Consider the following 72,089-nt stretch of genomic DNA (forward strand, 5'->3'; position numbering starts at 1 on the left):
ACTACTGAAAAAAGAAGGTTTCACTTCACTGCATGAAGAAACAGCAAAGAGCCTAAAATTGCATGCCAAAAGCCACACCTGTGCATCTTAAATGACAAAAGAGTTATTGAAACCCATACTTGCCGCATAAATAAAAGCTAGTTTTTGGCCATCTATGATGCAATTTACATTTATCTCGAATAAATGAAACATTTATTGGAACCTAAGTGACTTGCTGATGACAAAGAAAGAGGAAGTTCTGGCACGTGGCAAGTCTTATCAAGTGGCAGGCTGGCATCCCATTAATTTGGCCACTGTCATTCTACCTTGCTAACAGGGATACAGACTCACCACCTTACTCCCCGAGTGATCCCATTCACTTTAATAAGTAAAGTGAACATCACGGGCCATATCCAAATTAGAAGATGTTCTAGACACTTATGGCCCAATCAACATGACTATGACTAAAGAGTTGAAGCAAATTTTTTAGACATACTATAAGTTAGTGAATATATGCTACATCAAATCGTATTTCTCAGAGTTCTGGACTGTGTATTAAAAACCATGCAGATAAAAGCAAAATGGGTATTAATACAGCCAAATGCAAGGTTATACATCTAGAAACAAAGAATGCAGACTATACCTTCAGAATGAGGGACTGTACCCTTGAAAGGCGCTAGAGGTCATAGTAGACAAACCACATGGGCTCCAAGAACGATGCTGTGGCAAAAAGGGCTCATGACATCCTTGGATACATAACAGGAGAATAAACACAGGAAGGTGATTTTACTCCTGTATTTGGCATCAGTGAGACCAATACTGGAGTACTGCACAGAGTTATTGTGTCCACATTTCACAAAAAATACTGGAAAATTGGAAAGGAATAAAAAATGCCTTAAGGAGCTGAATCTGCTTAGTGTATCAAAAGAAGATTGAGAGGTGACTTGATAACACTGCCTAAGTACCTTCTCCGGAAGAAAATAAAGAGTATTAAAGGGATCTTTAATGTACTCGAGAAAGGCATAACAAGAACCAATGACTGCAGGTCAAAGTGAAACAAATTCAAATTAGAAATAAGGTAAAAATTAAATTAACAGAATCACACAAATGTAGAGCTGGAAGGGCCTTGAGAGGTCACGTAGTCCATCACTTTGTGATGAGGCAGGATTAAGTACAAAAAGATCATCTCTGACAGGTGTTTTCTAACCGGTCCTTAAAACCCTTCAGGTCCTGCTTTGAGCAGGGGGTTGGACTAGATGACCTCCTGAGGTTCCTTCCAACCCTGATATTCTATGATTATTATCATCTATGGAGATTCCAAAACCTCCCTCGCAAGACTGTTCCAGTGTTTGTTTCCTAACTATAAGGATAGGTAATTTCCAATAGCCAATCTCCCTTACTGCAAACTAAGCCAATTACTTCTTGTCCTATACTTGCTGGAATTGGAAAACAACTGATCACCATCCTCTTCACAGATTTTGATAGATTTGATCACCATGTCCCCACTCAGCCTTCTCTTCTCTAGATAAACATGCCCATAAAAATTCTTTCGACTTTTCCTCATAGGTTATGTTCACTAAACATTTTATCATTTTGGTTGCTCTCTGATGGATTCTCTCCAATTTCTTCACATCTTTCTGAAATTATATTTGCCTTTTTGCAACATCACACTCAATAAATTTGTGATCCACTGAAACCCGCAGACAGCGGCGTATTATCGCCTAGGCCAACAAGGCCTAGACCTAGGGTGGCAAATTTGCAGGGGCGGCAAATTTGCTCATGCCCCCTCCCCAACTCCACCCCTTCCCCAAATCCCTGGCCCGCCTCCTCCACTAGGCGCGGCGCGCTGCGCTTCCCTCCTTTCACCTCCCTCCCAGGCTTGCCGCGCGAAAGTGCTGGGAGGGAGGGAGGGAGGTAGAAGTGAGTAGTGTCACTCAAAGGAGGCAGAGCAGAGGTGAGCTGGGGCCCGCAGGTGCGGGGAGTAACCCAGGAGGGGAGACGGGAACTGCTCCCCGCCCAGCTCACCTCCGCTCCACCGCTGCTATCTCCCGAGTGCGCCGCAACTCCCCTTCTCCTCCCTCCCTCCCAGGCTTACCGCGTAAAAGTGCTGGGAGGGAGCGAGGGAGGGAGAAGCGAGTAGCAGTGCACTCGGGGGATAGTGGCAGTGACCTGGGGATGGCGGGCATGGGGAGTAACTCTTCGGGGGGGAGGGGGCAGTTAACCGCTCCCTGCCCCAGCTCACCATCACTCCACCCCCGCCATCCCCCGAGCGCGCCACATCTCCCCCATCCCTCCCAGGCTTGCTGCGGGAGAGCAGAGGTGAGCTGGCGCGGGGGAGGCGGCAATTTTTTGAGGGCCTAGGGGTGGCAAATTTGTTAATCCGCCACTGCCCCCAGATCCTTGTCTGCAGTATTGATTCCTAGTCTATTAGTCTCCATTTTCTTTATGTGCAGTTGATTTTTCCTATCTACATGCAGTGCTTTGCACTTGTCTTTATTGAATTTAATTTGTTCCATTGGAACAAAGTACCAAGCAAAGTGGTAATTCTCCACCTCTTGAAGTCTTCAAATCAAGCCTGGACACCTTTCTGAAAGATATGCTTTAGTCAAACAAGTTATTGTCCACAATACAGGAGTTACTGGGTGAAAGTCTACATCCTGTGTTACACAGGAGGTCAGAGTACATGATCCAATGGTCCCTTCTAGCCTTAAAACCTATAAAAGGAACCTAATGATGCTACTGGACTCCAACTCAAAGTTCAAAATTAAAAAAAGAAAATCTATTATTTAAACTTTTATTTGACTATTTCCTATTTTAAAAAAATATACCCAAAATATATTTTTGGTAAACATTTAGTAGTGGGGAAGCTAAGCATTTCCAAAGCCAACTTATATTTCTAAAAAAATTATGAAATCATTTCTTAAACTTCTACGAAATATTTCATAGAATTCATTCTGTAATTGGGGATCATGTAAATTTTGACATGGTCTCCTACATACAAATTAAGATGAAATTTCCCTTCACTTTCCCATCAGTAACATACGAGTTCTGTTTTGGGTTTTTTTTTTTTTTTCCAGAATGTGTGTGTGAGGACACAATACACATATTAGTGAAAGGTTGTGGTTAGGTAGGTAAACTCCCCATGATAAGTTATTTCCTGGTATCATGGTTCAGTAAGTTAGGAAGGTGATCTACCACACTATTTCTGTCCATGTGGCACTCATTTCAAACCAACAGAAGACACAGAAACCTCATCACGTACCACATTCCAATTAATCATTGTCTTAGTATTCTTTCCCCAACTTGTACTTCTTTTTGAAGGAATTCCCCCACTCCCACCCCATCCTTCCTTACCCTTGTTTTGGGTATGACATTAAATAAACTAGCATCAGAAGTTCAAATGATGCATTGAGCCATACCACATTAAAAAGTATTATGAAGACAAATGGCTTATCAAATCAGATTTCTCTCTCTAAAGCTGCTTCCAGGGGAATCGTATGATGTCTATACAAAGGACAAGCAACAATAAAAGTTACAATCAAATACACTGGGTTTGAATTTAGCCTTAGAGTATAAAAGAATCCCAAATGTATAATTCAAATACACATGTGCCTTCAAATGCAGTTGATATAAGGGGACATATTGAAAACAAGTGAAAAAGGAACCAAAAGAGCATGCAAAATAAAGTCAGCCATACACACTCACCACTAATAATCCACAGCCTCTCTCTTAATTCATCTGTTGGCCTTTGTCTTTTCTATTGAATAAGCTTTTCAGGACAGGAAAAGTGTCTTGCTCTAAGTTATGTCTCCATATTATCATTTACAGTGAAATGCCTTGTAAATCTATAGCAGCCTAGTACATTTTTAATCATTAATGCTATTAATACAATGTAAGCAAGTTCAGTACTAACGTGAAAAAGAGGAAGCTTTGAGATTTCATTACTTGTTCATGGACAGCCCAACACCAGTGCTGCTGAATTCTGTAACATCTCCAGACTTGGAACAAAAGTACAGTCCCACTGATAGGATACCCACAATGAACCAAATTAGGGATAAAATGAACATTTGAATTTTCCTGTATTCGGATACCAACCATGGATGCAATAGTCCTACTCTAGTTTGGTTCCTGTGGTAGTAGCATTGCAAGGTATTTTCACAGTTGCAGGTTTCAAACGAAAGCTCAGTTCTATAAGTGATACAATACATTTTTCTACATGCTAAAACCAGGTAAGTATTTCAGCACGTTTAAAAAAAAATTACTCCAGTATGAAAGCAGCAATTCAATTTAGCAAATATATTACAGCCCAGTTATTTTTTAAACAGATGTGCCTTTAGAAACTGTCCTTTACTACTAAATTACTGATCTGTGTTCCTTAGTGTCCATAATCCCAGGTGTAAACTTCTCTAACAATTGATGAGTGACTCAAGCGTGAGTTTTTCTTGCAAAAAACACACAGGTAGTTTAAGCCAATATATTTATATGAACACCCTATAATTTAAAAAAAAAATCAAAAAAACACTCCTAACAACTTTTCATTCCCCCCCCCTTTTTTTTTTAATTTCCCCTAATGGCAAGGACTGGGGAGACATGGCCACAAGCAACTACATTTCTTCTCTAGGACCTATCCCCTCTTCCTCAGGAGGCAGAGGTAGCAGCTGTAGGAACAAGAAAGAAGCCATTCTCCTTCCACAGCTTTCCCCACTCACTTCAAAGACAGAAGCAGCAGCAGGGACTGGGAAGCAGTGGCAGACTACTTCAACTGCTACCAGCTTTAGGAGCTACTGGCTTTCTCCCCTTTCAAAAACAACCGCAAAAGGAGCTACCAACTGCTGGTTGGTTGGCCAATTCTAATTTCCTCATTATGCCAATCTTCTGGTCTGTGCCTCATAAAGCAAAGCCATGCTGGGCTTTATACAGCTACTAGTGAAGCAGAAAATAGATAATAAATGCCTAAAGGAGAGAAAAGACGTCCACAGTTACAAACTTGGAATGTAAAACTGATCTGTTGTAAAAACAGATTATAGCAATGGACATCTCAATGCAACCAGGCTTAAAGAAACTAATCAAATGTCAACAAGTGTATCATCAAATAAAGTACGTAATTTAGATTTATACTAGGTAGAATTTGTGGAAAAATCAGTTTCTTTATATAATAGTTGTGTGCTCAGTTTAATGGAAGGAGCAAAAAAGTAGACTGCTTGTAAGATTCTTAGAAAGTTGGGTACCATTCATACTGAGACTGAAAATGGGAAATAGCTTAATGTATGTGGGGTTTGGGGGAGACGTATCTGACACTGCTGAGGTGGCCATGACAGGGAGGACATAACATTAATTTTTTGTGCTACCAAGAGGCCAAAACAGTAAGACGAGCAAAATAGCAACCTGAGATTCGATACCAACAGAGCAGGGTTTCTTTCCCAACATCATTACATTGGCAGGTACTCAATCAAAAGTCAGGAAGCTTCCCTTTTATTAAAAAAAATATTTGGTGAAAGCAGGGACAGACATTTCTGTCCTATATCTTTATGCGTCTTGAGTATGAAATCTCTCTTTTGGGTCAAAACCCAAAGATTCTCATGAATAAAATACCGCACAAACAACAGATTGAACCTGGACAATTTGAGGGCCAAGTCCAAGAAGCCTAATACCCCAGAAAAAAGGGGGAGAAAGACCAGACAATAGAAGGGAGTCATAGTTCATTACACAAGAAACAGAAGCCATACATAAAGTATTTTGAGAAAGATATTGATACTTCTCCTTTTTACAACATCTGTTTACATATTTAATAGTTATGCCTCCCCATAGCTATCTTTTCTCTTGACTGAAAATGCCCCACACTTTTAACCTTTCCTCGGTGGTCTTATTTTCTAAATCTTTTACCATTTCTGGTGCTGACTTTTTGATCTCTCTCCAATCTGTTTGTCTTTTTGGAATGTAGTGGCCAAAACAGAAAACAGGACTCTGAGTGTGACCTACCCAGTCACGAGTATAGTGGAATAATTAGTGATTATTACAATAATTACAAATTACAATTTTATTCTGTTAATCATGAAACATCTGTTAATACTACTCAATAAGGCATCTGCTTCCCTCTTCCCACACAATTTAACGTCCACTACAACCTCCAGACCCAGGCCTGTGGTACTACTGCCTAGCCACTAAGAACAGCCATTCTGGGTCAGACCAAAGGTCCATCTAGCCCAGTATCCTGTCTTCCACCAGTGGCCCAGAGGGAATGAACAGAACAGGTAATCATCAAGTGATCCATCCACTGTTGCCCACTCCCAGCTTTTGGCAAACAGAGGCTAGGGACACCATCCCAGCCCATCCTGGCAAATAGCTATTTATGGACCTATCCTCCATGAATTTATCTAATTCTTTTTTGAACCCTGTTGTAGTCTTGGCCTTCACAATATCCTCTGGCAAGGAATTCCACAGATTAACTGTGTGTTGTATGAAAAAATATCTTTTGGTTTGTTTTAAACCTGCTGCCTATTACTTTCATTTGGTGACCCCTAGTTCTTGTGTTCTGAGTAGTAAATAACTTTTCCTTATTTACTTTCTCCACACCAGTCATGATTTTATAGTCCTCTATCAATTCCCCCCTTAGCTGTCTCTTTTCCAAGCTGAAAAGTCCCAGTCTTACTAATCTCTCCTCATATGGAAGCTGTTCCATATCCCTAATCATTTTTGTTGCCCTTTTCTAATGCCAATATATCTTTTTTGAGATGGGGCGACAACATCTGCACACAGTATTCAAGATGTGGGCGTACCATGGCTTTATATAGAGGCAGTACGATATTTTCTGTCTTATTATCTATCCCTTTCTTAATGATTCCCAACATTCTGTTTGCTTGACTGCTGCTGCACATTGAGTGAATGTTTTCAGAGAACTATCCACAATGACTCCAAGATCTCTTTCTTGAGTGGTAACAGCTAATTTAGACCCTATTGTTTTATATGTAGAGTTGGGATTATGTTTTCCAATGTGCATTACTTTGCATTTATCAACATTGAATTTCATCTGCCATTTTGTTGCACAGTCACCCAGTTTTGAGAGATCCTTTTGTAACTCTTCACAGTCTGCTTGGGACTTAACTATCTTGAGTAGTTTTGTATCATCTGCAAATTTTGCCACCTCACCGTTTACCCCTTTGTCCAGATCATTTATGATTATGTTTAATAGCACTGGTCCCAGTACAGACCCTGGGGGACACCACTACTTACCTCTCTCTATTCTGTCACCCAATATTTGTAAATTTGATTATTCCCTCCTACAGTAACTGAACCACTTTGTTTTTCTTTATTGAACCTTATATTATTTACATCAGGCCATTTCCCAAGGCATTGCAACCATACTGTATTTTCATCCTAGCCTCCTATGTATCTGCAATCCTTTCCAGCTCTGTACCATCCAGAAGTCGATTAGCCTACATTCTTCACTGTATTCCAAGACACTAAATGAATTAATAACTAGAACTGAACTAAGAAGATAACCCTGTGGGACCTCTGTCAATATCTCCTCCTAACAAACTATTAAATAATTACTTTGAGTTTGATTTTATTTCAAACAATCAGGTATTATGACCAATTCAGCAAAGCATTTAAGCACATCAGTAATCCAACTGACTTCCAAGTTCTCACTGGCTTCAAAGTAAAGTACTTCACTGAATCAAGGCTTACATCAGTCTCCCTGGAGTGACTGCTACATCAAGTCTCAAAACTGTAATTAGGAAACACCAGAACCAATTTTTTTTCAGATGTTCTTAACTGTGAAGCAGTCACTTTTAGGGCTAAAATTTTCCAGGCTTGGTCTCTTCTCAAAGGTGATCGCTCAAACCTTCCCCTCATTCCCCAAAAAATTATTTTACTGAGATGAGGAACTAAGGGAAGAAAAAGACCCACAACCTTCCCCATTTTAAGAAGTTCTTGAAGGTGGTTTAGTTTTGTTTTTTTGGTACAATCCTGCAGCTGAGGTATGAAAGTTACAACCTGGCAAAGAAGAAGTCCTCAGTGATAAGGCCACATAGTTAGTCCAGAGGAAACTGTCAAACCAAAACCTGACTCCTGGGTGTTTGAAACAATCACATACTGAACACATGCAATATAGTTCAAGGACCCAATTCTGCAAAATCTTTAAACATGTGAATTATCACATCCCACTGAGTTCAATGGTAAAACTCAAATGCATTAAGTTAAATGAATGTAGAACTTTGCAGGTTCAGACCTAAATGTGCACCTAAGAAATGGTGTTCTATGTATGCATGCAGTACTTACGTAGCTTCACAGTGAACTGCCTAGTCCCTTGAATTTCTCTGTGCTAGCCTGGACGTTCCAAAACTTTCCAGAAATAAGAGATCACAATTCTTCTGATGCCTTTCCCTCTGCAATGCCTCCATGGTCTAGGACAGTGGTTTTCAACCTGGGGGCCTCAGACTATATCTAAGATTTCCAAAGGACTCTGCACCTACATTCAAAAATTTTTAGGGGTCCGCAAATGGAAAAAGATTGGAAACCACTGGCCTAGGAGAATGTGCACAAGGTTAGGAGTCAGCAGTTCTATTCTTACATTTTCTTATTATCTGTAATTCATAACCATTACTTAGTGAAGTAAATAACTCCCATTTTTTAGTGGTAGTAAATGAGGCAAGAGCAGGGGCGGCTCTATGTTTTTTCCACCCTAAGCACAGCAGTCAGGCAGTCTTCAGCGGCGTTTCTGCGGCCGGTCTGCTGGTGACATGGATTCACCAGCGTTTCCTGCGGGTGATCTGACAGTCCCGCACTTTTGGCACCCTCCGCTGAATTGCCGCCGAAGCCGCAGGGCTGGCAGACCTCCTGCAGAAATGCCACCGAAGGCCACCTGACTCCTGCCCTCACAGCGACCGGCACGTCGCCTCCTCGCGGCTTGCCGTCCCAGGCACGCGCTTGCTGCGCTGGTGCCTGGAGCTGCCCCGGGCAAGAGAAATTAAGAGACTTGCCCACAATCTCATGTGAAGTTTGTGGCAGAGCTGGGAATGGAACCCCAAGCTAGACCCACAGTACTCAAACTGTGGTGCTTGGACAACTGAGGGTCTTCCCACAATTTAATCAAATTAGAACTGGATGAGGAAATATATTAGCCAAAACCAGCTTTTGTTCCTGGACTTAGCTGCACCTCGAAATCACATGCACTTATCACATGCACTTGAGACTTATCAAGGTGCCTGGTACAGAATAAACAAGCTACATTTTCAGCTGATCCCAAATCTAGATAAACTGTTGTGGCATCCTAGTAGCAATGGCAGTTGCACTACAGCCTTAGTAAACGGAGACTGTCCTGTTCAGAAGTGTTGCACACCTGGTTAACAGTTTACATTTTAACAATTTCATAATCCATGTGAACAAACAAGATAACCTTCCTGAAATTTCAGAGGAAGACCAGAGCTGGTAAGTGATGAAGACAGTGACTTGCCCGGTTCTATAATTCGTTAAACAGTAATTCTCATTAGAAATTGTGCAGAAGGGAGTGGAAGGGAGGGATGGAGTAGATGTTAGATGTATTGTACTGGTAAGATTTCCAAAGCCTGTGTGTGTTCAGGATCTGAGGAGTGGAGGGGGGGAAAAGAAAAAGTGGTTTATGGAATAAGTTAGAAAAGCAAAATAAGGCATCAAACAGTATGAATGTGGGAGGAGAAATGGGAGATGAGAGGTGGAAAAGGTAGAAAACAACATAGGAACAGAAAAACAGAATAAAGAGGAGGAGGTAAATAAGTTAGAAAAGCAGTGCACAATATTTTTAATAATTTCAATTGCACATGGGGGACTCTTGAGGGTGGCAGGAACAGGGCATGGCATAGGTGTGTGTGGCATCGCAAGTATTCTTCACCCTTAGTTTAAGCAGGTACTGCTAAGATTTTTGAGCTCTGGGTACTATTTTAAATTACGATTAGTGAAGTTTCTTACAATTATATGTTCAAGCAAAGACAACTTAATCAAACAAGTTTTGAGTAATGGATATCAATAGAATTTCACTCGGATTTCAAAATGGAGGGTTTTTTTTTTTGTATTAAGCAACCTTCTTATAATGAGCTGTAATGGATAAACACAGTTCAGAGACAAAACATAATGTTGATAAAACAAGCTACTTGCCTAGTAAGAACATTTTAGTATATCTAAAAAATAAATGAAACACAGTAAGCCTATGGATCTTAAGAAAGATTTAGTGCACACACAGAAGCTTAGAAGCTTAATATAGTACAGTCCATTCCATTTAATCAAGACATTTTTAATTAGGAAGTCTGCTTAATAGGTATATCTCCCAAGGAGCTGAATTTCATCTAATGACAATGAACACCAATGTCTGTTACTTAATTGGCACAATATTAGGAGAAATTCTGCAGAGATGCATTTGGCTGGTGCATGTGGGCCCAATGATGCTGAGAGGTTTCAAATAAGTGTGAAACCCTAACCTCTTAATAGAGAAGTTATTTCTTTCAATTTTTGACAAGAAATTTCATGAATATTCTTTTCTTGTGCTTTTATTCAGTACAATATTTCATTTTAAATCTTTACCTTTTTTTTTTTAAAACATGGACTCGTCTTTTAAGCATAAATCCTGGTCCCACTAAAATCAATGGCAACCCTCTCAAAGGGGACTTGTGACCCTAAGAACTCTTGAATGCCATTTGGCATTTGGGGTTACAAGAAAATCCTGATTCTGCTATGTACATTCTGTTTCACCAAATAATATCATGTGAGGTCTTAAATGAAAGCCGGGGTCATACAGGTCATTAAATCATTGTGAAATGTATGTACAGATACTATGTAAGGAGTTATGTATGTATACCAAAAATATGTTCCTAAGGTCTATGTCAAGACAGAGTTGACAAACAGATTTTCTGCCAAAGATGTGTATTCACCTGTCTCTATGTAGACATGTAAATTAAGTATTGTAAGCCAAAAAAAGGGAAGCCCCATTTCCATACACAACGCGCAGGGGATATAAAATCAACAGGGGGGAGCACATCAGAGACTAATGCAGAGGTTATCCTGATTCTGTCTACAAACAATGAACTTTGGGGAATACAAGGAGAAGGTAAAGAAGAGACCCTTTTATTCTGCCCCTAGGAAGTAATCAGGCATTGCTATCACAACCAACCTTGGCTGAAATGCTGCAAAGGACATTTGGGTGAAGTAAATTTCTTTATAGACAAGGTTAGTCTGTTAAGTTTAGTATTTTGTTTTATATGTAGTCCTTTTGTTTTCATTATCCTCTCTCTGTAACTCTTGAACCTTTGATACTAAACTTGTTGTTTACACCACAAATAAATCTCAGTGCTGTGGTATTACACAAGGAGCTGATACAGAGATGAATCATTTAAGCTGATGTGCACACTGTTCCTTTGGGGAAAGCAGAAATACCAGGTCTTCTGCAAGTGTTGTGTCGATAAGGGGCTGGACCCTACCGGGGAACACTGCTAAGGGCTGGGGGACAAGTGTACACTTATTGTTAATCTGCAAGGCAAAGGAAGGGGCGGCTTACCTCATAGGAGATTGTTTAGGTGGCTAACGAACTCGTGGTCTCAGGGAGCTGACACACAGTTAAGCGCCCTCTTGATGGAGGCAGGAGAGTAACAAGGCGATTCAAAGCCCTAGGTTACCGAGAACCGTCACAGGACCATCATCTGGCTCTAAATCAGGCTAGTTGTTTGGGGCCTGAGTCCCCATTCCATATGCACCCTGCTCTTCCACTGAAACAAGGGATAGTTTGGACCTACCGTGAGTTACAGGATTAGTTTCTTATTTCAAACAAAAAAGACAATCCACATTGGTGGTTCCCATTCAGAGAATTCTACATAATCCCTCTACACTGTAAAAAGAGCTTCTCTCATCATTAAAAGGAGAATTTGTGATGCAACATTACAATAGCATTCAACATCCCTGTGGTGGGAAGAACATCCCAACTGCCCACCACTGTGGCCTTTAATTTCAAAAGGGGGAACTATACAAAAATGAGGGGGTTAGTTAGACAAAAGTTAAAAGGTACATTGACTAAAGTGAAATCCCTGCAAGTTGCGTGGGCCCTTTTTAAAGACACCATAATAGAGGCCCAACTTCAATGTATACCCCAAATTAAGAAAAACTGTAAAAGAACTAAAAAAGAGCCACCGTGGCTTAACCACCATGTAAAAGAAGCAGTGAAAGATAAAAAGACTTCCTTTAAAAAGTGGAAGTCAAATCCTAGTGAGGCAAATAGAAAGGAGCACAAACGCTGCCAACTTAAGTGCAAGAGTGTAATAAGAAAAGCCAAAGAGGAGTTTGAAGAACGGCTAGCCAAAAACTCCAAAGGTAATAACAAAATGTTTTTTAAGTACATCAGAAGCAGGAAGCCTGCTAAACAACCAGTGGGGCCCCTTGACGATGAAAATACAAAAGGAGCGCTTAAAGATGATAAAGTCATTGCGGAGAAACTAAATGGATTCTTTGCCTCAGTCTTCACGGCTGAGGATGTTAGGGAGATTCCCAAACCTGAGCTGGCTTTTGTAGGTGACAAATCTGAGGAACTGTCACAGATTGAAGTATCAGTAGAGGAGGTTTTGGAATTAATTGATAAACTCAACATTAACAAGTCACGGGACCAGATGGCATTCACCCAAGAGTTCTGAAAGAACTCAAATGTGAAGTTATGAACTATTAACTAAGGTTTGTAACCTGTCCTTTAAATCGGCTTCGTACCCAATGACTGGAAGTTAGCTAATGTAACGCCAATATTTAAAAAGGGCTCTAGGGGTGATCCGGCAATTACAGACCGGTAAGTCTAACGTCGGTACCGGGCAAATTAGTTGAAACAATAGTAAAGAATAAAATTGTCAGACACATAGAAAAACATAAACTCTTGAGCAATAGTCAACATGGTTTCTGTAAAGGGAAATCGTGTCTTACTAATCTATTAGAGTTCTTTGAAGGGTCAACAAACATGCGGACAAGGGGATCCGTGGACATAGTGTACTTAGATTTCCAGAAAGCCTTTGACAAGGTCCTCACCAAAGGCTCTTACGTAAATTAAGCTGTCATGGGATAAAAGGAAAGGTCCTTTCATGGATTGAGAACTGGTTAAAGGACAGGGAACAAAGGGTAGGAATTAATGGTAAATTCTCAGAATGGAGAGGGGTAACTAGTGGTGTTCCCCAAGGGTCAGTCCTAGGACCAATCCTATTCAATTTATTCATAAATGATCTGGAGAAAGGGGTAAACAGTGAGGTGGCAAAGTTTGCAGATGATACTAAACTACTCAAGATAGTTAAGACCAAAGCAGATTGTGAAGAACTTCAAAAGATCTCACAAAACTAAGTGATTGGGCAACAAAATGGCAAATGAAATTTAATGTGGATAAATGTAAAGTAATGCACATTGGAAAAAATAACCCCAACTATACATACAACATGATGGGGGCTAATTTAGCTACAACGAGTCAGGAAAAAGATCTTGGAGTTATCGTGGATAGTTCTCTGAAGATGTCACGCAGTGTGCAGAGGCGGTCAAAAAGCAAACAGGATGTTAGGAATCATTAAAAAGGGGATAGAGAATAAGACTGAGAATATATTATTGCCCTTATATAAATCCATGGTACGCCCACATCTCGAATACTGTGTACAGATGTGGTTCTCACCTCAAAAAAGATATTCTAGCACTAGAAAAGGTTCAGAAAAGAGCAACTAAAATGATTAGGGGTTTAGAGAAGGTCCCATATGAGGAAAGATTAAAGAGGCTAGGACTCTTCAGTTTGGAAAAGAGAAGACTAAGGGGGGACATGATAGAGGTATATAAAATCATGAGTGATGTTGAGAAAGTGGATAAGGAAAAGTTATTTACTTATTCACATAATACAAGAACTAGGGGTCACCAAATGAAATTAATAGGCAGCAGGTTTAAAACAAATAAAAGGAAGTTCTTCTTCACGCAGCGCACAGTCAACTTGTGGAACTCCTTACCTGAGGAGGTTGTGAAGGCTAGGACTATAACAATGTTTAAAAGGGGACTGGATAAATTCATGGTGGCTAAGTCCATAAATGGCTATTAGCCAGGATGGGTAAGAATGGTGTCCCTAGCCTCTGTTCGTCAGAGGATGGAGATGGATGGCAGGAGAGAGATCATTTGATCATTGCCTGTTAGGTTCACTCCCTCAGGGGCACCTGGCATTGGCCACTGTCGGTAGACAGATACTGGGCTAGATGGACCTTTGGTCTGACCCGGTACGGCCTTTCTTATGTTCTTATGTTCTTATGTTAACATTACAAAAATTCTCATTAGCACAAGTTACAATAAAGCTCTTAACTTCCTTACGAAAGTTAAGAGGTGTACATGCTGTAGTTCTCAAAACATTTGTTCTTGAATGGCTCAGTGGGACTGACTGAATTTAAGTATCCAGTTCTCCTTTATGAAAACTTTGAAAACTCACTTAACTAATATTGCCTTTTGATCTTAGTATAAAAGAAGTTGAAGAATAACTTAAGACATTTAGCAAAGTCTGCTTCATTCCCTCCAGTATATTCTATACTGTTTGGTCTAGTCATCTAAATGACTAACAAAGGTGCTTCTATTGTCACATTATTCTATAATCTAAAAAACTTTACAGTTGGGACATTTTTCCTCCTAGCTAGATTACATTTTCCTTTCCTTAACTTCATTCATTAGTTGCTTGAACCACTATGAACAATTCTTCTCCCTTCTTAACATTTATACCCTTCAAATACTTCTACATGATTTTCATATCTACCAACTCAATCATCAGTTAGCCAGAACATACTTAGATTGATTTAAGAATAAAATAGCTTTCTATTTTAGTAATTTTCACAGTTTCTCAGCATTCCTATCAACAAACAATTTTGGGCATGAGGTACGTAGAATTATATGCAATATTCTAGGTGCAGGGGGAGCATTAGGGGGGAGGGATAGCTCAGTGGTTTGAGCATTGGCCTGCTAAACCCAGAATTCAATCTTTGAGGGGGCCACTTAGGGACCTGGGGCAAAATCAGTACTTGGTCCTGCTAGTGAAGGCAGGGGGCTGGACTCGATGACCTTTCAAGGTCCCTTCTAGTTCTAGGAGATAGGATATCTCCATTAATTAATTTATTTATTTATAGACATGATGTCCCCAGGGCCCTACAGAAACTACCACCTCTCCAGTCCATGATGCAATGCATCTGTCAAAAAACATATTTGTTTTTATTTCATTACCATATCACACTATTTCTGTTGCTTTTCCAATATATGTTTCGTTTTCTCTATAAATCTTTGAACAGTCCACTTCAAGATATACTGGCCATTTATTGGCCTTTCAGTTTACATTGAGAGATTGTAGAATGAAACCTACAGATGGGATCAACACCTGTGAAACATCAAGTCACTTTTTCAGGTGCCTTACGGTACGTCTACATTGCAATGTAAGCCTGCGCTTGAGTCTGGCCTCAAGCCCAACCTCCCTTGTGTCCACGCTGCAATTGCGCTAACCCAGGACCCTAACTTGAGACCTACTAACCCTGGGCTTACATTGTAGTGTAGACATACCCTAAAAGTATGGATTTGGGTGCCTAACTTTAAGTTTGAAAAGGTTGACATGTGTGGAAGAAGGCTAGGACATCCTGAAAGACACCACACAATGGAATACTGTAATTTTTTTTTCCAGAAAAGTAAATAGAGATTGTCAAACGTAGAAAAAGAATTTTGTGAAAATTGTGAAGTTGTTCTCATTTGACAGGATTCAAAATGGACTAGCTTTTGGTGTTTTTGAAATATTTCATCAGTAAATCGATTCCCTCTCGTCTCCCATTTTTCAGGTTCTCTTCCTTTATTCCTCACCCCTCCAGTCATTTTCAAAATAAAACCTCAATTTTCAAATATGATTTGGGAGGCGGGGGGAGAAAGCAAGACAGGAGAGAAGGTGGTACGGGAAAAGAAAAATTAACAAAACCAAAAAGACAGTGAGCATTTTCATTAAAAAATGTATAGACATGTACGATATGTTGCTAAAAAAATTCTATTTTCAGAAAACACCATTTTTTCACAAAAATCTTGGTGGTTGAAAAATTGCGACCAGTTCTAGTAAATAAGCAGCTACAATAAAAGGAAATTTCTCAGACTTTTTCCAGGACACTATTTGTTCTTTGTTTGTCAAATCTGTAAGCTTGAACACACATAAGGAAAAGAGCAGATTCTCCCCTGTTCTGAGGGTATGGCTCTGCCAGGCTGTCACCAAGGACTCCCTGATCAGGATCACTTGCCTCTTGTCCTTTTCAGTACTTTCCGTTTCTTCACTGATCATTCCATTATCTACCAGGATGTTTCTAGGTCAAAAATTTTAGGTGGTGCTGTAGCTTTACATATGTTCATTAAGTAAGAATGCTTTTCAGTGCTGTGTCATGGCTGAAGGCTGTATTTTTCCTTCTGCTTTAGTGCCTACTTCAGGAACGTGTACTACAAGTTGGGCACTGGAATGATCATCTCCCACAACAAGTGGGCCCTTCACATGGAATAGCTATCCCATTAAATTAGCATTGGTGACCTATGCACAGAATTGAGATGGATACACATTTTATTTTCTCTTCTTCTGAGTGGGGCTCCAGCTGTCCCAGTATTACCTTGACCAGGGTGTCTAGTTGTATGTCTCCAAACACACGCTTCAATTCCGTCCTATATGCCTCCATCTTCTTACTCTTTGTCTATTCCATCTGGAATTTTCACTTGCCAGAGACTTCAGCTCAAGCCCTCATCCTTTGGTAGAAACGAAGACATTCTACATGTCTCACATAAAACTGCCTTTGATCCTTGATAACCAGTCTATATTTAAGCTTATGCTTCTTAACTGAAGTAGTGGCCCTTCACTGGTTGAAACTTATGGTCTAGGCACCATACTCTCTTCAAAATGCCTGTCTGCAGTCTTTTCTCCACCGTTCAGCTAGGCTTCTTGAATGTCAGCAATTATACTGGCTCAATTGCACTGTTCATTAACAATGACCCACAAAGCTCATCTTTTCTCCCACTCCCCATGTAAGACTTCCAAGGCAATCTCATAAAAGTTCTAGCAACACACAGAATATAGGATGTTATTGTACAAAACCACAGTACCATAACAGATGACTACATTTATTTCATACTAGCATGATTCCATAGCAGTTGTAATGCTGACTTTAACTATCTTTATGATAGCCATCAAATGATTCATTGTGCAGACACTTATGACAAGAAGAAAGAATGCATGGACAGCAATGCATTTTCAATTAAAACACATGGTATCATGAGATGGTTCTCCCTGCTACAAAGATATGAGATTTATTGTGCCATTGACACATGATGGATTTATAGGGGTAACTCCCATTAAAGCAAACATTTCTATATATTTTATTATTACCAAGACATTCTGATTTATACCATATCAATCATAAATCTAAGTTAAATTAAATCTAACACTACAATTGTAGCTTTTAAATGTCAGAACTAAGTTATTCTTTATTAGTTATATTGTATACAACATGAAACAACAAAAGACATGTTGAAGTTTTCATCTGTTTCTCTTGCAGTATTTATAGAGAATGATAAACAATCATGATTACTTTATCTTGCAGTGAGAGGTGTACAGAAAAGGGAAGGAAGCCATATACTGCTTAACTGATTCATAGTGAAGGCTTTATTCATTTTCATTTTATATCAGCTTGCACTATTTGCCATTATCAAATCCAATTTAGATAGTCCAATGCAGTTCAAATACAATTGATCCTCACCAATTTGCACTAGTGGCAGACTGACTCATTACAATTTGCTGAATTTTGTGAATTCTCATACACAAAAAGCAATGGTTATATACCACAAAATATACTTTGATCATTTTACAATTATAGTTTAGTTTATTGATAATACTTCATAGTGTACAGTACTAGGTGCACATAGCATAGCAAAAACTCTGTAATATGAATCTTTAACTACAGCACTCTTAGTTACTGCTCTTCTTACATTATAAATTATGCTTAATTTTTGTGACTACTTACTATAATAGAATAACCTACTAGAATTTTACATTCCTGACACGAATATAAATATATATTTCCATTTTCTCATCTACACATGTTGGTACCAGACTGAATTAATGATTTCAGCAAAGCACTTAAACATGTGCTCAACATGAATCCCGCAAGTAGTCCCATTTGCTTTGAAATAGGGCTACTAAAGTACTTAAAGCATTCATGTGCTTACCTGCTTTGCTAAATCAGGATCACAATACTCATCTTATTTAGCTAATTTCCCTTTTCCTATAAGCTACAGGTTAAATGCTCCCTTTGGGGTGGAGGTGATTGGCAAACTGCTGACTCAAAAGGTGGCCAGGGTTAGCCTGGCTATCCCATGAAAATAATTGAGAGAACTCTTCTCTACAACATAACTCTTCCTAAGTTCTAGATTTGTTTGTTTTAATATTTTTATGTGGGTTAATTTTTAGTAATTATGTTAGAACCATGTATTCTACAGAATTATCACAGGTGTAGGATATTAATTACATATATTACGATAGCACCAAGAAGCCCCACTTATGAAGCAGGATCTGATGGTATTAGGCACTCCATCAACAAAAAGATTGTAAGCTTTTTGAGGTAAGGACAATCAAAAGGCTTCTCTACATGGGAAGTTATCCTGGTACAATTATACTAGTACAGTTAAATTACTTTAACTTTCCATGTGCACCTCTTACTCTGGAATAAGACTGGATTTTTTTCAGCTTAGTTTCAAAGCAACATAAACTAAACAAAAAGAAGGCCCTCTTAGATGAGAATAAGAGTATCCATGTGGGAGTTATATGGGTATAACTAGAGTGATATAAATTCACACCTTACATTACAAATTGCCCTAAATAAAACATGTTCAAGCAACAGGTCTGTACCTTCTTTCAGCCTTCAGCCTTCTAGTCAGATCATTTGGTCCCAGGGAATAGTTTCTATAGGCACTGAAGACCTAGGGGTAGTCTTGTGGAAAGCTATATGCTTTATTCCATTTTTTTTAACTAATCAGAATTCACTGCTAATTACTCTAATTTCCCCCCTTATTATAATACACAAAAAGATTCCATGCAGCACCTCTACTATGACTGCTTATTTTTAGATATTTGTTGATTTGGTATTTTATTAGTAACCTTATCGTGGAAGATCAGTGATGTTATTTTATTACTGAGTACTACATGTATTTGGAATCTCTTCACTGATTTTTTTATTGAACTGTCATCTGTGTGTATTAGTACACATTTTTATTTTTGTTTAAAAAGATTAAAATACTATATTTAACTAAAAGATTAACACCACTTCTGGACAGTTTGAGGACAAACATCTTTGAAGTTCCTCTATCTCACGTCTAAAGCTTTTGACTCTGCACAAACTTTAAAAGTACTAATAAGACTCCTAGAACATCTAGAAATTGAAACTTCCTATTGTAACTGAAATTTGTCTATTTTAGTTAAAAGAAGTCATATTTGGTTTAGGAAAGATGACAGTACGACCAATGTGAGACCATGTACTTATTTAAGAAATCAAGTTATTTAAAGTATACCGTGTTCAAATTCTTTATAGCTAAAATAAACTGGGGAAAGACTTTGAAATACCCCCTTTCCCTCACAACCACCTCAGATCATTTTTTCTACTTTAGTTATTGCATATGATTTTTTTGCCATCTGGATTAGGATCTTGATTTGAATGCTTCAGATAACTCAAATGAAATTTGGTCTAAAAATATCTAAAGAATCAGTAATATCAGGATGCAGTAAATATTCAGAGTATCACAGGCAGTTAGATTAATCATGTCACATACCTGTGGTTTTTCAGGTTCCTGTGCTTAGTCATGTGTACTCTCTCTTCATTTTCTTAGAGAATAGAAACTTCTGTCAGTTTTTGTTCTTGGCTTCTACACTGCCACCTGTAGTTATATAGGAGAAATTAGTCATGTATTATCCTGTAAATCCTACCATCACAAAATATTTCATCTAGTTTATTTTACTACACAACCATACTAGTAAAATGTTCCCATCTGTACCAGGACAGTTAAAATACTTATATTGTTTTATGTGTAAACTTCTTGGTAAGGAAATACACAATTCCAACATTATTGAATTCAATAGAATATTTAAAGACTCTTTTAAAAAAAAACCACCTTGTATCCCACCAGCTACTTCTGTGTTGTTTAATAGCTACTTTATAACCCTGAAAGGCAATACTATAACTTTTTCAGGCACAGAGAAATATCTGTACTTAGTTTTCTATCCCAACTTCCATTTAAACATCACCATTTTACAAAAATGTACTTTTCATGGATAACTTGGTTAACTCATATAATTCGTAATGATATGCACAAAAATTAATGATGACAACATGAAATAATTAGATGTCTTATTGAAAATAAATTAGGTTGAACCCTGTAATTTTCTTATTGCATAAAAAAGTCAATTTTAAATTTACTGTAATAAATTAGAAAATAACTTTTACTCCAAAATGCCACATTCTCCAGATTCAAGCATTTACACACCAGTCAAACAAAAATGCATGCTGGGTATTCAAAGACCTCAGTCATCATATATTCTGGGCGGAAAGGAATATTTTACTCGTAAAAGCAAACATCTATTTGTATTCAGCATATTTGTTTCATTCAGCAACTGAGTGAGTTAAGGGGAAATCATCTTTTGAAAGATGATGGTTTTTTGCATGTGCACACTCTCTCTTGGCTCCACTTATTAATTTTTGATATTTTGTCTACAAGTAACTGTAGGAGCCCTCTCTCTAGTGCTTCTCTACCTGGAAAAATGCTATCAAGTCATTAACTATCTGAAACGAAATCATTTCCTCATGCCACTGCGAGCACATGCATGACAACGGCTGTCCTCATATTTGAAATCTGAAATCAAAAGCTTTGTGTGTTGCATATGATCAAAACATCTAAACAAAATCACAAACCTGAAGAGAAACATATTTATCCCAGAGATTAAACATGATTTGCCAGCAAATTTCTCTAAAACAAAAAAGACTGATGGTGCTTTATTGTGTTGTGCAGAGCATATGACGAAAAGCCAGGTAAATCCTTGACTGCACCTAAGCTCTGCCTCGCTAGAAGTTACTAGCCAAAATTTCACCTAAAAGGGAATTGCGCTTTCCACACTGCTCACTAAAAACGTCAATCGTTCCCCTGTCAAAACGTACACATGCAGCCACCTTCGGCACCCTCGCTGCACAGCTTGGCTATTATCAATTCCCTAATGCAAGTAGGATAAATAACTAAATGACAAGTAAGCAATGCAAGGAAACTACTCCAATCTATGTAACTCACACACACACGTTGTCTGGAAGGCACATACACATGGGATGAATCTGAAGATCTAAAAAAGATTTAACTGAAATTACGAGATGATGCGTCTCTCTCACATACACACACCCCTATTTCCAGCTGGGAACAGACACGCTCAGCACTAGGTGACCCTGTGTCTGAGCCCCCACCCCGGGAGAAAGGGGAGGGTCACGCGTGCAACCAGAGACCCGCCAAAGGGCTGGGGGACGCTGGAGCCACGCGGCTGCCTTGCAGCAGCAGCCGCCGCCGCCGCGCCCCAGGGCAGGGGGCTGCCCACCTGCGCACGCCCGGGCTCCTCGCTGCTTCCCGGTGCCGCAGGATGAAGCGGCGGCGACTCCTTGCAGCGCGGGCTCCCTGCTGCCGCCGCCGCCGCTGCCTTTCCCCCTCCCCGCGCCACACAGCCAGGGGGAGCAGCTCGCTCCGGGGGCCGCGGCTCCACCCTCCGGCCGCTTGGGATTCCTAGGGAGGGAGGGACGGCGGCGGCGGCTCTGCCCCTGGCCCGGCTCGCTGGCACGTTCCCCCGCGGCAGCGGCTGCTGTTGCTGCCCGGCTCCGCTCCCAGCAGCGGCGGCGGAGCCCCAGCGACTCTATAGCGAGCAGCACCTACCCGCCTGCTCCTCCCCCACCTCCTCTCCCTCTCGCCGGCCTCCCCCTCCCCTGCATCACATGGCCCAGTCCCTGCTCCGGCGCCTCCGCCACGGCTTGGGGCGCAGCCCGCTCGCCAGCCCGGCTGCTGCTGCCGCCCCCGCCACCCAACCTGCCACACTCAGGGTCACCTGACTCACTGCTGCGCGCCTCTTCCCCTTCCTCGCCCGCGCCCTGCGGCCAGCCCACCTGCCCGCGCCCACGCAGCCACCCACAGCCCTGCTGCGGGGAGACTCACCCCCCCCCAGCCCCCGAAACACTTTCCTCGCAGCACAGCTACTCCCCCCTCCCACCACACCACCACCACCCCGCAAAGGGGCACTGAGAGCAGCGGAGATTGTCCCTGCCAGAGCAGAGGAAGTTGAGCTCTGGGAGCTCCCCAGTACAGGTACTGGTGTCTTTTCACTGACCAGGCAGAAGATAAGTGGTCGTTGGCTCCCTGTGTCTGTTGGCCAGCAGCACAGCCGCTCTCGGGCTCGACAGACAAGGCAAACGAATCCAAAAGATGAAATAAGTTAAATGTATACATTAACTCCCCATCTTGCTATCCTCAGAGATCTTTAGATCATTAAAGCAACAACGAAAACCCGACAGGAACCGCTGAGTTTTGGAAGGCACTTCAGGACCTGGGAATGCATGTCTGAAATGTAATTAAAAGAAACAAGTGGACTTAGCCCATTTTTTTTTTAAATCATGTACATAGCTTTTAGGAACATGCTCAAAGTCCAGTGTTTGATTACATTCAGGCATCTGATGGTGGAAGATGCCATAGCTGCAAGTCATCAGATTTTACACAATGTTTACCCACTTAACTAAATGGACTTTTTTTTTTAACATTTGGAAACAAATCTAGAAAAAAATTACTGTAATTATAGCTAGAGAATGGAGGAGAACCTCAGTTAGGGTAAATTTTCATACTTTATACACTGGCTCAGGATCTGCCCTTCTGCCTTATTAAATAATAATTCACTAATTTGGTTTTTGTATGTTGTTTAAAATTTTGGAAATAAATGATGTATTTATTTTAGTTAAATTATTTGTCTTTGTTTCCTATAGATCAGATTTCATCCACTGTGAAATTGACTTCAAAATAATATATTTGTATGACCCAGCAGTCCAAGTGGGTTACAAGAATTCTTTTTACTGCATTATTATAGGTTTGTACTGACTGATATGGAATTCTATTTTTTGGCTTTATAAAATAAAAATCCATGATTTTAATACCCGTCCCAACTATACATTCAAGTTTTGCAAGGGCAGGGTTTTTTGTTTGATGAAATTATGTTTTACCAACCTTTTACTCTAATCCTGTATTTTAGGATTTATATTTTTTAAAACCAATGTATCTGAAAACAAAAATCCATACATTCTTACAAATCAAGCTACAGTCTATTTATACTGTGAAGCACGCTAAAACAATCACTGTTAACCCTCTGACCCTTGTCTAGTCTGAACAGTCACCTAGTTTTTGGGTACTCTTTAGCCTGAGAAGTGAACTCCAAAAATTGCTGTTAACCTGGTGATTCTAAAAAATATGAATACTACATAAGTAGTATTTATTTATCAAAGACTAAATGTAGCATGTGCATAAAATACTTCTTAATATGGAATGTAGAAATTTCATTTATTTGAAAGCCATTTTAAAAAACCTTGGCTTCATAAAACTAGAATCTTTTCTATTATCTTTCAAACATTTATCCATAGATACAAATAAATATTGGTATAGTGTAAACACATATTTGTTTCCTTTAAAAAAACAAGCTGTAAGCTTATCTACAGCACGTTTTAAATGGGAAAAGATCAAAGCCAAATAAAGCATCTTTACAAGGAAAATATTTGAATAGGCTTATTGAGAAAAGGACAGTAACTGATTTGTACACTTTGAAATAACATTTCTACCCTATCCTACCAGGCAAATCCTTTTGGTCTTTCATTCTCAGGATGCAACAACCTGACTGTTTAATGGTACAATATTTTAGAAGAAGATAATGACCATCATTCAGTTTTGAGTTTATAATTCTGCTTACAAAGGTAATTGTTTCAAAATATATCATAATTTTAAAATTCAAATAAATAATAAAAACCCTGAAGGGGCTTGACTTTAGACTTAAAGTTTGACCTCTTGTCAATGTATCTACATAAAATTATAATACCATCCAATGTGTCCCAAATAGGACAGGTTTTCCAATTTTCCTCTCCAACTGAATTTTTACTAAAATCTCATTGTGTTGTTACATTTCCTTATTAACTAATGAGTACCATTTGGAAATGCAATAATTACCTGGAGTTGGGTCTGTTAGTGTCTTCATTTTGTCTTGTTGAGCTGCATCTCTTTAACCAAAAGCTATAGAGTAGGGACAATACAGATGTGCCTCCAATCCAGAAGTATTAGGCCATTTTCCATTCAGTCCACAATATATATATATATTGCTTTGTCTGGAAGTGTCATAGTTCTAACTGCTACAAATGCAGTGAATCTGTAAAAGCAAGTTCTTTCACTGAATCATGTTGTCTGCCCAGGTTTTATCTTCCTTATAAAAAGTCAACAATTGTTCAGGTCTTACATGAAGCCTCCCTAAAAATCTAGATATTTTAAGTGAAACCAGGTGGAGGTTCCATCTTTATTCTGATTCTTAAATACAGTAAACAAGCATTTAGCCACTTCATTACTAATCCAACACTACCCTATTTGCCTGGAGTTCTTGAGCTGCAGAAAATTGTATAAAATCAGGTCTGTGCAAAGAATATCATGTTTCTTTCAGATAGCATTGCTTCTTCTTACCAGCATTTCAGATTTGAAAGAAAGAATTATGTTGCTAAAATAATTCAGAACTAAAATGAGAAGTCAAATAAAATACCATTCTTCTTCTAAATCTGGGAGGGAGTCATAGTGTAGGCAAAAACAAAAACCAAGTAGTTAATTCCACTTTCTTCATATTTGCACCAAAAAAAGGCTCCTTTCTGCTTTCACCAATCCTACCAGAATCTATGCTGCAATTGTTTAGTTGCTTCAGTGGTGAGAATTTTCAGTTTTCCAGATAATGAGTTGTGATTCAACACTCCTACTGATATAATGTCTCCACCTCAGCATCCATTTACTTTGTACAGTGTTAAATCAGGACTGTAATTCCTTCCCCCAGAACCTATTCAGTGCAACCAACCCAGTGATTCCTTGTCTAGTCTGTTGCAGCATTCACCTTGTTTTCAGTTTCTCTTCTTCAGTCTCACATATTAATATCTGATCCACAACCAATCTCTAGGAATTAGAGGAATTGGCCCAAAGAATGTTATCATCTCAAAGACTGTTTAAGCTAATTTGCTCTTCATTTTGACTTTTACTACAATCCCCACTTTTCTTACTGAGAAACTCTATCCCAGTTCTTGCCCATGTGGAGACAGATGCAGTTAGACCTTCTTTTCTTTTTTTTTTTTTAATTAGGTTGGTTTTGGCTTTCCTAGATTGATTTCCTTTTCCAGTCGCCCTCTATAGGCTAATTTTGCTTACTTCCCAAAAATATTGAGGATTCCGAACATCTTAAATCTGTCCCTCTTCCTCTTCTCTCCAGCTTGGACAGCCTTCTCATTTTTCAGCCAAGCCTCAACAATATCAGTGTCTCCAGTCATTCTATTTTTCCTTTCCTGTTTCCTCAGTTCCTGCTTCAATTGTCACTTGCTGCCTCTGTCTGTACCTCCAGATAAATATACCTAGCAGGATATTTGCTGTCTGCCATGTATATTATACCTCTCAGCCTTTACTTTAGACCTTTTATTTCCTACAGTTCTCATTCCAAAATACAAAGGGCTCTGATTCCCCAAATACGTGTGCAGCAAATTATAATTACATGTAGAATTTAGAAATTACTACTAAGAAATTATTTGCTGCTTTCTTTACCCCAAAGTCCAGCAGAAGTTCTGCATCCCAAATTCCTGTACAAGTTCCTAAGCACATGTAATGAGACAAACTCCACACCATTTAAGTCAGTTTAAACCACTGAAAGCAGAATTTGGCACAATAAAGTTAAACAAAGACTGGGGAAAGATAGTGATGCCCATTAATTTTTAGAACTATTTGAAGAGCTTACACACCAAAGACAAAGAGAATTTTAGGGCACCGTATGGAAGTATAACCATGAGTAATAGGATTAAAGTAAGAAAAAACATTTACAAGTAAATTAAATTATACAATTCTTTATTGGGAAGTCATTTTACTTATTGCCAGTTAGCTACTATAGAAAGAATGTATAAAATATTGAAAATTCAGAAGTATGATGCTACGATGGTAATAAGAAAGCTACATTACATAACCCCTATGGACTATATATCATCATATCCTTTGTGAGCAGCTCAAAAATAGTCCTAATTCCAAACAATCATCTTGGCTCTTTTTGCTATTCACTGTGAAAATCAACATAATCTGAAGAGGATACATTTATATTTTTGAATCTTCTAATAAAGCTTCCACTTTTGTAGTCAGTTAAGTTGCCAGAATGAGCACAGAGATGATGGCTAAAGAAAAGGAAGATAACTATACCAGTCCAAAGTAACAATGCTCTCGTTAAAAACCATTAATTTTCTTCTAACATCTAATATTTAAAACCATTAATTTGTTCCTGCATGAAGAGTGAAAATTCATCTCAGTGAATTGCATAGGTCAATAACAGGTCAAGTCTCTCAACACAAAATTCAGAAGTAGGGTATGAATTAGTGGCAACTGGGCACTGTGTGGGTAATGATGGGAGAAATGGCCACTGCTAGGTAGAGGTGGAAGGAAGAGGACATATTTACACCGTCAGATATTAACAAACTGTAGTACAGGGCCTGTGCTCCACTCTGGGGCTACACAACCATGTAGAAGAAGAATGATCAGCTTCCACAGAACAAGTTCCCCCTCAAAGGATTTAATTGATCTGAAATCCCTCAGACAAATTAACAGTTGCCTATAACGCCTGATATCTTCACAGGCTGCATATTTCCTCTCAGGTCAAATTTTTACTCTTCTATTAATAGGATCTTTCAAGCCTTATTACTCTTTTTAAAAAAAAAAAACAAGTATGTGAGTTACATATTTAGTTATAAGTTCAGAAACTAGACCAGAATGTTAAAAGACTAGACTTCAGTGAAATTGTCTGTTTGGTTTTAAATTATAATCCTTCTAAAGATATTGTTTCAATGATTTCAACACTCCAGTCATATTTCAAGGAAGAGAGGAAGATTATTCTCCTTACCCCCTCCTGCTTTTTTTAATTTTCTGGGTTTTTTTATTATTATTGCTCAATGTTTCTGATCTCTTCATTCCATTATAGTCCAAATAATCATCCTTGCATAATTGATACAGGCATACCAACCGCGATTGCATTTCATGCAATGTCAAGAGAGAGTACCAATTTGAGAAAGACACATTGTTTAATAATATTGTTCTAATTCAACTCTTGGCCATTAAAATCTCTGCCTGTGGAACATATATGGCAGGTTCTTAACTATTCTGGCTTCTAAATTAAATGCTTATTTAGAATGTTTTCAGTAGTTTATGGCCTTCTGTCATAGTCTGCCCAGTCACTTCACAATATTCTTCAATCAGTAGATCTCAGCAGAGCCTAAATAACTTTTTAATGCAGACAAGGGGGTCATGGATCAGCGTCAGCTTCCCACTTCCCGTTAGTACCCAGCCTGGACCAGGGGAGCTAATGATCCAACCAGCGGACCAAAATTTGGTGATAAATCCTGGTCATGTGCCACCTGAGGCACATTGCACATATGCTAAGAAGTGCAGACAACATTGCCATTTAGTTTTTGGAGCATCCAAGAGACTTTGGGCAAGATGTCATCTCAATAGCCAAATGACTTAAAAAATTAAATTTTTGTATTCATTCCACACTGTACATCATTTTTAATACCGCTACCTTGTTTTTAAAAGAAATGTTTTTCCCTACAAAATAAAAGAGAGCTTACCTTACAACAAAGTTGAAAGTCTCCTGTCTTGTTATACATTTAAATGGAAGCTGCATTCTTTGTGTATTAATCTACACAAATATGTTAGCTGGTTGTGCTTAGCTACAGGTTGACATGCTACCTTGCTCTGGAGGACACTCGGATTAGCCATGAAGCCTTATTGAGGGCACAGGAACAAACCATCCTGAAGTGCAGAAAGAATAGCAAATATGGCAGGTGACCAGCTTGGCTTAACAGTGAAATCTTTGGTGAGCTTAAACTCAGAAAGGAAGCTTACAAAAAGTGGAAATTTGGACAGATGACTAGGGAGGAGTATAAAAATATTGCTAGAGCATTCAGGGGTGTAATCAGGAAGGCCAAGGCACAATTGGAGTTGCAGCTAGCAAGGGATGTGAAGGGTAACAAGAAGGGTTTCTACAGGTATGTTAGCAACAAGAAGTAGTTCAGGGAAAGTGTGGGACCCTTACTGAATGGGGGAGGTAACATAGTGACAGATGATGTGGAAAAAGCTGAAGTACTCAATACTTTTTTGCATTGGTCTTCACAGACAAGGTCAGCTCCCAGACTGCTGCACTGGGCAACACAGAATGGGGAGGAGATGAGCAGCCCTCAGTAGTGAAAGAACAGGTTAAAGACTATTTAGAGAAGCTGGACATGCACAGGTCCCGTGGGTCCAGATCTAATGCATCCAAGGGTGCTGAGGGAGTTGGCTGATGTGATTGCAGAGCCATTGGCCATTATCTTTGAAAATTTGTGGCAAACAGGAGGTCCTGGATGATTGGAAAAAGGCAAATATAGTGCCCATATTTTAAAAAGGGAAGAAAAAGAACCCGGGGAACTACAGACCGGTCAGCCTCACTTCAGTCCCCGGCAAAATCATAGAGCAGGTACTCAACGAATCCATTTTGAAGCACTTGGAGGAGAGGAAGATGATCAGGAACAGTCAACATGGATTCACCAAGGGCAAGTCATGCCTGACCAACCCCTGATTGCTTTCTATGATGAGATAACTGGCTCTGTGGATATGGGGAAAGTGGTGGATGTGATATATCTTGACTTTAGCAAAGCTTTTGATACGGTCTCCCACAGTATTCTTGCCAGCAAGTTAAAGAAGTATGGATTGGATGAATGGACTATAAGGTGGATAGAAAGCTGGCAAGATTGTTGGGCTCAACGGGTAATGATCAATGGCTCCATGTCTAGTTGGCAGCTGGTATCAGGCAGAGGGCACCAGGGATCGGTTCTGGGGCCAGTTTTGTTCAACCTCTTTATTAGTGATCTGGATGATGGGATTAATTGCACCCTCAGCAAGTTCGCAGATGACACTAAGATGGGGGGAGAGGTAGATATGCTGGAGGGTAGGGATAGGGTCCAGAGTGACCTAGACAAATTGGAAGATTGAGCCAGAAGAAATCTGGTGAGGTTCAACAAGGACAAGTGCAGAGTCCTGCACTTAGGAAGAAAGAATCCCATGTACTGCTACAGGCTGGGGACCGACTGGTTAAGCAGCAGTTCTGCAGAAAAGGACCTGGGGATTACAGTGGACGAGAAGCTGGATATGAGTCAGCAGTGTGCCCTCGTTGCCAAGAAGACCAATAGCATATTGGACTGTATTAGTAGGAGCATTGCCAGCAGATCAAGGGAAGTGATTATTCCCCTCTACTTGACACTGGTGAGGCCACACCTGGAGTATTGCATCCAGTTTTGGTCCCCTCACTACAGAAGGGATGTGGACAAATTGGAGAGAGTCTAGTGGAGGGCAATTAAAATAATTAGGGGGCTGGGGCACATAATTTATGAGAAGATGAGGGAACTGGGGTTATTTAATCTGCACAAGAGAAGAGTGAGGGGGGATTTGATAGCAGCCTTCAACTACCTGAAGGGGGGTTCCAAAGAGGATGGAGCTAGGCTGTTCTCAGTGGTGGTAGATAACAGAACCAGAAGCAATGATCTCAAGTTGCAGTGGGGGAGGTCTAGATTGGATATTAAAGGTAACAATTGGAGATATACCAATCTCCTAGAACTGGAAGGGACCTTGAAAGGTCATCAAGTCTAGCCTCCTACCTTCACTAGCAGGACCAATTTTTGCCCTAGATCCCTAAGTGGCCTCCTCAAGGATTGAACTCACAACCCTGGGTTTAGCAGGCCAATGCTCAAACCACTGAGCTATCCCTCCCCCTTCAAGGAAACACTATTTAGGAAACACTATTTCACAAGGAGGGTGGTGAAGCACTGGAATGGGTTACCTAGGCAGGTGATGGAATCTTCATCCTTAGAGTTTTTTAAGGCCCAGCTTGACAAAGCCTTGGCTGGGATGATTTAGTTGGTGTTGATCCTGCTTTGAGCAGGGGATTGGACTAGATGACCTCCTGAGGTCTCTTCCAACCCTGATATTCTATGATACTATGACCAGCTAATACATTTTGAAATGTTGCTGTCTTAGGCCACACTAAGAGCTGTGTTTAACTTTGCGTTAGTTAACATGTTTTTCTAATGCAGTGCATTTTCCTGGTATACCCATATCTTAAGACCTGTGAGGCAAAGTTAAAGAAAAAAAAAGGACATGTTTAGTCTTGAGGGAAAAAAGACTGAGTGGGGAACCTTATAATAGTCTTCAAATATGTTGAGGCCTGTTATAAAGAGGACTGTGATCAATTGCTCTCCATGTCTACTGAAGGTAGGACAAGAAGTAATGGGCTTAAGTTGCAGCAAGGGCCATTTAGGTTACATATTAGGAAAAACTTTCTAATTATAAGGGTAGTTAAGCTCTGGAATAGACTTCCAATGGATGTTGTGGAGTCCTCATCCCAAGTGGTTTCTAAGAACAGGTTGTACAAACACCTGTCAGAGATTATCTAGGTTTTCTTGGTCATGCCTCAGCACAGGGGGCATGACTAGATGTTCTCTCGAGGTCCCTTCCAGCCCTACACTGCTATGATTACAATTCACAGTAATAGTAATAGAGATAGTGTGCATGTCTGAAAACTGTGTTCCACATTAATTCTCTATATATTTTCCTACATACTAAATATTTAACTGCCAACATTCTAATGAATCAACGCAGTTCTTTAAAACATCTCCCACTGTGTACTGTCTTCACTTCTTCTGTAACCCCTCTGACTGGGAAGGAAATTGTTTAGAATCCCTAATCCCAACACTCTTTTGCCACCTCTTCAGCCATGATAATTTAAAACGATATTATGCTATTCTACTAATTGACTGAATGTGCTCTCTAGCGTTTAGAAGTCAGGACTCTTGCACACTCTGTTTCTGATGACACTACTACTGACTAGTAATAATCAGGGGCGGCTCTAGAAAGTAGGCTGCCCCAAGCAGCGCGGAGCGCTGCGCCGCCCTTCCCTGGTCCCGCGGCGGGTCCCCTCTTCCCGCGGCTCCGGTTGAGCTCCTGCCGGCATGCCTGCGGCAGGTCCACCGGAGCCCGGGACCAGCGGACCTGCCGCAGTCATGCCTGCGGGAGCTCAACCGGAGCCGCGGGAAGACGGGACCCGCCGCAGTCATGCCTGCGGCAGGTCCGCTCGTCCCGGGCTCCGGTGGACCTGCTGCAGGCATGCCGGCGGGAGCTCCACCGGAGCCAAATGCCTCCCCCCCGGGAAACGGCCGCCCCACGCGCCTGCTTGGCGCGCTGGTGTCTAGAGCCGCCCCTGGTAATAATGACCTAAATACTATGGGTAGTGGGGTGCTTAACTAACTAATCCGTGATTGTAAAGTACTAGAGGTCCTGGAAGGGCAGATACTACAGAAATCCCAAATATTATGTTAGCATTATTAGAAATCCATCATTGCTCAATTTGATATAAATAAAGCCCTCAAAACTCTTTCTGGGATTTGCCCTGAGTTTCCAAAGTATGAAAATTATTAATGACAATACTCAAACAATGACTAATATTTCTGAATTTAACACTCGTTGCCTTTTCCATAGACATTTTCAAAGTGATGTAAACTTGATGAGACTGTGTGGTAGGAAAGAATATTGTGGCAAAGTTCCTCCTCTCCTCTAGTAGGTCCTGCGCTTATTGGCAGATTTCCTCCCCTCAGTGGTCTTCCCCTTGGATGAAACCCGCAGTCTGGATCACCTCCTCCTATGTCTGATTAGGAGTAGAGAGGCTTGGGGGGAACCCAGGCCCGCCCTCTACTCCGGGTTCCAGCCCAGGGCCCTGTGAATTGCAGCAGTCTCTATAGTGCTACTTGTAACTGCTGCTTGACCGCTACAGCTCCCTGGGCTACTTCCCCATAGCCTCCTTCAAACACCTTTCTTATCCTCACCATAGGATCCTCCTGGTGTCTGATACTGCTTGATTGTATGGTGTTTCCTCAATCCTCCAGTAGTACCCCCTCTCAGTTCTTAGTTCCTTGTGTCTCTGGCTCCCAGCTCCTCATACACCCTTCCTTCCTCTGGCTCCTCCTCCTTGACTGGAGTGAGCTCCCCCTTTTTATACCAGGTGCCCTGATTAGCCTGCCCTGATTGGCTGCAGGTGCTCCAATCAATGTAGCTCTCTCCGGTGCCTTCTAGAAAGTTCTTAATTGGCCCCAGGTGCCTTAATTACCCTGGAGCAACTGCCATTTTGGTTCCCATGGTACTAGAGATTTGCTTAGCCTGGGGCTAACATACCTGTTCCTGAGTACTTTCCTGTAGCCATCCAGCCTTGCTCCATCACAATATAAAGCACTAAGTCAAGATGATCTAATAGACTGTTGAACTATAATAGTTGAGCATGGCAGCTCAAATTATAAAATACATCGCTTTCATGAAACTCATTTTGGGTTAATAGACACGTCAAATAGGCAGTGAAGAACATTTTCATAGTTGTATGTTGTTTTCATTCTCTGTTGTTTGTCATACTCTTTTAATATATTTGCAAATAGCATTTTTTCCCTATCAGTTATGTCTGGAGATGTTTGGCCTTTTAAGATCAGAAGGCATCAGCCATGAGGATCAGATCATGATTTGATCAAAATTCTCCCAAAGTCTGCTGATGCTTGAATTTGCGGTTTTGGTTTAGGCTTTTATCTAGTTTTGTCCTTTACAATTCCCAGTCAGGAACTGATTTTTTTTCCTGCTCTGTTATGTATCATGTGCAACAAGGGTTCTGTTTCATTTCCTTCCTTGACTCAAAGATGATATACGCATGGATCATGGAAAAGAGCATTTTAGTTAACTAATGATAAATCACTGGCGGTCAGGTTCTGCATTAACAGAGCTCTAAATTGTGTAGTTCCTTCATAAATGGTGGCTTTTTTGATCAATGCTGGAGGGTTATATTTTAAATATATTAATCCAGAGGATATTCTTCACTAGATTATAGTAATTTTATAGGGAGGTAAACTGTTGGGTTGAAAATACTTTACTGTCTCCAATTAATCACGGATTCATATGTTACAATTACTTCACAGATGCACAAAAATATCAAGGCCACTAAATACCCCAATACATGGTTCAACATCCTTTTCATATATTTCCACATGCTGAGTTTTCATTTATTAGCAATGAGTGATTTTTAAACAAGCTGCAGTAAGAAGTGGAATTATAAGACAATTTTATTGCCAATTATAAGATGAATGGAACAATTACTGAAAACTGGTTTGCCACGTTACATGGGACTAGCTCAGGGATTGCAACCTTTGGCACCCTGCCCGTCAGGGTAAAGCCACTGGCGGGTCAGGCTGGTTGTTTATCTGGAGCGTCTGCAGGCACAGAGCCCCGCAGCTCCTACTGGCCACAGTTCGCCATTCCTGGCCAATGGGAGCTGCGCGAAGCAGTGTGGGCCGAGGGACGTGCTAGCCACTGCTTCCCAACTGCTTCAGTTGCCGACCCCTAGTTTGTGTAATAAACATAATTAATCAACCATCCAAAATGAGAGGATGACCTTTAAAACAAACCAGTAGTAAACATATGATGGTGGGTTTGTTAAGATATAGACACAGGAGTACATGTATAGGGTACCTATGACCTAAACCCAGATAAGAGGATCATAATGGTTGTTTCTGGTTTAAAATCCATGGGCCAGCAGACAATCTGGCCCCATGAATCTATCAGCCAACAATTACTGTCCTTCTGATCAGAGTTTATTTAATATTTGGGTAGTTATCCATAGGGATTTCTTGGTGAGTACCAAATAAATAAACTCTTTGTGGGAAAAATCCACCAAAGATACCTGATTCTATGTCACTGATATCTGTTCTAAGAGGGAAATTAACCTGGAAGGACCTTGATATATACGCTAATGCTTGATAAAGGGGCAATAGTATGATATCAGCAGTAGATGTATGTTGCCCCAGGATGTGTAAATTATTGAACTGAAGTTCTCAAATGACACAGTGTTTATTCAGGGAACTCAGATCCTACTACTAAAGTAGTTTGTGTTTGGTTCTTTTTAATTTTGCTGATCACTTTTAATTTCTTAGAAAAGCCTAGTGCAGCAGTGGTGTCACTTAAATGCCTCCTTCCCATGGAGCTTTTTGAAATGCTGGGACAGCAGGGAAAAGGTTTATATTTTTTAATATATAGGACGATTATAATCAGCAATAACAACCTCAGCACAGGGCATCTTCTGGGGAATTAATGACTAGCTGAGGTTAATAGCCCTTGGCTTCACTTTGGTCCTTCAACTCTCCCAGTCGGTCATTAATTCCCAGGAAATGCCTTGTGCTTGATTGTTATTGCATTAATACATTAAAATCAAGTTAAGGGTCTGACTTAATGTTTAGCTGCTATAAAGTAAAACACAAGGGAGTGTTCCCAGTGGACATATTTACTGTCAAGTATGTTTTTATTTACCTTATTTTCCATTATGTGTTTAAGTTGAGGAATTATATACATTTACTGATTTGTTTTGCTTTTACAGTTCATAATAGATCACATAAAGTACGAATAAAATTCTCCTGCAAAGCTCTGATACATTTAATATTTCATTTACAATATCATGTCTCAAGCCAAACAGAAATGAATGTGTAAACAAATAACTATACGTAGTGGATAGAGAAAACAGCCTAAAGATTGGATCAGAGCAATTACAATTTTGTTATGTCAAGTTAGCATCATGTCAGTTTTATTATGCCAAATTGAAGATAGTGTCGTTATTTATAAAGTCTCAAGCAAAACATGAAAAACCAGAGTGAACATTTTGGCCCCGAAGTTCACTAGTTTTGAAAGGTGGAAATCTCATAATGCCTGTTTTTTCTGTGAGATTTCTACCATCTTGAGCTGAGATCTCATGAGAACAGCTGTTCACAGGAGATTTTTTTTATATCTTGATGCATATCTGAACGGGATTTGAAAACAAGGCCTGAGATTTGGATCCAATCCAGGACTAAAACAATAGGAGTATGTTTGAATATTATCTTATCCCATGAGAAACTAAGGAAGAGGGAAGGAAGATTTGGAATGGAGTTTCATTTAATTGAACCTTATCTTCACTGATGCTTTTAATTTATGCAGTGTTGTTCACTATTTGCTTTATTTAATTTCTCTGATCAATTTAATAGGTTACTAAATTATACTTTTGAAGGGCTAGACCATCTTCCTCAGCTGTAACAAACACTCTTCCGTCAAATCTGTGGGTAGTTTACCACTTACTATCTTCATTGCACACAAACTGTTTGTGTTTTTATTTCATTCAAGTGCTGTAATTTAGTGATCAAAGGTGTTACTGTTTCCATTGTGGAAAACACATGTGTTGAAAATTTGGTTTTGAAACCTACATTATTTTACTTAGATGTAGTGGGCTAAACTAGTCCCAGGTGTCACTCCATTAAAGTCAGTGGAGTTACACCAGGGATAAATGTGGCTCATTGTATCATACTTGTACGCTACAGTGGGCTTAGATTTTGTGTGTTCATAAAAGTAGGTAAAAAGATTTCTGTAGTATCTTTGCAGTGTTCTGGGAAATACCACATGAGAGCATGCGAAGATCATTCAAGATAATATATACTAAAAGTGTCTTAAAATGTGGGTTAGTGCTAAATAAGACACAAAACATAGGAAGAAGTATTGTCTATAAAAAAAAATTCATGTGATCTAGGCTTTATTCCTGACTGAAACACTCTTGCTGAGTGACTTGAGGTAAGTCATTTAAACTCTCTGTGCCTCACTTTAGCCATCTGTAAGGTGAGGGAAAATACTCACATATTTTACAGAAATGCTGTAAGGAATAATTATGAAATGCTTTTCAACATAAGCTAAACTGAAAAAGACCATTGCTATTCTGAATAACAATGTTAACATGGGGAATTATACCAGCAAAGCAATAGTGGTATATTTATACAGGTATAGTAACATTGGTAAGTTTCCCCATGTAGACAAGGCCTAAGGTGCCAAAACATACGTGACTGAGCCCCGTAAAGGCCCACCAATGGACATCCCCAGTCCAAGTATCCTTTTCCCGAATGGGAAACAGGCAAAGGGAGCCACAAAATGAGAAGAAAAGAATAAAAAATAGGAAGCATAAAAACAGAGATGAAGAAAACAAGATAAGGAAAAAAGAACAGAGGTACAGAGAGAAAGTGGACAGAAAGAAAGGTGATAGCAACTGTGCTGGGGTACTGCCTAAAGAGACACCGGGGACATGGGTGCCATCTACCAATCTCTGCAAGAGAGGACTCCACCAGCAAAAAGCTGGGAAACATCGGTTTATAACAAAGATCACACTAGCAGCTCCATCCATGTAAAATGTAACTATGCAGCCATGTAAGTAGATATGTAATTGCTGATTTTTAAAATGTTACTGCATGTTTATGCACCAGAATCTAAGCTTTCATTTACGTAATACTGTAGATACAAAACTTTATGATTATGAAGCTAACCTTCCAAATGTGAACTGAATATAAACCAATGCAGTGAAGATTGCTCAAGTCTGCAGATAGCTCAAGTCTGCTAAAACAATAGCACTAACAATGATTGTAAACTGCTCCCATTCATCTCAGAGTATTAGTTTTGATGCCTAATTATGGTCATTTAAATGTCAACATTATCTATTTCCACTGTTGAGCATTTCAGCAGAAACAACAAGGTAGTGTACTTATCTCTCACATGTAGTGGCAGATATTACTCCTGGGGCATTCGGCACCAAAACATTAAAAATTCTGCACACAATATTTTAAAATTCTGCAATATTTTGCAAATTTTATTTGTCAAAATAACACTACATAATCACACCCGTTTCAATTATTTTGGTAGTTTATTTCAAAATCCCTATCAGTAAGTATATAACAATACAGACACACACAAACATTCCCCCAGGAGTCAAGAGTTAAAGAAACCCCTTTGACAACCCAGTTCCTGTTTCTCTGCTCCCCTCCCTCCCCCCCGCATGCCCCAAGAGCCCAGCCTGGGGGGCCAGATACCCACAACCTCTCCCCACCAGAGCCCATCTGTGCACCCTCCCGCCAATACACGCAAACCTCCTCCTCCCCAGAGCCCAGCCTTGGGGGCCCCCCAGCCCAGATACCCACACCCCGTCCCCCTGACCAGAGCCCAACCATGGTACCTCCCTGGTCCAGATATTCCCCCCACTCCGAGCCCAGGGATCCAAAGGGAGAAACAGCCTGATGCTCAGTCCCAGGCTTACATGGAGTTTTCTGTGCGCCACCCTCTCCTTCCCTCAGGGCATGTTGGGAACTGCAGTTGCCAGGAACCCTCTAGCTCCCTCTTCCTCCAGTGTGGTTGTTTTTCAGTAGCTATACATAGATGAATCCCTGTGCTTTGACAGTCTACTACTTATTTCTCAATAACCACAAAGTATGCATCTCGTTGCATTATGATTTCCTATGGCCCTCAAAACTGTTCATCCACAACATACATGGCCACCTCAGTTTTAGGATTGCCAACCCTCCAGGATTGGCCTGGAGTCTCCAGGAGTTAAAGATTAATCTTTAATTAAAGATTATCTATCTCCAAGAATACATCCAACCAAATTGGCAACCTACTCAGCTTCCCAACCTGGTAGAAGGAGGTCCTGACCAGGACAGTTAGAGTGATTTAGCAGCTCTTTTGGGATTCAGCCACCAGTGGAGCTTCTGTGGTGTCCTACTGGGAGTTAAAGCTGCCAGCTCTCCACAGGTAAGCAGAAAACTCACCCATGGTAGGGGCAGAAACATGGTGTTTAAACTGCCTTCCCTCCACAAGGGAGAGTCTCCCCTGGGCACAAGGAGCAATGCTGGTGCTCCTTGTACCTGATGACAGCTTTGCTGAATTTGGTCCGGTATGTGTAATTGTCTGTGTAACCAATGTAAGTTGATTAAACTGAACTGAAAATAGCCCGGCCAGGAACAAGGCACTATTTAAGTCCACATTTTCAGACTTTTTTTTTGTAGTTAGCTTTTCTTTGTCCCCAACCCCCTACCCCATTCACTTCACAGCCCCTGTAACCTTTACAACAGGAATCTGAATGAAACAAGGTGCAAATACACCCCCAAGGCTGTTGACTGACTGTTGATAGCCATTGTCTGTTTCAGCTCTAAGGAATCAATGCCCAATAGGTGAAGTCTATTCAAAGTACAAATCTGATAATTCATACTGTGGCTCATCTTCAGTTCAGGAACTGAATTAGAGCTGGGGCCACAAAAGCCTCATCGTCACCCTGCCACGTGGGAATGGACTCAACATATGTCTCACAAGCATCGCTACAAAAATGGTATGAGAGCGAATTTGAGACTTGAACCTTCCTTCTCTTTTTGGCTTAGAGAGAAGACAGCTGCCATTTGAGTCATACTTCAATCCTTTTAATAATATGATAAAAAAATCATCATTTGTTCAATAACATGTCATCAGATATCCATATGCACCATCTCTCCTTACATCCATTCTAACCTCTTCTAGAAGAATGAAACATTGGTAACTATGGCCACCCAGTACTATTTATTTTATGTCAGCTAATACTATCCGCCCAGTATACATGAGGCATTAAGTCTGCTTTGACTTTCTCACTTCAAATGAAATTTTGCAAACTGTGATTTCAAACTTCAAATAACTTGCTATGAATATGCAACAGGAGGATTAAAAACAAGATTTTTGGCAGTAAAATTATTTTTATTCCATTATTTAGTCTGTCATCGACAGAGATAATGTGGAGACCACTCCTTCAAGCAAGCTTTTTTATCTGATCTGGTCACATTTTAGAAATTAGATCACCAAGGCCTTGATATGATTGGATGTGATCTTTGCTATCTAAGGACTCTACTTCACATTTTTTGAGTGCATAGATCTTTGGTTAGGCCAGGTCCTATAATACTGGAGCATTGCATATTTTGTTCAATATCTTGGGTGCAAAATGCATGACCCCACGTCACCTCTGATCTGGACCTCCTGCAGGGATGCTACTACAGTGGCATGTGCTCTTGTAGAATGGGCCATTATACCACTGGCAGGCGGGATGTGAGCTAGTCTATAGCATTTGATAATACAGCCAGAAACCCACAGAGAAATCCTCAGAGGATATAGCTTGACCAGGAGATCTCTCTGCTATTGTGATGAAGTGTCTTGGAGACTTTCTGATGGACTTGGTTCTTTGCAAGTAAAAGGCCAGTGCATGCCTGATGTCGAGGGAGTGAAGTCTTTGCTCTTCAGGAGAAGCATGAGATTTTGGAAAAAGGACAAGTTGGGATGTTTGTCCCTGCCCCTATCCTGTCTCAGGAGTTCTGGAAAGGGGTGGATCTTGATTGGAGGGTGGGCTGACACTGACAGATTCTCTGGGAACCAAAACTGCCTGGGCCAGTATGGTGCTAGGAGAATGACACTTGCCTTGTTGCAACATATCTTTTTCAGGACTGGGGAAGCAGGGGGATGGGAGCAAAGGCACATCTGAAACTACTCGTCTATGATAGTAAGAGAGCGTCACCTTGAGAGTCATAGCCTATGACTCCCCTAGAACTATATAGGGAGAATTTCTTGTTAGTTTGTGACACAAAGAGGTTCCATGCCCCCAAACATGACCATGTCTGTCAGAATGGAGTCAAAGATTTCCCACTCGTGGTCCCCTGAGAAATGCCTGATGAAGTTGTCTACTAAGGAGCTGTGGATACCTGGGAGGTATGCTGTCTGGATGCTGATGATGTGCCTGATGTACCAGTTCCAAAGTCTGACTGTCTCCAGACAAAGTGGGATGGATCTCACTTCTCCCTATTTTCTTATGTAGGCCACAGTGATGATATTGTCTGACATCACTTGGATGGGGAGGGAGTGAATGAATGGGAGGAAGGCCTTGCATGCAAGGTGAATTGCCCGCAGCTCCAGGATGTTGATTTGTGGTCCATGTGTCCTGTGCAGTATGACTGTTCAGGTGGGCCCCCACCCCAGAAGGGACACATCTGTTACATTAGTGGCAGTGGGAGTGGAGAAGGGAACTCCCACTTGTATCTTGTCTGGGTGATGATGAAGGAGGTGATGATCCTGGTGGGGACAGTCATCCTGGAGTTGATGCAGTCTTTGTTGGGCAAATAAACTGAAATGAGCTAGGCCGGCATGCAACGTAGATGAAGCCTGGCAGAGGGTGTTACATAAGTATACATTGCCATATGACCTAGCAATGATAGGTACATCCACACTATAGTGTTTGGTTTGCCAGAAATTAAAGAAATTAGGTTGTGCATCGTTTGAAACCTTTCTCCGGGGATGAAGGCTCTTGCAGAAACAGAGCCCATCACTGTCCTGATAAAGCTAATTGCCTCCTGAGGGATAAAATGGACTTTTCTCTGTTCACACAAACTCTCAGGGCTGTGAGACTTTGAATGAGGTATTGAATAGCTGATCTCACCTACTGTTGAGAGTGACCTACCAGGAGCCAGTCATCAAGATATGGAAAGACTGTGTGGTCCTGACATCTCATCTGCCACTGAGGAGAAAGCTTTTGTAAACACTCTGGGTGCTTTCACCTTTGGTACCAGGGAAATCCTGCCTGACACTTGTAAGTGAGATGGTTACTGGGACACTGAAGTAGTATCACCTTCCAGTGTAGTAATGGCTCTTAGGAGGGCAGGGTCAGAGAAAAGGGGAGTCTGTAGTTGGGAAGGAAGATATCCTCCAGTGTTGCACTGGTCTCTGTGCACCCCAGCGTGTGAGGAGTTCCAATGGTCAGCAGCGACAGAAACAGCGCACCTCTGTGGTGCATTCTTAGGGCAGACATATCGATCCTGCAGAGTCTGGAGCTGCACTTGTGGATGGAACCAGTGGATAATGGTCCTTGTGCTCTGGTACCGGAATCACTGATGGCACCAGCGGATCCTTCTTCTTATGCACTTCACCCTCCAACCTGGGTTTTTTTGTGGAGCTGGTTTCTTAAGAGTTTGTGCATAGGGGCTTACCTGACATCAATGGGCTTGGAGAAGGAACACATTTCTTATGGACAGTCCTCAATTGGGATCTGTCCTTGGGCCCATAAGAGTGTCTCTTACTTTCATGGGAAGACCTGGAGGAAGAGTCTTGGAGTTTAGAAAAGGGGGGCACTACTCCTAAGCATGTGCTCAGAGGGGCACTGCTCATTTGGTGAGGCTGATGTGTGTGTGTGGGGGGGCCTTCTTGGCCCAGATCGGAGGGGGGCTTTGTAGCCTTCTCCATTAAAGCGAAGGTCGCAAGTTCTCAATGGAAACAAGCAACAAATGCTGCAGCATTGATGTTCATCACTGAAAGAGAAGGATCAAGGGCAGGAGATGCTGTTTTTGAAGACTGGGAGTCTGGGCATTGTTCCCAATGGTGGGGAGGGAGTCCCTGGTCCGGGGAAACAAACTACACTAAAAATTAATTGAACTAAGCTAAAGAATAACTATTTACAATCTTATTTGCAGGTTTTTCGAAAGGCTGAAGCAAGAGAGGACACTTGATTCCGACTCTGGCCTTGCATCAGTACGAAGGAACTGAAAGGCAGTTGACCTGCACTGCTGCTTATACTCTCACTTGGGAGCATGAGGAGAACTTCTGCACATGTGCAGGCCAACAGACACTGCTTGTTAAAATTTCCAGACTCCAGGTAGGGATAGGATACAGAGGGACCTAGATAAATTAGAGGATTGGGCCAAAAGAAACCTGATGAGGTTCAACAAGGACAAGTGCAGAGTCCTGCACTTAGGATGGAAGAATCCCATGCACTGCTACAGACTAGGGACCGAGTGGCTAGGCAGCAGTTCTGCAGAAAAGGACCTAGGGGTTACAGTGGACGAGAAGATGGATATGAGTCAACAGTGTGCCCTTGTTGCCAAGAAGGCTAATGGCATTTTGGGCTGTATAAGTAGGGGCATTGCCAGCAGATTGAGGGATGTGATCATTCCCCTCTATTCGACATCGGTGAGGCCTCATCTGGAGTACTGTGTCCAGTTTTGGGCCCTCCACTACAAGAAGGATGTGGGAAAATTGGAGAGAGTCCAGCAGAGGGCAACAAAAATGATTAGGGGACTGGAGCACATGACTTATGAGGAGAGGTTGAGGGAACTGGGATTGTTTAGTCTGCAGAAGAGAAGAATGAGGGGGGATTTGGTAGCTGCTTTCAACTACCTGAAAAGGGGTTCCAAAGAGGATGGATCTAGACTGTTCTCAGTGGTACCAGATGACAGAACCAGGAGTAATGGTCTCAAGTTCAGTGGGGGAGGTTTAGGTTCAATATTAGGAAAAAATTCTTCACTAGGAGGGTGGTGAAACACTGGAATAGGTTACCTAGGGAGGTGGTGGAATCTCCTTCCTTAGAGGTTTTTAAGGTCAGGCTTGACAAAGCCCTGGCTGGGATGATTTAGTTGAGAATTGGTCCTGCTTTGAGCGGGGGGTTGGACTAGATGACCTCCTGAGGTCCCTTCCAACCCTGATATTCTATGATTCTATGACTCAGGTGCACACACACCACATGTGGAACAAATATAGGGACCAGAACTCGAAGAAGAAATTTGTCTTTTAGTAGCCATTGAAAAGAAGACTGGACAGCTAGCGCCTCACGATTTATAATCCTGTCTAAATTAAGGCAGCCTCCCTGGGTTACCCTATTTCCCATAGCACTGCCTGTAATCTCCACAGTGCTGTGCGCTACACACTAGTCCTGCCCCAGCATGCCCCCTATGCCAGGCATTGAAGGAGGTCCTTGGAAGGTAGGCTGTCCTCTGCAATGCCTTCACCAGGGGAATACCACAGCTGGAACTGGGGCTTTTAGGAGCCCTTTACTGTGATCCAGCCTTTACTTGGCGTAAAGGGGTCATAGCAAGGGTCAGGCTCTCACCCCTGGTCATTTTCACATGCTCTCCATTCCACCAAAGATAGCCTTGACTCTCCCCTCATTTTCTTCTGCTCTCATTTTGATGACTTCTTCTATGTTGTTCCTATGGATAGAACACCCTCCTGAAACCTGTTCTTCAAATACCCTCCTGCTTCTGATACAAAGCCCTCCGAAAAAATTTCATTTCTGCTGCTGGCATTGGCCCCCAGGTACAATGAGTTTGCATAGCCACATGAACAACTGCCTAATTATAGCTTATTGTTTAAATGTCAGCATTAACTATTTCACAGCTGATCAGTTTAGCAGAAACATCCAACTAATGAATGGTCTCATTTGTCATTGTTCACTACATGGCCAGCTATTGGGAGAGGGTGCAGCAAGGCAGCTACTTGCTGTCAGGATTTACTAGGATCAGGATAGAGAAATTCAATTGCCTTCCTCCACTAAAGTAAAGTCACCCTCTATCCAGACAATATTAATTTGAAGTTTTCAAATATAATTGTTTAAAAAAGGTCAAGCATACATTGTATATAGGAAAAATACAGGAGGGCTAGAAACATACCGTTTCAGAAATGAAAGCTGCAATTCTCTTGTATTCACAAGACTTCAAGATCTGGGCTTTTTAAAAATGATATCAATTATCATGAGACTCGTGATACATCACAGTAATTGGCAACACTAAATTTCTCATATGGATCTTGGCTTAACCAGGAAATCTTCAATGATCTGAAACTCAAAAAAAAAAATGAGAGAGAGAGAGAGTCCTACAAAAAGTGGAAACTAGGTTAAAATCCAAAGGATGAATATAAACAAATGACACAAGTATGTAGGTACAAAATTAGAAAGGCCAAGGCAGAAAATGAGATTATACTAGCTAGAGACATAAAGGGTAATAAGAAAACATTCTACAAATACATTAGAGGCAAGAGGAAGACCAAGGACAGGTGAGGTCCGTTACTCAGTGAGTGGGGAAAAAACAACAGAAAATGTGGAAATGTCAGAAGGGCTAAATGACTTTTTTGTTTCAGTTTTCACCACAAAGGTTAATAGCGATTGGACATCTAACAAGGAATGCCAGTGAAAATGAGATAGGCTCAGAGGCTAAAACAGGGAAAGAACAAGTTAAAAATTACTTAGACAAGTTAGATGTCTTCAGGTCACCAAGGGCTGATGAAATACATCCTAGAATACTCAAGGTGCTGACTGAGAAGATTTCTGAGCCATTAGCAATTATCTTTGAAAAGTCATAGAAGAGGGGAGAGATTCCAGAGGACTGGAAAAGTGCAAATATAGTGCCCATCTATAAAAAGTGAAATAAAGACAACCCAGGGAATTACAGACCAGTCAGCTTAATTTCAGTACGCAGAAAGATAATGGAGCAAATAATTAAGCAATCAATTTGCAAACATCTAGAAGATAATAAGGTAATAAATAACAGTCAGCATGGATTTGTCAAGAACCAATTGTGTTAAACCAACCTAATAGCTTTCTTTGATCAGGTTAATAAGCCATGCAGATAGTGGGGAGCGGTAGATGTGGTATATCTTGACTTTAGTAAGGCTTTTGATACTGTCTCGCATGACCTACTTATAAACAAACTAGGGAAATACAACCTAGATGGAGCTACTATAAGGTGGGCGCATAACTGGTTGGAAAACTGTTTCCAGAGAGTAGTTATCAGTGGTTCACAGTCAAGTTGAAGGGCATATCAAATGGGGTCCCACAGGGATCAGTTCTGGGTCCAGTTCTGTTCAATGTCTTCATCAATGATTTAGATAATGGCATAGAGAGTACACTTATAAAGTCTGTGGAAGATACCAAGCTGGGAGGGATTGCAAAGTGGTTTGGAGGATAGGATTCAGAGGAGGCCCATCCATATAGGAGAACTAGGTGGTTGCCTAGGGTGCCAAGTTAAATGGAGCACAAAATTCGAGGAAAAAAATCAAATAAAAAAAATGAAAAAGATGAAAAAACACAAAGAAAATAATGAAGATGTCATTATTTCAATTCCCGTGTGCATATGGATGGAATATGAATTATAATTCATTTCTCTACATTTCTGAGAATTAATATGTTAAATCTTTTATTTACTGCAAAAATAAATTATATTTTAGCTAAATTTTTCTTCAATTTGCGACATAGGGTCAAGATGACCCACTCCGCAATTTTGATAAGCAATAACTCAGCCACAATGAAACATATCCACCAGCAGCAAGAGCTGCAATGCTAGTGACACCTAACTTGAATATACGTCAAGGTTGCATATCCGCAAATTCAAGTAGAGTGGAGATATAGCAAGTTGATACATGTCAAACGGTCATTTTAACACACGTTGCCGGTAGATGGTTAAAAAAATCGAACAAAAACTGTGGAAAATTGTGTTTCTTGGTGTCAAAGAATAATGTCTTTCAGCATTATAAATCCAAAACGTGAGTATCTTTAAGTGTTATTGTTGGGCTGTATAATTATGAACGTTCCTTTGTTATAACTGGTTCACATGTAACAAATAAGGGCCATAAAAGAAAAGTAACAGCATTAACACTTAATAGACTATGAAAGTGATGATGTCACACTCCAAGAGGGTAACCGTGAGGAAGGGGATTACTTTCCAAGCAACTGGTGTCGCGTTATAAAGTTGAAAAAGGTCATTTTGTTTCTGTGTAAATGCTGTAACTAACTGTTTTAGTTAGTGAGTGTATGTTACGAATAATTGAACCTTTAAGCAGTGAAAAGATGTGCTGGGATGGCTGCAATGTGGTTTATATTGCCAACCATGTGGTGGGTGTGTCAGCCATCCTTAACACTATAATGCTTGCAGTTGGGCGCACAGTACATAACAATATTCAAATACCCCATAGTAGAAAGAGGAAAAAGAAAACCCTTAGGAGCTGAGTATTTTAAACAAAAGACTGAGAAGGAAAAGGACCAAGTAAAACAGCAGGATCCTTCCTGAAATATCTTCTCTTTAATCCAAACAAAGATGCAAGCAGTTCACAGCATCCAAATGAAATAATTTTACTTGGAGAGGAGGTTAGTTCACATCCGCATGGAAGCAGTTTGGAACATCAAGATGAAGGTATATACTTCGAGATGAGGGAGCTCACATCCACAAAAAAGCAGTTTGGAAACTCAAGATGATGGAAATTTACATAGCATCAGACTGGTATGGAAGTGGAGAAAATTTATTCACCTTTAGAGACACATGCAGAAATTGAAGTAAATGAAGTAGAAGGAAGAAAGGATGAGGAAGTTACAAACAAGTTTAGGGTGACCAGACATCCCGATAAAATTGGGACCGTCCCGATATTCAGTTGTTTGTCCCGCGTCCTGATGGATGTATGTTCGGGATGCCATTTGTCCCGATATTCTGGCTCGGGCCTTTTTTTTTTTTTTTTTTGGCTTTGGCGGCGCTCCAGACCTGCGGGGGCCCCCCCTCCCCATGTGTCCCAATATTTTGTTCATGTAATCTGGTCATCCTAAACAAATTACAGTATGGGGACCCAGCTTCATGGCCCAGATGTGATGACAGTGTGTGGCAAATTCTCATGGAACATGGACCCACCAAGTTCGTGAATTTCCCTTCCCTAAGGATAGAAATAAAAGAAAATTCTCTGCTCAGAATTACAAGAGAAAACTCATTAATGGGGAAGAAATTCTTCAAAACTGGTTACAATATCCAGTGTTGAAGGACTTTTTGTTTTGTTATTGCTGCAAGTTGTTTAGAAATCAAGCAATTGGTACATCACTTATGGAAAATGATTTGAAGGACTGGAAAAACATATCTTCAATTCTCTCTTCACATGAAAGAAGTACAGAACATTTGGAAGTTTTCAAAATTGGAAAGAACTTGAATTAGGATTGAAAAAAGGAAACACTATCAATGAAAATTTATGTGATATCGAGAAAAAGAAGAATTGAAAAATTAGAAGTGAAAGTGAAAAATTATACACTCCAGCTAATGGAAACTTTTTAAAATTTGTTGAATACCTAGCTTTGTTTGATCCAGTCATGAAGGAGCATCTACGTAAAATAACTGATCATGAAACACAGGTTCATTACTTAGGAAAAAATATGCAGAATGAACTGATTCAAATCCAAGCAAATGCTATTAAAAAGAAAATTGTAGAAGCTCCCCATTCTGCAAAATACTTTTCAATAATACTGGACTGTAAACCAGATGTGAGTCATGTTGAACAAATGACGATGATCATTCATTTTGTGGATATGGAAAAGTCTGCAGATTAAGATAATGTTGAAGTGCTCATAAAGGAACATTTTTTTGGTTTCGTACCACTGAAAGAAATGACTGGAGTATTTATGACTGAAACTATTCTACAAGAGCTAGAAACAATGTCATTATCTGTTGAAAATTTACGTGGCCAACACTATGATAATGGGAGTAATATGAAGGGTAAAGACAATGGTGTGCAAAGGAGAATGATGGAAATCAATCCTAGGGCCTTTTTTGTTCCTTGCAGTGCGCATTCTCTGAATTTGGTTATCAATGATGCTTCTAGATGCTGTTTGGAAACAAGCAGTTTCTTTGACCTGGTGCAACGTGGTTGTGTGTTTTTCTCAGGCTCAACTCACCATTGGGAGAATCTGACTCGCCATGTGAATTCTCTAACTGTGAAACCACTTAGACAAAATGGGAGAGTCTCATTGATGCTTTAAAGCCTCTTCGCTATGAACTTGGAAACATTTATGATGCCCTAATCGAAATTTGTGATGATACTACCTTTACTGGATCATCTGGCAATACAGCACAGAAGCAGAAGCTTTTGCAAATGGCCTTTCCAAGTTCAAATTTGTGAACTCATTCATTTTGTGGTATAATATCCTTTTCAAGATTAACCTCACTAGTAAGAGGCTTCAGGAAAAGAACTTGAACATACATTCTGTTATTCAAAAACTGCAGCAAACTAAAAATATTCTGGAGGAATTCAGAAGTGATGAAGGGTTTGAAAGAACACTGGTAGATTCTCTCGAGCTTGCTGAAGAAATAGACTTTCCAACAGAATTTGAACCAGAGCCAGTTCACATTTGGCAAAAGAAACAGTTTTCATATGAAGGACGAGACATACCCATTCAGAACCCAAAACAAAGGTTCAAAGTGAATTTCTACTTCACAGTCCTTAATATTGCTATTCACATGGTTGAAGAAAGATTCCAACAGATGCAGCAGCTAAAGTCAGTATTTGGATTTCTATATAATATCCACAGCTTTCAAAAGAAAACAGCATACAGATAAGAGAATTTTGTATAAAACTGGAGTCGGCATTGACTCATGAAAATTCAAAAGACATTGATGCTACAGATTTGTGTAGCGACCTTCAGGCTTTTTCAAGATGACTTAAGAAACATTGCACTCCTGAAGAAGTACTGAAGTTTGTTTGTGAAACTGAGGGTATGTCTACACTACGGGATTATTCCGATTTTACAGAAACCGGTTTTTTAAAACAGATTGTATAAAGTCGAGTGCACGCAGCCACACTAAGCACATTAATTCGGCGGTGTGCGTCCATGTACCGAGGCTAGTGTCAATTTCCGGAGCGTTGCACTGTGGGTAGCTATCCCGTAGCTATCCCATAGTTCCCGCAGTCTCTCCTGCCCATTGGAATTCTGGGTTGAGATCCCAATGCATGATGGGGCAAAAACAGTGTCATGGGTGATTCTGGGTAAATGTCATCACTCAATCCTTCCTCTATGAAAGCAACGGCAGACAATCATTTCACACCCTTTTCCCCTGGATTGCCCTGGCAGACGCCATAGCATGGTAACCATGGAGCCTGTTTTGCCTTTTGTCAGTGTCACCGTATGTGTACTGGATGCTGCTGACAGACATGGTACTGCAGTGCTACACAGCAGCATTAATTTGCCTTTGCAAGGTAGCAGAGACGTTTACCGTCCCTATTGCACCGTCTGCCATTGTAAATTGGCAATGAGATGATGGTTATCAGTCATTTTGCACCATTTGCATTTGGAAATTGGCGATGATGGTTATCAATCCTTTTGTCCCGTCCTGAGTGGAGCGCAGGAGCTGGTCTAAGAGGTAACTATAGCAGGACTTCTTGGAAATAGTGACCATAATACAATAGCATTGAACACTCGGTCTTTAATGAGGCTAATGAAGGGCTAAGGAATAGTGATAGAGGGACCAATGGGAATGAAGATATGGGGGTAGACATTACGGTATCTGAGGTAGAAGCCAAACTTGAACAGCTTAACGGAAGTAAATCGGGGGGCCTGGATAATCTTCATCCTAGAATATTAAGGGAATTGGCGAGGGATATTGCTAGCCCGTTAGCGATAATCTTTAATAAATCTCTAAATTCGGGGATTGTACCGTCTGACTGGAGATTAGCTAATGTAGTTCCTATATTCAAGAAGGGGAAAAAAAGTGACCCGGGTAACTACAGGCCTGTTAGTTTAACATCTGTAGTATGCAAAGTCATGGAAAAAATCTTAAAAGAGAGAGTGGTTCCGGAGCATGAGGCCGATGGCAACTGGGATAGATTACAGCATGGATTTACGAAAGGTAGATCGTGCCAAACCAACCTGATCTCCTTCTTTGAGAAAGTAACAGATTTTTTAGACAAGGGAAATGCGGTGGATCTAATATATCTGGATTTCAGTAAGGCGTTTGATACGGTACCGCATGAAGAATTACTGGTTAAATTGGAAAAGATGGGGATCGAAATGAAAATCCAGAGGTGGATAAGGAGCTGGTTAAAGGGGAGACTGCAGAGGGTAGTATTGAAGGGGGAACTGTCCGGTTGGAGGGGGGTTACCAGTGGAGTTCCTCAAGGCTCGGTTTTGGGTCCGATTTTATTCAATCTATTTATTGCTGACCTGGGAACCAAGAGTAGGAGTGGGCTGATAAAGTTTGCGGATGACACTAAGTTGGGAGGTATTGCCAATTCAGAAGAGGATCGGGATATTCTCCAGGGAGATTTGGATGACCTTGTAAACTGGAGTATTAGTAACAGGATGAAATTCAATAGTGAGAAGTGTAAGGTTATGCATTTAGGGATGACTAACAAGAACTTTAGTTATAAGCTGGGGACGCACCAGTTGGAAGTAACGGAGGAGGAGAAGGACCTAGGAGTCCTGGTTGATCGTAGGATGACTATGAGTAGGCAATGTGATGTGGCCGTTAAAAAAGCTAATGCGGTCTTGAGATGCATTAGGCGAGGTATTTCTAGTAGGGATAAGGAGGTGCTAGTCCCGTTATATAAGGCGTTGGTGAGACCTCATTTGGAGTATTGTGTGCAGTTTTGGTCTCCCATGTTTAAGAAGGATGAATTCAAACTGGAACGGGTACAAAGAAGGGCCACTAGAATGATCCGAGGAATGGAAGGCCTGTCGTATGAAAGGAGACTTGAGGAGCTCGGTTTGTTTTCCTTAACCAAAAGAAGGATAAGAGGAGATATGATTACACTCTTTAAATATATCAGAGGGATAAATACCAGGGAAGGAGAGGAATTATTCCAGCTCAGTGCTAATGTGGACACGAGGACAAACGGATATAAATTGTCAGTCAGGAAATTCAGGCTTGAAATTAGACGAAGGTTTCTAACCATCAGGGGAGTGCAATACTGGAACAGCCTACCGAGGGAAACAGTGGGGGCGAAGGACCTCCATGACTTTAAGATTAAGCTAGATAAGTTTATGGAGGAGATGGTATGATAGGATAACGGGCTTAGTCAATAGGTCAATTAAGTGCCACACTGGTAAATAGTACAATGGGTCAATTATATGATATAACCTTTTCCAAGGGTATGGCTGGAGAGTCTTGCCCGCATGCTCGGGGTTCAGCTGACTGCCATATTTGGGGTCAGGAAGGAATTTTCCTCCAGGGAAGATTGGCAATGGCCCTGGAGGTTTTTCGCCTTCCTCCGAAGCATGGGGCAGGGGTCTCTTGCTAAGGAGTGGGTGGATCGGCTATGTGGCCTGCATCTTGCAGGAGGTCAGACTAGATGATCATAATGGTCCCTTCTGATCTTGAATTCTATGATTCTATGATTCTATGATTCCTGTGGTGGGAAGAACATCTCAACAGCCCAACACTGTGGCATTTAATTTCAAAAGGGGGAACTATACAAAAATGAGGGGGTTAGTTAAACAGAAGTTAAAATGTACAGTGACTACAGTGAAATCCCTGCAAGCTGCATGGGCGCTTTTTAAAGACACCATAATAGAGGCCCAACTTCAATGTATACCCCAAATTAAGAAACACAGTAAAAGAACTAAAAAAGAGCCACCGTGGCTTAACAACCATGTAAAAGAAGCAGTGAGAGATAAAAAGACTTCCTTTAAAAAGTGGAAGTCAAATCCTAGTGAGGCAAATAGAAAGGAGCATAAACACTGCCAAATTAAGTGCAAGAGTATAATAAGAAAAGCCAAAGAGGAGTTTGAAGAAAGGCTAGCCAAAAACTCCAAAGGTAATAACAAAATGTTTTTTAAGTACATCAGAAGCAAGAAGCCTGCTAAACAACCAGTGAGGCCCCTTGATGATCGAGATACAAAAGGAGCGCTTAAAGATGATAAAGTCATTGCGGAGAAACTAAATGGATTCTTTGCTTCAGTCTTCACGGCTGAGGATGTTAGGGAGATTCCCAAACCTGAGCTGGCTTTTGTAGGTGACAAATCTGAGGAACTGTCACAGATTAAAGTGTCACTAGAGGAAGTTTTGGAATTAATTGATAAACTCAACATTAACAAGTCACCGGAACCAGATGACATTCACCCAAGAGTTCTGAAAGAACTCAAATGTGAAGTTGTGGAACTATTAACTAAGATTTGTAACCTGTCCTTTAAATCGGCTTCGGTACCCAATGACTGGAAGTTAGCTAATGTAATGCCAATATTTAAAAAGGGCTCTAGAGGTGATCCCGGCAATTACAGACCGGTAAGTCTAACGTCAGTATCGGGCAAATTAGTCGAAACAATAGTTAAGAATAAAATTGTCAGACACATAGAAAAACATAAACTGTTGAGCAATAGTCAACATGGTTTCTGTAAAGGGAAATCGCGTCTTACTAATTTATTAGAGTTCTTTGAAGGGGTCAAACATGTGGACAAGGGGGATCCAGTGGACATAGTATACTTAGATTTCCAGAAAGCCTTTGACAAGGTCCCTCCCCAAAGGCTGTTAAGTAAATTAAGCTGTCATGGGATAAAAGGGAAGGTCCTTTTATGGATTGAGAACTGGTTAAAAGACCGGGAACAAAGGGTAGGAATTAATGGTAAATTCTCAGAATGGAGAGGGGTAACTAGTGGTGTTCCCCAAGGGTCAGTCCTAGGACCAATCCTATTCAATTTATTCATAAATGATCTGGAGGAAGGGGTAAACAGTGAGGTGGCTAAGTTAGCAGATGATAGTAAACTGCTCAAGATAGTTAAGACCAAAGCAGACTGTGAAGAACTTCAAAAAGATCTCACAAAACTAAGTGATTGGGCAACAAAATGGCAAATGAAATTTAATGTGGATAAATGTAAAGTAAAGCACATTGGAAAAAATAACCCCAACTATACATACAATATGATGGGGGCTAATTTAGCTACAACGAGTCAGGAAAAAAGATTTTGGAGTCATCGTAGACAGTTCTCTGAAGATGTCCACGCAGTGTGCAGAGGCGGTCAAAAAAGCAAACAGGATGTTAGGAATCATTAAAAAGGGGATAGGGAATAAGACTGAGAATATATTATTGCCCTTATATAAATCCATGGTATCACCTCAAAAAAGATATACTGGCACTAGAAAAGGTTCAGAAAAGGGCAACTAAAATGATTAGGGGTTTGGAGAGGGTCCCATATGAGGAAAGATTAAAGAGGCTAGGACTCTTCAGCTTGGAAAAGAGGAGACTAAGGGGGGATATGATAAAGGTATATAAAATCATGAGTGAAGTGGAGAAAGTGGATAAGGAAAAGTTATTTACTTATTCCCATAATACAAGAACTAGGGGTCACCAAATGAAATTAATAGGCAGCAGGTTTAAAACAAATAAAAGGAAGTTCTTCATGCAGCGCACAGTCAACTTGTGGAACTCCTTACCTGAGGAGGTTGTGAAGGCTAGGACTATAACCGCGTTTAAAAGAGAACTGGATAAATTCATGGTGGTTAAGTCCATAAATGGCTATCAGCCAGGATGGGTAAGAATGGTGTCCCTAGCCTCTGTTTGTCGGAGGATGGAGATGGATGGCAGGAGAGAGATCACTTGATCATTGCCTGTTAGGTTCACTCCCTCTGGGGCACCTGGCATTGGCCACTGTCGATAGACTGATACTGGGCTAGATGGACCTTTGGTCTGACCCGGTACGGCCATTCTTATGTTCTTATGTTCTTATGACATTAGGAAAAACTTCCTAACTGTCAGGGTGGTTAAGCACTGGAATAAATTGCCTAGGGAGGTTGTGGAATCTCCATCATTGGAGATTTTAAAGAGCAGGTTAGACAAACACCTGTCAGGGATTATCTAGATAATACTTAGTCCTGCCATGAGTGCAGGGGACTGGACTAGATGACCTCTCGATGACCTTCCATCCTATGATTCTAAGCAGAAATTGGCCTTTTCTGGGCTTTGAATTAAGTTCAAGTCAAAATCTAGACAATGGAAACAATTAGAATTCATATATTTCAAAAGTTTGGGGGTATTGGGACTTTGATTTGTTTTGGGTCTCTCTCTCTCCTTAAGGAAGAATGTGTTTTCTTGAAACATTGACTAATAATAGTAAAACTTATTCAATTCAGAGCTTTCTCACTCAGTAAAAAAAATATTGCTTTAAAGCATTTGTCTCAGTTTCCTTCTCTGTTTCACACTTTCCCCAGTCTCATTAAGATAATTATGTATTATTTTAAAATAAGTCCATAAATTCTTCATGTCCTGAGGAATTTGCTGCAAAGATTCTTAAAATAATCAACTAGGGAATAAAGGATTTTTCTATGCTAGACTCCTCAGCAGAGGTTAAAAAGGCTATCTGCACTTTTTTATCATGTATTTCGTCCATTCTGTCTCTTTTCCCTTTAATTTGAAAGACAAGCAGTAAGCTAGCTGGCCTGCAAATTCATAATATTCTAGTCTCAATTTTATTAACAGATTTTCCATTTGTGTCCATGAAGGAAGAACAGTACTTCTTTTTTAGACAGTAGCTTAAAAAACCTGAATGTCCTGGGAATTTAAACTACAAAATTAAAACACCAGCTACACAGCTGTTCCACTAGGCTATTAGGAAACTTATACATATTAAGACATATTAGTCTATTAGTCCCTGCAGAGTCTTATAATTTATTATTTGTTAAGCAATATGCTCAACTCTATAGAAGACACAGATCAAGATATAGACCTAGTCCTGAGGAATTTACAATCTAAGGTCTTGATCTTATAAGCAGACTCGTGCAGGTGAAACCCTATTGAGGTTCTGCACAGCCGCTGAAGTCTGACTACGTGGATCCAGCACTGGCCATTTTAAAATCAAGATGGAATGTATTGCTAAAAGATCTGCTCCTGTTCAAACAGGAATTAATTCAGGGAAATCCTATGGCCTGTTTTATACAGGAGGTCAGTCTGGATGGTTCAGTGTGTTCCCTTCTGGCCTTAGAATCTATGAATTAAGAGATCAGGGATGATAAAGGACAAATATCAGTGACACATTCCAAGGTGCAATCCAGACCAGAGAGGGGCTGTGTCACCCCTGCCTTGCCACCTTGGATGCTGTACAATGCTTTGCTGCTGTTGCTTCTGGGGTGCTCATCAACAGCCTTCAGGCGTGCAAGTCACACCCTGACTGTCTGTGTGTAACTGCAACTTGCCAGACATACATGAATTACACACTGGCTTTTACCAGCCTTGGTTATTTCTGCAGGGTGACCCCAACACAATCCCAGTCCTGGATTTTCCCCCTAAAATGCATGTTCTATACTGTCCAGACCACTTCTGGACAATCCAGAGATGTTAAGTTCATTATTCCTTTAAGGGAATAATACTCAACAGTTTATCAACCTAAATGGAGTTATCTGGACACTAACTTACACACATTGCATTAAATAAAACAATTAACGACAATGATAGATTTTGAGTACAAGTAACAAGGCATAAAAGTTACAGGAAAAATAAAGATAAAATATTTTCTAGTACCTAAGGTAACAAACTACATTAGATGCAAAGCAAAGTTTCTCATCACATGCTTCCAGCAGTATTACTGACCAACCTTCAGGTCAGGACCCCAGAGTACAAGGCTGGTGAGAGCCAGCATGTGTTGGACAGGCTGTAGTTACACAAACACATCTGGGAGTGACCTGCATGCTGATGCCTGTTTGTGAGCAGTCCAGTTTGAAGGCTACATCAGCAAGGCATTGCAAGGCACCCCAGGTTATGGTGTGACACCCCCTCCCACTGGTCTGGATTGCACCCCAATGTGTTACAGTCAAACAAAAAGTGATACGCAAGTGAAACCCAGAAGATCGAAATAACATTTTTACTGTTGATAGGTAGAGAGCAACAATCAGTCAAAGTAGCATGAAGATACAATGCTGAGAATGGCACAATGAAAAGATGGGAGACCATTAGTACTCTTCTTGGAAGACCCAATGCAAGTAGGACCCAATGCAAAGGATTACAATGACTTCAATGGAATATTCTTCTTGCTTTACAAGTCCCCTGTGCTATGAGATCCACAAAGTTTACTAGATCCAGGCTTGATAGTTTTATGGCCATGATAATTTGTGAGAAGCTATTCTTCCTATTTTCCCCTATCATGAATATAAATATTGTACCAAAAATACAAAAACAGAGTTTGTTTATAAAGCACAGTTCTATATAGATGTGTTTCTTCATGGGGAATATCATCTCTCCCCTTGTACAACCCTAAACAGGTAACCCTTCTGTCTGACTTGTTAGTGAACTGAAACAATATTGGTTTTTAGAATACTATTTTTATATTGTTATGAATCTAGTGGGTGTTCTAGCTAATTTTACCACCTTTTTAAAGCGTTGAAGATGAGATAAAACTGTGACTTTCAAATTAACTGTGAATTTTAATATCATACCAATGTCACTGTGATGATCTATACTAGTTGATAGCATCACCAAATGGTTAGTGGGTTGCATCCTCCTTAATGTGAAAGGGGGTTGGTAGGGAAGCCCAAGCCCTCCCACTCCACTAGGCTCTGGGTCAGGGCCTTGTCATGGTTAGCAAGGGTTCAGCAGCCAGCAGCGCAGTATGGCTGCCCTTCCTGGGCCACTTCCTACTACCCACACTCAATAGACCAAGTTTTGCATAGACTCTATGGTGAACCAATAGTAGAAAAAGGTTCTGACTGCCCTACAGTCTGTCTGGGCCCAGCAGTTGGGGTCCTCTTTTCCAGAGGAAGGCTCCTGTTAGTGTGCCTTCATGGGATCTCCCACAGCAAGTCCTCCTCCTTGCCTGGTCAGCCCCATTCTGAGCTGTCTGGCTCCCCTTTAAGCTCCCTCCTCCATCTGGAACATGCTCTGCAGGTGCAGATGGGCGAGGTCATTTGAGCCCAGAATTGCTCTTTAACCCCTAGTGCATGGTTTATACATCCCATCACAGGCATTCTGATGTATGAATTGCTAAGATCCAAGGGATCAGAATGAGATGTCCTGCCATGTGTTTGAGAGTGCAACCGTTTTTCAACATTGTATATTTTGAATGCATAGCAACACCTACCAGACCTGGAAAATGTTATCCTGAAAGGTGACAATTTGAAGAGTGATAAGCAACTGAAACAGGTTATTTTAAAAATTTCACCTCTCAGGATGACATTTTCCAAGTCCGGTCTTTGCTTGTGGGCATTTTTTTTTAAGTTTGAGCAAAAACAGTATACACCTTGAGTTTGTCAAAAAGTTTTACAAAAAAATTCTAAACAAATGTGTTTGGGTTTGTTTTTTATAACAACTCTTGTGCCTCAGTGATTGTGGATAGAAATTTGATATTTGGCATGAGGATAGTCCCCAAGCTTTGACACGTGCCCTTTGGTAGTGTGATTTGATTTGGCCAGTTATAGAAGTGTAAGAACATATTTGGTATATGCATCCTGATTTTTACCATTTAATACAATCTTTTCTTAAATTGACAATCTCCAAATGGGTATGAAATATGTATGAATGTGCAGTGAATGTGTATAAAAATAAATGGAGTGGAATTTGTGATCTCTTAACATTCCATTGTCTCTGAGCATGCCTCTCTGTGCTAGCTAAATAGAATGTATCATGAATTGGGTAGGCGCACAAAGGAGTTCTGCCTCTTTGCCATGTGTCATGCTCTGAAGTTCAGGTAACCGCAGAAAATATTAATGTACATATTCACCAACATGAAGAGACCGAGACAGGTGTGTTTAGTGACTGAGTGTGGAGACCCCTGACTCATTCATAACTAAGTATGCAACTTGGATGCTGTGGAATGAATGAAATGGGGTCCACCCATTGAACATTGAAGATAAAAACAAATATTGCTTAGCTGCCTCAGTCATTCCACAATCTCCCACCATGGCACTAAATAAGACAGTAGTCTTGCAAAAATAACGGTGCATAACCATGTAATTAAAGACTACTGTAATGCATAAATACAATGGGGAAGAGTTAAGAGATATATTGGCATTTCCTGACTTGAATGATGCACCTGGCCGCCTTAATGTTCTTTTAATATAGTTTTTATATTGAGTTTTGAGTGGCAGTATATACTCTTACAGTTATAATAAGCCAAAATCAATTATTACTCTAATTTCACTAGAGTTACATGAAGGATGAATTTGGCCTAGTAACATATATATGTAATGTACAATGTAACTAGTGAAAAAGCAAAATGAAAGCAGGAGAAACAAACTACAGCAACAAAAAACTTCTCTATTGACAGAACAAGAACAGAATCTCCCAGTAAGTGGTCTTGCCCCTTTATTCCTATCTTATTTATTAATACCACAATAGTAAACTATTTACCTCAGCATTGCCTACAGAATATTTTGAAGGTTTTCTAATAATAATAATAATAATAATAATAAACCCACTAAAAGAAAATAGTTCAAGGAACTAGTCCAATCCATATAAATTTTCTTTCAGAATGCCACTGAAAATATACAAGAGGAAAATGTTCAGCTTCTTCTGCTAAGACTATGAGATTTTTCCCAGGAATAACATAGAGATCGGTGACTTATTTCTGGATTTAAGCCTCGGGCTCTGAATTTCATCAACCACGCTTTAAGTTCCAGAGAATATCTTTGACTTTCCTTACTAGTATCTGAATAAATCTGCTAAATAAAGTTGCCATGATTTATTTGTCTCTTTCTTCCAGGGGCACTAAGAACACCTTCGTTATCTTGAAATCCCAGGAATTTAACAATAATTGCTTTTGTCTGTTAATTGGGTTCAGGTTATGGTCTAATGCACTTTCTCAATCTCCATGTCAGATGTGTAGGAAAGCTCTAGTAAATCTGTTGCCAACAAGTTATGTATAAAATGCCACAGATCATAATTTCCACCACTCTCTTGAGCACCAGTAAATCAATGATACAAGTTGCCAACTTTTCCCATTCATTCTTTGATCTTTTGTGCTAATGTCAGGTCTCTAATATATTCACTACATATGTACATCTGTGTACAGGGTAACAAGTACTAATTCTGATTTCTGGCTTTAGTTCTGGAAACACTCAATGGGGTGGCAAAACCCCCATTGATTTCAAGGGGGTCAGGATTTCACCCAGGCAATCTTCCTATGTATCCATTTGCTTAGAGTTTTTTGTCCTTACTCAGGCCGTGCTTCTATTGACTTTAGTAGGAGTTCTGCCTTAGTAAGATATGGCTCCAAAATTATATATTTTTCTAATAATGAAATGGATGGAAGCAAGGAGGTAAATTATTTCTGTGGAGATACATCTTCAAATGTAACCTCTCTCTCTCTCCTCTTAATGAAGAACAAAATAGATCTTTATTACAGTTTATGATTTAACTTTTTAAACAAAAGATTCTCTTACAACTAGTAAAGTAGAAATAAGATGTGTATACTTCCACATACTCCTAAACTTTTACTGTGAATAGTGTGCGCTTGTTATTTTTTTTAAAAAATATATAAAACCAGTATTAGAATATGATTTTTTTATTTTAGTTTATCATGACATTTTAGATCTGTGCATGATATACTCTTCAAACTGCTGTTTAATGGAGAGAATTTTAATTCTTCCATGTGTAGTTCCATCAAGAAGCTAATAAGGCCGTGTTATGGTTTTCAGTGTGAATTATATGGTGTATAAATCAACAAAAAACATGGCCCACAGACTTTCCAGTTTATGTGGTTTGGGTAATTATATTTAAACACAACAGATCTTTTCCTATTAAAATCTCTACATCAAGTCATTAATGTCCATGTAGTATTTCAACCAACCATATGTTTGACTAATTATGATTTAAGGGCCCAATCCTTCAACCTTTATTCATGTAATTCATTCTCATTCACACAATTAGGCCTTGATCCAAAAATACTTACGCTGATGTATACTTTTACACATGGGAATAGGTCCATTGAGTTAAATGGGACTACTTACATGCATAAAGTTACTCACATGCTTAAGTGTGTGCAGGATTGCAGCCCCACACCCAAACCTTTGGAAAGTCTCTTCTTCATTGTACTTTTTGTAAGTATAGTTTAAGTATATACTGAAGTCACATCTGTTAAAACAGAAGTAGAATTTTAAAAACATATCCCTTCAACTATCTTGATCTCTCTAAAAATGTTTAAAGAGTATTTTAATGAAGACATCATAAAATCCTGAATGAAATATACATGTATACGGTGTTATAATCATGTTGGTCCCATGATATTAGAGAGACAAGGTAGATGAGGTAATACCTTTGACTGGATCAACTACATGTGTCTTACATGTTTCCCAAGATACATAAACAAGGGAACCAAGGCAGACCCATCATATCTGGCCATGGCACTCTCACTGAAGGAATATTGGGACTCATAGAAACCTTCCTCAAACCACTTGCCACACAAAGGGCCAGCTTCCTCCAGGACACAACCAACTTCCTCCGCAAACTAACAACCAGCCTTGTCACCATGGATGTCACTTCCCTATATACCAACATCCCTCACAATGACAGGATAGCTGCCAGCCTCAAATATTTACAAGACAATGGACAAACCTCAGATATCCACCCCAAATACATTGGCAAACTCATCCATTTCATCCTTACTCACAATAATTTTACATTTAACAACACACACTTTGTCCGAACTATGGGAACAGCCATGGGTACTGGTATGGCTCCCCAATATGCCAATCTCTTCATGGGCCACCTTGAAGAAGAATTGCTGGACAAATGCATCACAAAACCAATGATATACCTGAGATACATTGATGATATTTTCATCCTCTGGACAGAGGACTTAAACTCCCTCATAGATTTCCACAACAATTTCAGCACCACCACCCATCCATTAAACGCTCTCTGTAATACTCCCACACTAGCATCAGCTTCCTTGATACCATGATCAGTTTCAACAATGGAACCCTACAGATAACTATATACAAGAAACCCACGGATCACTACACTTACATTCATAGATCCGGTAACTACCCTAAACACATCACCAAGTCAGTTATCTACAGCCAGGCCATCAAATATGCGAATATGTAGAGCCCTGCAAATCCGCAGATATCTGTGGACCATTTTTGCAGATAGTGGATTGGATGCAGATACAGCTGTATAGGGCTCTACTCACTGGCAGTGCCTGGCCTGCGGCATCTGGCTCAGGCATCCCAGGGGAGGAGCAGTGCACTCAGGGCTGACGGCAGCAGCCAGTGGCTGGGGCTGGGCGGTAGGTCAGAGTTGGGGCTGTCCAGCACCCGCTTGCCATGTTGCTCCCTGCCTAGCAGCTTGGGCCCCTCAGACAGCACCAGCGTCCCCATCATGGCCCGGCAGCACTGGCCACACTCCTGGGCCCAGCCTGCTGGGTCATAGGTAGCAGGGCCCGCCCCTGGATATATGGATTGGAGAGGGCAGGGCCCTAGCACCCCACCTCTCTTCCCCACTGTGATGTAACACGCACTGCTGCTGCCAAGTGCCATCGCTTGCAAGGCCCTGGGAGCAGCACGTGATATGACCCGCTTCCCCCCCAGCCTCCCTCTCCGTGCTGCCCCTTCTCCTCGAGACCCCACCCCTTACCCCCAGTCCCCACCTCGCACTGCCTCTTTCCTGCAAGACCCTGCCCTCCCCACTCACTCCCTTCCTCCTCCTGTCACTAGCCCTTGTGAGATGGCTTGCTGCTGTGGGTGCAGATGGGGATACAGGTAAAAAGATGGCTAGCGGATTGTGGCTGACCCTGGTGGATGTGGATCAGATGCAGATCCACATTTTTGTATCCTTACAGGGCTCTACTAATATGCTCCAAGGAGAAAGTCTGGGATACACACCTTAAACACATTCAAAACCACCTTCACCAAACAAGGACACTCGACCAGAGAAGTAGATTGCATCATGAAATGGGTTGCCCAAATACCCCAAGAGAACCTGCTTCAATACAGAAATAAAACACGCTTTGACCTACCACTCCACACTGGAATAATTATATCAAACAAATACAACCCATACTTCATGGGGACCCCATCGGAAAGAAATATTTCCTGAACCCCCTCTTCTGGCTTTCAAAAAAAAAACAACTCAACCTCTCCAAGCTTGTCATCAGAAGCAAGTTCCCCACAGACCAGGACGTGCCGACTCAAAGTGGCCTCAGACCTTGACAGAACAACAGATGCAAAACCTGCAGACATATCTCCACTGCTACAATGTTCAACACCCCTCACAACACACCTTTCAAAATCCCTGGGTCTTACACGTTCCTATGAGAACATTTGATGCACCTCATCCAGTGCACTAAATTCCCCCAATAATAACTATGTGGGTGAAATGAAATAATCACTATGGACTCAAACAGGAAAATGATACAAGACAAAAACACTATATCACCTGTGAATGAACATTTTTCACAAAGCGATCACTATGTCTGATCTATCGGTCCTCATCCTCAAAGGAAACCTGCACAACACTTTCAAAAGACAAGCCTGGGAACTTAAATTCATAATTTTGCTAGACACTAGAAAGCATGGACTGAATAGAGACACTGGATTAATGTTTTATTATAACAATCTATAATCCACTAACAACCCCAATCCCAGCTGCTTCCCTCTGCCTTATGACTGGAGGGGTCTTAACAGACCATTTCACCTTGAATGGTCCTTTGAAGTGTGTGTTAACTACTTAGGCTAAACAATCTGTTCCACTTTGTATTTAGCTGTGATATTCGGAGTACATTTCCCTGACCTGAAGAAGAGCTCTTGTCCCCTAAATTTTATTGGTCCAATAAAAGATTTACCTCACCCACTTTGTCTCTCTACTGGTTCATGAGAAGTTAAAAATTATGTTCACAGCATAGAACCAGAGAAATTAGATTAAAATATAAAATACCCTTTCCAGAAGGTAGCAGTGTAAAACTTCTTTATTTCTTAAAATCCAGAACTTGAACACACAAGAACTGAGAGACAGAGAGAAAAAACAGGCTGCTCCCTAAAAGGAACAACTCACCCCACCTTGCTGTTGGCTGGCTCTTTGCGAGGCAGACTGAATGACTGCTGCTAAACCCAGATTGCATGCTTCCCTACAGAGACCTGAAAGCAGGATCAGGAAACACCTGGAAATTTGAAGTGATAGCCTACAATTTTAACAGTTTTCAGTACGCCACAAAAAGGCACTGCTAGACCAAATTTGGCAAAAAGAAAAAAAAGATTTTGTAAAAATAAAATTTACAGAAGCTGACACCAATAGAACTCTATTATTTTTTAAAATCAGTTAAATGTTTGAAAAAAGAATTCTTCCTTGAAATGTTTCCAAATCAAAATATCCACAGAAAATGCTAATACATAAGTAGTAAAGTTACTCAAACAAAATTAAACTATTCCATTTTCATTGTTCCAACTCAAATGTAAAAAGCAAAGGCAAGCAGTAAAAAGAACATTAAAAATACTTTGAGTATTAATCATTTCAGGTGTTGTTAGCTGTTCAAACTCAAAGGTAAATTTATTTCTCAAACGTATGCATTTTCCATAAAATACTACATTTACAATTTTGAAAATACCAAGTGCATTACAACTGCGCAAACCTGCTTGTACATTGAAATTGCTCCCTATGTATGTGAAATTCATTTTGCCAGGGGTGAGAAGTGGGAAGGAAGAGTAGCAGGTGGATTCCCATGGTCATGTGCCTCTCACAACTGAGCATCAAATTAATCCTCTCCTGTTTGAGGGAGTAATGAAAATGCCCTGAGAGACAGATATCCTTGTGGGTTAATGCTCTGCCTCATCTGGAGAATTAGGTCTTGCTCAGTCATAGCCTTGCTCTACGTAAATATTTTTTTCAAATTTCAAGAATGCTGTGACTGTACATCTCTACTCATGAGCGTCTTGTAAAAACTTGGGAAAGCAAAGTCCTCTTTATGGGTTTAAGCCTGCACCATTAAAGTCAATGGGAGCCTTGCCATTGATTCCAGTGGACAGGCACAGAATCAGGCCTTGTGTAAGGGTTGATATTCCTCAGCATATCTAGATCAAGAATCTTGTAAAATGATCTACCCCTAAGTTTATTATACATGAAAGTTTGAAGTAACTGAAATGAATGTACCGTTTATTTAGTTATCTATTTCAGGACCACGTGAGTTCCTGTCCTTCCCTTCCCTGCTCTCCACCTCCACCCTTACCCCAATAAATTGTTTACTGTAATTGCTTACTTGTTGTGTTGACAAACTGCATTCCTCCCACAACTTCTCCCTTCACAAACACACTTACCTCACCAGCCATTCTCACAACTGCTGCACACTTTTGTGTGTGTGTGTGTGAGAGAGAGATTGGGGTGTGGGGGAGAGCTGGACTTGATTATCAAGACAAATCCCAAAAGGGACATCACCTCCTTGCAGAGCAAGTACCACCCAGATTGATCTCTAGCTAGGTACTTAAGACAATCTGGTCAGATATTCAGTTTATGTCCAACATTGGTCATCTTATTGCAACACCAAAGCTCTTGGTGATCATTTGATTACCAACCATGTAGCAGCATTTCTTGGTAAACATGCTTCCAAATGCCCTGGTCTTCCATCCTAACAATATATCCTTACCTAGAGAGCTGCCGAAACTGCACCTGTGCTGATGGAGGTTGTTGCTGGGTTCAGTTACGAATATCCTCATTGTGATCTCAACCTGCTACTTAATACATAGTGGCTGACAAAGGGGAGGATCATAAATATCAATCCGCTGCTCTTCAGCCTTCTCAACACTCCCTTTTTACTTCTCTTCAACAGGAGTTGTGTGACTGTGGTTCTACAGACCCACAGTTTCACAGAAAGTTTGATGTCTCCATGTCCCCAGAGAATGCTGAAAAAGCCTAAAACCTGGCAGCAGCTCTATGTTACTCCTGTGCGCTGGGACATCCAGACACTAAACACTAACACATTTTGAATCAAACTGACATTTTTCCACCCCAAGGGCTAAGTAAAGATTATAAACTGAACTTTAGGCATTTCATACATATTTTTAAGGGGTCTACTGTGTGATATTGAAGCAGCAGTTGAAATCCTCCACCCCGGTCTGTAGAGTAGATGTGGACTGTTTCATTGGAGACTGCTCCAGCACAGCACTTAAGCACAGGCTCAACTCTACTCATCAACTATAATAGTACTTTAATGCATATTTAAAGTTAAGCTCATTTGTAAGGGCTTTGCTGAATAAGGAGAAACTTAGGCTTAAAGTTAAGCAAAGGGGGTGACAAAACCCATAACTTTGTAGAAACCACCCTGAGACCAGTGATTAAATCATAGGAGTCATGACTATGAAGAACCACACGACTCTAACTGCAAACACAGACATGTGGAAAACCTCAACGTACATAGCTCAACTAAACATACATTTATTATAGTGAGAGGCCCAAGCCTAGTACTTTATTCATATGGCTCAGAGGCTATCTTTCTAGATCAGAGTAATTAAGAACCACAAATAATTTACAGGGAATTCCAAGTGACCCCCATTAAATGTGTAACAAGCCAAGTGAACAAACTTAAATGACAAGGAAATATTTTCATTTCTTGTTCTTGAGGTCTTCCAAATGCTGCTTTGTTTTCAGCCATGTAAGCCAGTCCATTTGATATCACTTTGTATAGTATTTTCCACTCACACACACAAAAGTTCAAATAAATTCATTCATCCTTGCTCATGAAAGTAAACCAATATTCTAGTCCCAGTAACTATGTGCATTACTATAATGTGGCAGGGATTTTATGCACACATGTGCACCTCTGTGACTTTATTCCAATGACTCAGGGACACACAGCCAGGTGTTCTCTTCTCTCTTTCTAATGATTGTATAGTATAAAGGTTTTACTGGCATGAGTTTAGGATGGTTGTTTATGCAGGTGAACTCAAACACCTGCCAAAAAAGCTTTATACCACAACTTCTTCTATTCTGTATATACTACATATATTACAGAAAAGGTATTTTAGAAAGTTTTAGAATGTTTTATTGAGACTATTTCTTCCCATTGCCTGTAAAGCCGGGTGCTTTAGTGTGTTTATCTTTAAGCATGGGAGTTGTCCCACTGATGTTAATTGGACTATTCACATACTTAAAATTAAGCACTTGCTTAAGTGTTTTGTTGGATCAGAGCCTATAAATCCTACTGTACAGAGCTCAGGGAAAGTATATAAACAAGGTGACAATGTACTTGACCTATCAAAAAGCCTTTGTCAACGTTCTTTCCAAGTGGCTATTAAGGAAACTAAATAGTCATGGGTGAGAGAGAAACTTTTGCCATGGATTAGAAACAAAATCCATGGAGAAGGAATAAACGGTCAGTTTATCATGGCAATAATTTAAAAAGGGGTGTTCCCCAGTTCTGCATGATTAGCACTGGTGTTATTTAATGTATATATTACTGGTCTGGAAAAGGGGGTGAGTAGTGAGGTGGAAAAATTTGCAAAAGATAAAAAATATGTTAGTTAAGACTGAAGAACCCTTTAAGGAACTTCAGGGAACGTAACAAAGCCACATGAATGGACACCACAGTATCCAGGATTGATAAACACTAGAAAGAATAATTTGAATGATTCATCCACCTTATTCCATTCTAAACTACCTAACAATGCAGGGGAAAGAGTTGGGTGTCACTGCTCATGGGTCAATGAAAAAGCTTCTATTCAAGGTGCAGTGGCAATCCAAAAATATCAAGTGAAATGTTAGGCTGCATTAGGAGTAGAATGGGAATTGACAGTGAAAATGTTCTAATGTCATTATGTAAATTAATGATACGCCTTCACCTGGAATACTGTTTTCAGTTCTGGTCACTGCATCCAAAAAAAGGGTAAAGCAGAAATAGAGAGTTCAGAGACAAGTGATAAACAATTAGAGGAATGCAAAAATTTCCCAGTGAAGAGAGATTGAAAAGACAGACTGTTTAATTTAGAAAGGAAACAAGAGGGGATACATTAGAGGTATATGAAGCAAGGCTGGAAAATGGGTGCACTACACTGTAGGCCACCTGGTCCTCCAAGGACTTTATTACATTTGGTGGAGAATGTGGGCACAACAGCATCCCAGGCCTGACAGTAGGCCAGAGAGAGAAAAAAAACAAACCCACCCATATACGGATTTTGAGAAACCACTGAAGTGGGAGAACCTCGAGAACCAGCAGCAGCAATAGCAGAGTCAACTGCTTCTTCAGCTCGCTGCCCAGCAGCAGCAGATTAAGGAAACTGTGATGCAGCAGCAATGGTTCATCCAGCAGATGGTGTTGATCCTACAGCCAACTGGGGTAGCAGCAAGCCTAACCAAGGGAGAGGGAAATGCCAACCCAATACCACCAATCCAGATAAATCTGACAAAAATAGGCCCTGCAGATGACCCAGAATAGTTCCCTGTCACACTCAAGAGAGTGGCCACAGTGGCCTGATGGGTGGCTCAGTTTTCCTTGGGCCTATTGGCCCCCTACTTGACAGAGCTGACCCAGGTGGTGTACGAGGGCCATGATGTGCTGGTGGCACAGGACTACACTCATGACAAGGTGATAACCCTAGACGCCCTTACCATCTCCTCTGAAACCTAGCAGAGGTTTGCCGGTGAGAAATACCCATGCAGAACATGGCACTGGACTGTTGCCCAGAATGTGAAGGAGCATTGTTGATGTTGGCTCCAGTCTGAGGCTACATGGGGATTCAGGTGGCAGAGAAAGATCATCATGGATCAGTTCACACAAATTCTCCCCACGGGAGGACATGAGGGATGGTAAGACACCAACCGGAAACCTTGGCAAAGGCTGTTGCTTTGGTGGAGAATTGCCAGATGTCCCTCAAGATTGAGGCAGAAACACCAAAAATCAGCCCTGCACCAACCCAGTCCCTGCATACCCCCAATATCCAAACCAAGACAAGGATATCTAAGGGAACTTGGATGCCCAATCTGAGTGGATGGGGGTACAAAGGCCAAGAGAGGAGCCCAGAAGCCTGCTCTCAGCTAGCCAAGAGGGATTTGTGGCTGAGTGGCTGCATCCAATGGGGCCATCCCACTTGGTAGAATCAGCAGTGGAGAACTGTTTTGCAGATGGACAGCAAGGCTGTTTCAGATGGGACTGCCCTTCATGGACTGTAATTACAGTCAGGCCTGGACAGCCAATAAAAGGGCTCAGAAGAGGGGCTCAGGGAAAATGTTAGTCCCTTTTTGGGATTATTGCACTTCATGCCCTGAGTGCCAGTAGACAGGACAAAAAAAAAAGTCCCAAAGTCCCCACAGTACCACTACCCATTGTAGAGGTACTCTTTGAAAGGATAGGCATAGACCAGGTGGGTCCACTACAGACCCAGACAGAGGGATACAAATTTATTCTGATAATCTTGGACTATGTCACCAGATACCCCAAGGCTATTCCCAACTAGTCAGCAACAGTGGCTGTTGTCACTAATGAACTCACAAAATTATTTGTCCAGGTGGGGATCCCCAAAGAAATACTAACAGACCAAGGGACAAACTTCACCTCACAACAGATGAAGGCGCTATGTGACCTACTGATGGTGAAGTGCTTGAGGACATCACTATACCATCCCCACACTGATGAACTGGTTGAATGGTTTAACAAAATATTAAAAAGCATATTGAGGAAGTTTGTGACCTCTGATCTTTGACACTGGGGCCATATGCTCTCCCCTCTCCCATTCACAAACTGTGAGGTGCTTCAGCCATCCACAGGTTTCTCTTCATTCAAATTATTATATGGGAGGCAGCCAAGGGGAATTCTGAACCTTCTCTGTGAGACGTGAGAAGAGCAAGACTCCAGAATAACCACTGGGGTGTGGTACATTATACAGCAGAGAAAAAAAACGGAAGATTCTGGGGGAGTTTATGAGGGAAAATCCACAAAAGGTACAATGCAACCAGGAGCAGACCTATAACAAAGGGGCCCAACTATGCACATTCCAGGCCAGAGATCAAGTGTTACTTCTGCTGCCAACATTGGAATCCTAGCTACTGGCCCACTGGCAATGCCCCTTTGAGGTAGTGAAATGGGTTGGGGAGGTCAGTTATGAGATCTGGCAACTTGGAAAAAGGAAGTTAACCCAGGTGCATCACATCAACCTGTTGAAGGCCTGGAAGGAACAAAAAGGCCTCCTCATCATCCTGTTATTCTCAATCCTGAACTTGGCCCTCAGGCCCCTGCACCTCAAGACCTTTCTTCAGTGCCTTTAGAGAAAGATCTGTGGCCCAACCAAGAGCAACAGGTACACCAGCTGGTTGAATCATTGCCTGGAGGGTTTTTGGTGGTACCCAGGCAGACACACCTGATGTTCCATCATATCAGGACATTGAACTCAGGTGGAAGGTATGTGAGACCCTATGGCCGCTCCCCAGGAGGATCTGGGAGACAATTCCGCAGGAGCTCCAGGCCATGTTAGAAGTAGGAGTTTTTAAACAATCGCACAGCAAGTGGAGAAACCCCATTGTGCTTGTGCCCATCATAACAGGTTGACAGGATTCTGTAGTGATTTCCATAAAGTGAATGCAATTTCAAAATTTGATGTGTACTCCATGCTAAGAGTTGATGAGCTGTTGGGAAGACTGGAAGCTGCTAAATATACATTCACTCTTGACTTAAAAGGATATTGGCAGATCCCCTTGACACCTGAGTTTGAAGAAAAAAATGCCTTCTTCACTCAGTTGGCACTATATCATTTACCATGCCCTTCAGGCTCTATGGGGTTGCTGTCATCTTTCAGTAGTTGGACAAAATGCTATAACTGCACAAGTTATATACAGCTGCCTACATTGATGATATCATCATCTACACTGAGGGTTGGGGCAAGCATATGAAGCATATTACTGCAATATTACAAGCTCTTAAGGAGGCAGGGTTGATGGCCAACCCCAACCAAGTGTTGACTGGCCACCCAGGAAGTCACCTACCTAGAGCATACAGTGTGTGTGTGTGTGTGTGCGGGGGGCAGTTGTGATGCCTGGTGGACAAAGTCTAATCCCTACCTTGCTGCCCCAGCTCCTACACAAAGAAGCAAGTTTGCCATTTCTTGGAATGGAATCCAAACTTTTCATTGGATGGAGGGGACATGAATCAGCCTCCAGCATCATGACCCGAGGTCTGTAGCCTTGCCCCTCCAGACCTGCAGAGCATGTTCCAACTGGAGAGGAAACTTTAAAAGGGAGCAATTCAGCTGAGAAGTGGGAGGATGACAGACCTACCCTGAGGGATCCTGAACAAGGGTGCCAAAGAAGCCTCCCTGTGAGGAAGAAGACTGCCTGTGAGTCTGTCTGGGGCTGAAGTGCCGGTTGTTGTTGTTGTTTGTTTGTTTGTTTTTTTGTTATCTCATATTGGACTTGGAGCAATGCAGGGAGACTGATGGTAGGAAGTGACCCAGGAAGGCAACTCTGAGGGCACTCCAGGATACTGGACACTGTTGGATCTCATAGGGCCCTGGGTTGGAGCTTGGTGCTCTACCCACTAGGCCACTTGGCCTTCTTAAGACTGTATTCCAGGGACATTCAATGAAACAAAAGGCAGAAAATTTAAAAATGATGAAAGAAACTTTTTCATACTGCACATATCATCCTGTGGAACTCATTGTCACAGGATGTCAACAAAGCCAAGAGCTTAGCAAGATTCAAAAATGGACAGGGCATTTCTATGGAAAATTAGAACATTCAAAGCTGCATTAGACAGAATCAAACTGCTTCTGAAAGGATATAAACCCAAACACTATAGGGCATAAGCTAACATCCCTAGGAGCAGATTCTTCCTCATCAATATTTCTTGCATCCTCCTCTGAAGCATCTGGTATTGGTCACTGCTAGAGACAATATACCAGATAAAATGTTCCTGGGCTGACAATATGGCAATTCCTACACGAAACCTGAAAAATACCATATATACTCGTTCATAAGCCAAATTTTTTTAGTAAAAAAGGGCAGAATCAGAGAAGGGGGTCGGCTTATGAACGGGTATAGAGAGGGAGAGGTGGGACACAGCCCTTCGCCCCCCCCCCAAAAAAAAAAGAGGGGGCAAGGAGAGGCAGCACAGCCAGCAGAGCCAGAAGGGAAGAGGCGGGGCCAGAGTCTCTCCGCTTCTGGCCATGCTGCTCCCCCCCAAGCCTCCGAAGCAGCTGCAGCTCCAGGGCTGGCAGGCTGCAGCTGCACTGCCCAGTCCGCCGGGGCAGCTGCAGCTAGGACAGAGATAGCCTCCCCTGGCCCACCCCAGGTAATGTGGGAAGGGATGGGATGGGAAGAGTGTGGAGGTCCCAGGCTAGGGATGAGGAAGGGAGAGGTTACATGGGGAGGGGTTGTGTGGGGGAGGTCCCGGGTTAGGGGTGCGGTCATGTAGGGGGTGGTCACAGGGGTTATGCCCCTGACCCCCAGCTTCATCCCTGCCCAAAATTTACTCACCCATTGCTGTCCCAGCCCATCAGGGTAAGCCGCTGGCAGTCTGGGACATTTTGTTTACTTAGGTTTATCTCTGTGCCTGTGGACACTCGAGATAAACAAACTCTATTGGCCCACCAGCAGTTTATACTAATGGGTCGGGAGCCAAATTCTGCTGACCCTTGAATTATAGGGTTGTCTTATGAATGGGTCATAAAAATTTGCCATTTTTACTTATCCATCTTGCGGGGGTTGGCTTATAAACGAACTGGCTTATAATTGAACATATATGGTAATCTAAAAATTTCAGAATTGAAAAATCAGATCTCTGTCCCTGTTGAGGTTAGAAGAGAATGAGGAGATGCTTCACAGCATCCCAATGGCATAAAGCACCTGTTCCTATCCCAGCAGAGCCATGAGTTATTGGACTTTAAATTCTGACACATTCATGTACTAAAAACCTGTCACTGCTGCAAGACTGAATCTTGCCCATGCTTTGCTTCAGGCCAGAGTAATTTTGAGGGAAAATTCCACAATTAGGGAGAATAGGAGGAAACATTTCTCTGGCAGGCTGATTTAAACAAAAATAATATTAGCAGTTGTCTGTGTTTGGAAAGTTAGAATAAGTCCCGGGAGGGATGGACTGGTGGGCAGAGAGCTGGAGAGACAGTACATGATGAATTAATTTATCATCTGACTCCACAATTTATCACATGGTTATCACCTCCATATAAAGATGTGCACACACATAGACCATTACAGCTGTTACTTATATTGACCAACATAAGTCTGTCACTTAAAAAGTGCTCTGAGCAAAGAACCTATACCCTAGTCAATTTCCAGTCAGATGTGACTCATTTCATAACACATTTTATCAAACTAATTTTTTCCAAAAACAGAAGAAAAAAAGCAGCAAGGCCCTAGGAGATTACCCAAAAGGAGAGAAAGAAAGAGAATAAAAAAGCCTGGTCTTATTGACCTAGTTCCTCCTACATACA

The 72,089-nt window shown here is 40.9% G+C and overlaps 1 long non-coding RNA gene across 2 annotated transcripts; it reads right to left on the reverse strand.

Annotated features, from left to right (window-relative positions):
- Positions 1-15,914: 15,914 nt before the first annotated feature.
- LOC120395833 lies at positions 15,915-21,891 on the reverse strand. Of its 2 annotated transcripts, none has more exons than XR_005592839.1 (4): positions 21,605-21,891; positions 21,310-21,358; positions 19,804-19,908; positions 15,915-16,731 (listed from the first exon to the last, which is right to left on the reverse strand). It is a non-coding gene; the product is annotated as an uncharacterized LOC120395833 (long non-coding RNA). The 2 variants fall into 2 exon arrangements; XR_005592840.1 differs by having other exon boundaries at positions 15,915-17,038.
- Between the last annotated feature and the right edge of the window lie 50,198 nt (positions 21,892-72,089).

This window comes from Mauremys reevesii, linkage group 1 (genome assembly GCF_016161935.1).
Source record: "Mauremys reevesii isolate NIE-2019 linkage group 1, ASM1616193v1, whole genome shotgun sequence".
Classification (NCBI taxonomy): domain Eukaryota; kingdom Metazoa; phylum Chordata; order Testudines; family Geoemydidae; genus Mauremys; species Mauremys reevesii.